This window comes from Atractosteus spatula, chromosome 10 (assembly GCF_055471065.1).
Source record: "Atractosteus spatula isolate fAtrSpa1 chromosome 10, fAtrSpa1.hap1, whole genome shotgun sequence".
NCBI lineage: Eukaryota > Metazoa > Chordata > Actinopteri > Semionotiformes > Lepisosteidae > Atractosteus > Atractosteus spatula.
In genome coordinates this window covers 5,223,540-5,295,628 of record NC_142715.1, presented here as the reverse complement: position 1 = coordinate 5,295,628, position 72,089 = coordinate 5,223,540, and the positions used below count along the sequence as shown (strand labels likewise).

The window sequence follows — 72,089 nt, the reverse complement described above, 5'->3', positions numbered from 1 at the left end:
GAGCTCCTCGGAGTCCGGGAGCGACGACGAGGGCGGCTTCACCGACTCCTCCCTCGCCTCGGGCTCCTCGGCCCGGCGGAGCTGCAGAGGAGGCTACAGTTTCCAGAGCATCAGGGAATTCTTAGAAAAGACTAAAGGTAAGAGGGGAACTGTGGTCGAGGACTTTTTTCCCGACACCGAGCTCTTTGTCCTCTCCGCGACGCGCCATCTGAAGAGGGGCTCGGGTGCGAATGACTTCAGCGATCAGGAGAGATGGCGCCTGAAGAGCCTTTTAGGTAAGATCAAGGCAGGACCGCGGAACGCACCTCAGCACGAATGAGTCCTGTCCCTCACGTCACATCACTATCCGTCTGCGTGCTACATGTCTGTTCATGTTTTATGTTTTTTCTTTTTTTCTTTTCTGCAAACATGGGCGACATTAGGATAGGGAGTTTGAACACCAATGGGTGCAGGAGGGCTTTGAAGCGAGCTGCGGTGTTGGAGATTATCAAAGAAAAGAACCTGCAGGTGACTTTCCTGCAGGAGACCCACACCGACAGCTCCAACATTGTTGCCTGGCAGCGGGAGTGGCAGGGGGACATCGTGTACAGTCACGGGTCCCCTGTGAGCGCGGGGGTCGCGGTGCTGTTCTCTGTGGTGTTCAAGCCCCTCTCTATCGCCGTCCAGGAGGTGGTGAAGGGTCGCCTGCTACTCGTGCGAGTAGTTGTCGGGAAGAAAACCTTTGTTTTTATTAACGTTTACGCACCCACCGACGGCGGGGAGAGGGTCACCCTCTTCAGGGAGCTTGAGACTGCACTGGCGACCTGCCAGCCTGAAGAGTTGGTCTTCCTGGGGGGGGATTTCAACTGCACAGAGAGCAGCACACTGGACAGGAATCACGCAGAGCCCCATGGCCCGTCGGCCAGGGAGCTGCGCAGGATCCTCGTCAAGTCTGACCTCACTGACATCTGGAGGAGATGTCATGGGGACACGAGGCAGTACACCTGGGCCCAGCTCAGGGGGAATACCCTCTCTCTGGCCAGGCTAGACCGACTTTACTGCCGTAAACATCATTACAGCATCGTCAAGCAGTGCTCCATCTGTCCAGTGGGCCTGTTGGACCACTGTCTCACTGTCTGCACAGTCGCTGTGCCTTCAGTGAGGTCCCGCAGTGCCTACGGGCACTTTAATACCCAGCTGCTTGACGATGCTCACTTCTGTGACTGCCTCGTGTTCTTCTGGCAGTAGTGGAGGAGTCAGAAAGCCCACTTTGTCTCCCTGAGGCAGTGGTGGGATATTGGTAAGGTGCAGATTCGCCAGTTCTGCCAGCAGTACACTGGAAGTGTCACGAGAGGTATCCGTGAGTCCATGAAAGCTCTGGAGAGAGACATTCTGGAGCTCCACCAGGCTCTGGAGTGTCGTGCAGACAGGAGGCTAATTGATGACCTCCACACCCAAAAAGAATCACTCATTGGCCTTCTGGACACAAAAGTACAAGGAGCTCTAATAAATTCTAGGGTTCAGAGTGCATCACAGGTAGACGCCCCGACTCGCTATTTCTTCGGCGTAGAGAAGAAACCGGGCCAGAGCCGGCAGATCCACTGCCTGCGCTCGGAGACAGGGCAGGAGCTGCACGAGGCCGGGCAGATCCAGGAGAGGACCGTGCAGTTCTATAAAGCGCTCTTCTCCAGGGAGGCTAGTGAGGACTCGGTCCGCACACGCAGGTTCCTTGAAGACCTTCCACAGGTCCCCGAAGAGGAGAGGGCAGGGCTGGAGAGGCCTCTCTCCCTGGAGGAGCTCTCCACCGCACTCAGTGGCTTGAGCAATGGCAAGACCCCTGGCCTCGATGGCCTGCCAGCCGAATTCTATCGTGCCTTCTGGGCTGTGCTGGGTCCTGACCTGCTCCATGTATATTTGGAAAGTCTGGAGCAGGGGGACCTGCCACTGAGTTGCAGGAGAGCTGTTGTCACCCTGCTGCCCAAGAAAGGGGACCTGTGTGACATTAAGAGCTGGAGACCTGTTGCCCTGCTGTGTGTGGATTATAAAATCCTGTCCAAGGCTCTGGCCAACAGGCTGAAGGTGGTGCTGGGGTCTGTGGTGCACTCCGACCAATCGTACTGCGTGCCCGGAAGGTCAATCTTTGATAACATTTTTCTGATTCGAGATGTTTTGGCCACCTCCAGACTATTGGGTTTAGACACTGGTCTCATTTCGTTAGACCAGGAAAAGGCCTTCGATAGGGTTGAACATCAGTATTTGTGGAGGACCATGAGGTCCTTTGGGTTCAGCCCCGTCTTTGTTGCCATGATTCAGGTGCTGTACAGTGACATCTTCAGTGTGCTAAAGGTCAACGGAGGGCTGAGTGCTCCGTTTCCAGTGCGGAGGGGAGTCAGGCAGGGCTGTGCACTCTCAGGAATGCTCTACTCCCTTGCCATCGAGCCTCTGCTACATCAGCTGCGCCGGGTCATCAAGGGGCTGTCCATCCCGGGCTGCCCCGATTCCACTGTCAAGATCTCGGCGTACGCTGATGACATCATGGTTGTGGTCAGTGGAGAACAGGATGTCAGGGCGCTACAGACAACTTTGAGTGATTTCCAACGGCTATCATCAGCCAAAGTAAACTGGGCCAAGAGTAGCGCCCTACTCCTGGGGGAGTGGAGCGAGATGGGTCCCCCAGTCTTGCCAGAGAGGCTAAGCTGGACCAGAGGGGGACTCAAATACCTGGGGGTGCACCTGGGGGATGAGGCCAGCGTGAAAAAGAACTGGGAGGGGCTCCTTGAAAAAGTGAAAGGTCGTCTGGACCGCTGGCGCTGGCTGCTCCCCCAGATCTCCTACAGAGGCCGGGTTCTGATTGTCAACACCCTGGTGGCTTCGATGTTGTGGCATCGCTTGGTGTGTCTGGAGCCACCAGCCGGACTGGTCGAGGAGCTGCAGGCCACGCTCCTCGACTTCTTCTGGGACGGACTGCACTGGCTGCGGAGGGGCATCCTCTATCTGCCCAGAGAGGACGGAGGGCAAGGACTCATCGACATCCGGAGCCGGGTGGACGCCTTTCGCCTGCAGGCAGTGCAGAAGCTGCTGTTCGGCCCGGCCTCGCTGTCCTGGAGGGAGCTGACCTTCACCCTGCTGCGTCGAGCAGGACACCTCGGGCTCGACAGTGTGCTCTTCCTGATGGACACCAGCAGGGTTGACCTGTCTCCACTGCCGCCTTTCCAGCGCAGTCTCCTGGAGGCCTGGCGGCATCTGCGCGTGCAGAGGGAAGAGGAGCGGCCCAGTCTATACTGGACACTCAGAGAACCATTAATACACAATCTACGAATGGACATAGGACCGGGCCGCTCCTTGGACTTTACCAGCAGACTGGTCCACGCCAACATCACACAGCTCCACCACCTGCTGGACGTGGATCAGGGCTGCTGGCGCAGCGTGGATTGGGCATGTGACGCGCTGGGACTACACTTGCGGCGGTGTGTAGACAGGTTTCTCAGTCAGCTTCGCTCTGCTCTGCCTCTCGAGGAGATGCTGCTGATCCAGGGTCTGTTTGAGGATCATCGCATTCAAAACCACACAGCCTCCTTTCCCTGGTCTGCTAGTGTCTCCTGCGCTCAGTCCCGGACCGACGGGATCTCTCCTTGAGCCCCTTGCCTCAGAGGAGAGGTCTCTAGCTGGTGTTGGGGGGAAATGTCTGTACAGACTAGTCGTAACATCTAGGCACCAGGCCCAGCTGTCCGCGCTCCCTGACACTCCCTGGAGGGCTCGTCTGGGAGTGCCGGATGACGTCCGGCCTGCCTGGGGTAGCCTCTACAGATTTCCCCTCAACAAGAGGGCTGGTGATCTGCAATGGAGGGTTCTGCACACCATCCTGGGGGTCAACTCGTTTGTGTCGGTTCTGGACCCGGTGGTGTCTGACGCCTGTCCCTTCTGCGCTCAGAGGGAGACGGTGTTCCACTGCTACAGCGCCTGCCCCCGTCTGTCGCCCATGTTTGTCGTACTGATCCGGCTCTTCACCAACCTTGGCCTGGCCTTCAACAATGTTATTTTCGTGTTTGGGGTAGGTCATACAAAAAAACGGAAACCTCAGACCCTCCTCGCTAATTTTCTGCTGGGCCAGGCCAAACTCACCATCTACAGGACTCGGAAAAATAAGATCTCTGGTTCCGGGTCTGTAGACTTGGTGAGGATGTTCGAAGGGTTGGTGAAGAGCAGGATATCGTTAGAATTTTTGTTTTACAAATCGCATAATGACCTCAGAACATTTGAAAACTTTTGGTGTTTTGGAAATATCCTGTGCAGGATCATAAATAATGAAATAGTGTTCCTGCACCTTTGAACTCATCCAGAATGTATTGTTTTTTGAAAGGGATTGCTGTCAGAATGCACAACTGAATCCCAAACAGAATCTCTAGTCAAATATGATCATTTGTGAAACAGGCAAATGAGTCTCTCGGGGGCCCATTGCTCATTTTCAGACACATGTATGCAATACTTGCACCATGCGTTGAGCAACAGGGTTTAAAGATACCAGATGTAAGGTTTAAAAGTGATTCTGAGGTGCAACACATCAGCGATACAGCTAGGCATCCGAAATGTGGGGTTTGAGAGCCCTTCAGGGAACACCGTACCCTAAAGGTACCAGAAGTCCACTAGTGGACTTAGGTACTAATGCTTAGTACAAGCATTAAGTCACTGTCACCCCTGTTACAATGTGATTGCTACATATCTTCCATTCCTTTCATTACCTTTTACTTTTTAAAATGAACTCAAATTGTGTATAATGTAATAATTTAAGTAGAATAAAGTAGAAGTCATTCTGAGGTGCCACATGTGAGGGATACAGCTAGGCATCTGAAATGCAGGGTTTGAGAGCCCTTTCAGGAGCACTGCATCCATTGAGACAGACCCGTGCATGTTAAACAAATGACCATTTCTTTCAGCATTAGAGACTAAATATACTAAACGTATGATGCTAAAACGTTATTTTCACATATATTAATGTAATAAATGATTGCTTATGCTTTATAAACAAATATAATTAAAATAAAAGCTTAAGTTTTGTATGAATCTTAACCATAGAACGTGATTTTCTTTGTATTTCAAGCCCACAAAGTGACCAAATGACGCACTACATGATATAAGGTAGATTATCACATGCATATCGGTATTATCTTTCTTATGAAAATGCATTCCTTTCATTACCTTTTACTTTTTAAAATGAACTCAAATTGTGTAGAATGTAATAATTTAAGTAGAATAGATTCTAATAATATAATGATCCAGTGTGTTGCACTGGCCTGGTCAGCCTGGCCTGGGGGATGGTGCACATAGCACTTTCAGTGCTGGAGGTGTTAATGGGGGAGGTGTTGGAGAGTGGCAGCTGTGGGGGATGGCTGGGTGAGTAGCTGTCAGGGGTTGTAGCTTTTCCTTTGCAGCTTATCCTCTGGGGCCATGATTAAGAGGGACGGCCGGGGGCATTCGTATTGCATTCGTAAATTGCATTTGTTGGTTTTTAAGGAGTAAGAGTGCAGGGGGGTTTAAACCTGCAATCCAGTGTGTTGAAGTATTTCACAACACTACCTCTAGCACATCTGGAAATAAATCCTCATAATGATTATTGCCCTGGGCATGTACCAAAAAATCAGTGAGCATATATATATATCACTGTGTTGAAGCTAGAGACACAGAATATCTGCAAACACATCCTAAATACAGTGTTCCTGCACCTTTGAACTCATCCAGAATGTATCGTTTTCTGAAAGGGATTGCTGTCAGAATGCACAACTGAATCCCAAACAGAATCTCTAGTCAAATATGATCATTTGTGAAACAGGCAAATGAGTCTCTCAGGGGCCCATTGCTCATTTTCAGACACATGTATGCGATTCTTTCACCATGCGTTGAGCAATACGGATTAAAGATACCAGAGGTAAGGTTTAAAAGTGATTCTGAGGTGCAACACATCAGCGATACAGCTAGGCATCTGAAATGCGGGGTTTGAGAGCCCTTCAGGGAACACCGTACCCTAAAGGTACCAGAAGTTCACTAGTGGACTTAGGTACTAATGCTTAGTACAAGCATTAAGTCACTGTCACCCCTGTTACAATGTGATTGCTACATATCTTTCATTCCTTTCATTACCTTTTACTTTTAAAAATGAACTCAAATTGTGTATAATGTAATAATTTAAGCAGAATAAAGTAGAAGTCATTCTGAGGTGCCACATGTGAGGGATACAGCTAGGCATCTGAAATACAGGGTTTGAGAGCCCTTTCAGGAGCACTGCATCCATTGAGACAGACCCGTGCATGTTAAACAAATAGATTCTAATAATATAATGATCCAGTGTGTTGCACTACTTCACTACTTCACTGCTCTATGCCGTCTGGAAATATATCCTCAGACTGCTTACTGCCCTGGCATGTACCAAGACATTACAGGAGCACATCTATATATGCCACTGCGTTGAAGCAGGAGACACACAATCGCATCCGAAATGCAGTGTTCCAGCACCTTTGACCTCATCCAGAACGTATCATTTCTTGAAAGGGATTGCTGTCCGAATGCACATCTGAATCCCAAACAGAATCTCTAGTAAAATACGATCAGTTGTGATGTCTAGTTTCAAGCATTAACATCCAAAGTACCTGTCTTAGGTGGGGCAGGAAATTTGCCAAGCCACCTGAAAGAATTACCATTTCTAAAGATGTCTGTTGTAATTTACACACCTTGCTCCAAGGTCCAGTCAGTCAAAAGCATCTTTATTAATTAGCCTCAGTGCCTTGATATTTTTTATTAATCTAATATCAGGAATCTCACCATGTGCATGCTGAGCTGTGGAATATATGTATTTCTTTATGTACTGTAAAATCGAAATACCACCTCTTTCTGGTTACTTATCCTTTATTGTATAATCAGGGCCAAATAAAACTAAATCAGTGTCACCTGCTGGGTTCAAAACGCCTTCAGGGGACACCAAATAGGAGGCACTGGACTATAAATACCCATCCATGTTATAACACACTCACCAAGGGTTTTTTAGTTTAACTCTGAGCTTTGAGAGATTTAATACCTATGGTACCCATATTCACCCTTTATTTAAGGGAAGTACACATCCTAGACACACAGGAAACCCTCTCGCCCCAAGGGACGACCGGTACTTTTGACTCCTGTCTTAGCCTGAGGAACAGACAGTGACCCTGTATCTCAATAATAATAAGCAGTGTGGGATGTCCTGTCCCAGTCTGAGGAACAAACAGTGAGCATGTCTCTCAATAATAAAAGAATAGTGTCTGATCTCCAGTCCCAGCCAGAGGAACAGTGAGCCTGTCTCTCAATACTAATAATACAGTGTGTGATCTCCTGTCCCAGCCTGGGGAACACTGAGGCTGTCTCCCAATACTAACAACACAGTGTGTGATCTCCTGTCCCAAACTGGGAAACAGTGAGTCAGACTCTCAATAATTATAACACAGTGTGATCTACTGTCCCAGACTGAGGAACAGACAGTGAGCCTGTATCTCAATATTAATAATACAGTGTGTGATCTCCTGTACTAGCCTGAGGAACAGACAGTTAGGCTGTCTCTCAATAATAATAATACAGTGTGTGACTTCCTATCCCAGCCTGAGGAACAGACAGTGAGCCTGTCTATCAATAATAATAATACAGTGTGTGACCTCCTGTCCCAGCCTGGGAAACAGTGAGCTTGTCGTTCATTAATAATAATATAGTGTGTGATCCACTGTCCCAGCCTGAGGAACAGACAGTCAGCCTGTCTCTCAATAATAATAATGCAGTGTGTGATCTCCTGTCCCAACCTGAGGAACAGACAGGAGTGAGCCAGTCTCTCAATAATAATAAAGCAGATTATGATCTGCTATCCCAGCGTAAGGAACAATCAGGAAAGAGCAGGTCTCTCGATAATAATAATACAGTGTGTGATCTCCTGTCCCACCCTGAGGAACAGACAGTGAGCCTGTCTCTCAATAATAATAATACAGTGTGTGACCTCCTGTCCCAGCCTGGGGAACAGTGAGCCAGACTCTCAATAATAAAAATACAGTGTGTGATCTCATGTCCCAGCCTGGGGAACAGACAGTAAACCTGTCTCTCAATAATAATATCCAGTGTGTGATCTCCTGTCTTAGCCTGAGGAACAGACAGTGATCCTGTGTGTCAATAATAATAATCCAGTGTGGGATGTCCTGTCCCAGTCTGAGGAACAAACAGTGAGCATGTCTCTCAATAATAAAAGAACAGTGTGTGATCTCCAGTCCACGCCAGAGGAACAGTGAGCCTGTCTCTCAATACTAATAATACAGTGTGTGATATACTGCCCCAGCCTGAGGAACAGACAGTGAGCCTATCTCTCAATAATAATAATACACTGTGTGATCCCCTGTCCCAGCTTGAGGAACAAACAGTGAGCCTGTCTCGAAATAATAATAATACAGTTTGGGATCTCCTGTCCCAGCCTGGTGAACAGTGAGCCAGACTCTCAATAATATTAATAATTAATAATACAGTGTGATCTACTGTCCCAGCCTGAGGAACAGACAGTGAGCCTGTCTCTCAATAATAATACAGTGTGTGACCACCTGTCCCAGACTGAGGAAAAGACAGTGAGTCTGTCTCTCAATAATTATAATACAATGTGGGATCTCTTGTCCCAGCCTGGGGAACAGTGAGCCAGACTCTCAATAATATTAATACACTGTGATCTACTGTCCCAGCCTGAGGAACAGACAAGTGAGCCTGTCTCTCAATGATAATAATACACTGTGATCTCCTGTCCCAGCCTGAGGAACAGAGAGTGACCCTCTCTCTCAGTGCAGTGTTCGTGTACTGGAGTGTCCAGTCAGTGTGTCTGTATGAACCCCTCTCTCTCAGTGCAGTGTTCATGTACTGGAGTGTCCAGTCAGTGTGTCTGTATGAACCCCTCTCTCTCTCAGTGCAGTGTTCATGTACTGGAGTGTCCAGTCAGTGTGTCTGTATAAACCCCTCTCTCTCTCTCTCTCTGTGTTTCTCGCGAGACTGATAATAATAATAAGACAGTGTGTGATCTTCTGTCCCAGTCTGGGGAACAGCTAGTGAGCCTGTCTCTCAATAATAATATAACAGTGTGTGATCTCCTGTCCTAGCCTGGGGAACAGACAGTAAGGCTCTCTCAATAATAATAATACAGTGTGATCTCATGTCTTAGCCTGAGGAACAGACAGTGATCCTGTCTCTCAATAATAAAATCCAGTGTGGGATGTCCTGTCCCAGTCTGTGGAAAAATCAATGAGCATGTCTCATAATAATAATATAGTGTGGGATCTCCTGTCCCAGCCTGGGGAACAGTGAGCCAGACTCTCAATAATAATACAGTGAGGTCTTCTCTCCCAGCCTGGGGAAAAGACCTTGAGCCTGTCTCACAATAATAATAATACAGTGTGTGATCTCTTGTCCCAGCCTGAGTAACAGACAGTGATGCTGTCTCTCAATAATAATAATACAGTGTGTGATCTTCTGTCCCAGCCTGTGGAACAGAAAGTGAGCCTGTCTCTAAATAATAATAATACAGTGTGTGATCCTCTGTCCCAGCCTGAGGAACAGACAGTGAGCCTGTCTCTAAATAATAATAACCTTGTGTGGAATGCCCTGTCCCAGTCTGAGGAACAAACCGTGAGCATGTCTCTCAATAATAATACAGTGTGATCTCCTGTCCCAGCCTGAGGAACAGTGAGCCTGTCTCTCAATAATAATAACATAGTGTGGAATGCCCTGTTCCAGCCTGAGGAAAAGACGGTGAGCCTGTCTCTAAATAATAAAAATACAGTGTGTGATCCTCTGTCCCAGCCTGAGGAACAGACAGTGAGCCCGTCTCTTTATAATAATAATACACTGTGTGATCCCCTGTCCCAGCCAGAGGAACAGACAATGAGCCTGTCTCTCAATAATAATAATTCAGTGTGGGATCTCCTGTCCCAGCCTGAGGAACAAACAGTGAGCCTGTCTCGAAAAAATAATAATACAGTGTGGGATCTCCTGTCCCAGCCTGGGGAACAGTGAGCCAGACTCTCAATAATATTAATAATAATAATAAAGTGTGTGAACACCTGTCCCAGACTGAGGAAAAGACAGTGAGTCTGTCTCTAAATAATAATAATACAGTGTGTCATCTCGTGTCCCTACCTGAGGAACAGTGAGCCAGACTCTCAATAATAATAATTCAGTGTGATCTATTGTCCCAGCCTGAGGAACAGACAGTGAGCCTCTCTCTCAGTAATAATAACACAGTGTGTGATCTCATGTCCCAGCCTGGGGATCAGACGGTGAGCTTGTCTCTCGACAATAATAATAGAGTGTGGGATCTCCTGTCCCAGCCTGAGGAACAGACAGTGAGCCTATCTCTCAATAATAATAATACAGTGTGATCTACTGTCCCAGCCTGAGGAACAGACAGTGAGCCTGTCTCTCAATAATAATACAGTGTGTGACCACCTGTCCAAGCCTGAGGAACTGAGAGTGACCCTCTCTCTCAGTAATAATAATATAGTGTGGGATCTCCTGTCCCAGCCTGAGGAACAGACAGTGAGCCTATCTCTCAATAATAATAATACACTGTGTGATCCCCTGTCCCAGCCAGAGGAACAGACAATGAGCCCGTCTCTCAATAATAATAATACAGTGTGATCTACTGTCCCAGCCTGAGGAACAGACAGTGAGCCTGTCTCTCAATAATAAGAGAGTGTGTGACCACCTGTCCCAGACTGAGGAAAAGACAGTGAGTCAGTTTCTAAATAATAATAATACAGTGTTGGATCTCCTGTCCCAGCCTGGGGAACAGTGAGCCAGACTCTCAATAATAATAATACAGTGTGATCTACTGTCCCAGCCTGAGGAACAGACAGGAAGTTTGTCTCTCAATAATAATACAGTGTGATCTCCTACACTGAGAACAGTATACAGAGAACAGTGAGCCTGTCTCTCAATAATAATAACCTAGTGTGGAATGTCCTGTCCCAGTCTGAGGAACATACCGTGAGTATGTCTCTCAATAATAATAGAACAGTGTGTGATCTCCAGTCCCATCCAGAGGAACAGACAGTGAGCTTGTATCTCAGTAATAATAATACAGTGTGTCATTTCCTGCCCCATCCTGTGGAACAGACAGTGAGCATGTCTCTCAGTAATAATAATACAGTGTGTGATCTACTGTCCCAGCCCAAACAAAGACACAGTGAGCCTGTTTCTCAATAATAATAATACAGTGTGTGATCTACTGTCCCAGCCCAAACAAAGACACAGTGAGCCTGTTTCTCAATAATAATAATGCAATGTGGGATCTCCTGTCCCATCCTGAGGAACAGACAGTGAGCCCGTCTCTCAATAATAATAATACAGTGTGTGATCTCCTGTCCCAGTCTGAGGAACAGTGAGCCTGTCAATCAATAATAATACAGTATGTGATGTCCTGTCTCAGCTTGAGGAACAGAGAGTAAGCCTGTCTCTCAATAATAATAATTCAGTGTGGGATCTCCTGTCCCAACCTGAGGAACAGACAGTGAGCCTGTCTCTCAATAATAATACAGTGTGTGACCACCTGTCCCAGACTGAGGAAAAGACAGTGAGTCTGTCTCTCTATAATTATAATACAGTGTGTGACCTCCTGTCCCAGACTGAGGAAAAGACAGTGAGTCTGTCTCTAAATATTAATAATACAGTGTGGGATCTCCTGTCCTAGCCTGGGGAACAGTACGCCAGACTCTCAGTAATAATAATACAGTGTTATCTACTGTCCCAGCCTGAGGAACAGACAGTGAGTTTGTCTCTCAATAATAATACAGTGTGATCTCCTGTCCCAGCCTGAGGAACAGTGAGCCTGTCTCTCAATTATAATAACCTAGTGCGGAATGTCCTGTCCCAGTCTGAGGAACAATTCGTGAGCATGTCTCTCAATAATAATAGAAAAGTGTGTGATCTCAAGTCCCAGCCAGAGGAACAGACAGTGAGCTTGTATCTCAGTAATAATAATACAGTGTGTCATTTCCTGCCCCAGCCAGAGGAACAGACAGTGAGTTTGTCTCTCAATAATAATAATACAGTGTGTGACCTCTTGTCCCAGCCTGGGGAACAGACAGTGAGCCAGAGGTGCACTTCCTACTGCACTGTGACAGATACTCTGAGATTAGAGAAACATTCTTCCCTAAATTCAGAAATCTAATCCCAGAGTTCCCACACCTGCCAGAATCACAACGGGTCCCAATCCTACTGGGAGAGGGAGGAGGGAACTCAGTTGAACTGGCAGCCCAGTATGTGATCTCCTGTCACAGCCCGAGGAACAGTGAGTCTGTCTCCCAATAATGCTCCAGCCGCCTACAGAATATGTCAATATTTTATAATATGTCTTTGTTGTAAATGTCTGTAATATGTCTGTAGATTTTATTTTACTTCTATTTTTGTTTTGTTTCATGTAAATATCATTACTTTCATTTGCTTTGGCAACACTGATTGTACCCATCGGTCATGCTAATAAAGCACCTGGAATTGGAATTGGAGCCTGTCTCTCAATAATAATAATACAGTGTGTGATCTCCTGTCCCAGCCTGAGGAACAGACAGTGAGTCTGTCTCTCAATAATAATAATACAGTGTGTGATCTCCTGTCCCAGCCTGAGGAACAGACGGTGAGCCTGTCTCTCAATAATTATACAGTATGTGATCTTCTGACCCAGTCTGGGGAACAGATAGTGAGCCTGTCTCTCAGTAATAATAATATAGTGTGTGATCCACTGTCCCAGCCTGAGGAACAGACAGTGAGCCTGTCTATCAATAATAATATTACAGTGTGTGATCTCCTGTCCTAGCCTGGGGAACAGACAGTAAGCCTCTCTAAATAATAATAATACAGTATGTGATTTCATGTCTTAGCCTGAGGAACAGACAGTGATCCTGTCTCTCAATAATAATAATCCAGTGTGGGATGTCCTGTCCCAGTCTGTGGAACATACGATGAGCATGTCTCTCAAAAATACTAATATGGTGTGGGATCTCCTGTCCCAGCCTGGGGAAAAGACCTTGAGCCTGTCTCACAATAATAATAATACAGTGTGTGGTCTCCTGTCCCAGCCTGAGGAACAGTGAGCCTGTCAATCAATAATAATAATACACTGTGTGATCCTCTGTCCCAGCCTGAGGAACAGACAGTGAGCCTGTCTCTCAATAATAATAATACACTGTGAGATCCATTGTCCCAGCCAAAGGAACAGACAATGAGCCAGTCTCTCAATAATAATAATATAGTGTGGGATCTCCTGTCCAAGCCTGAGGAACAGTGAGCCTGTTAATCAATAATAATACAGTATGTGATGTCCTGTCTCAGCCTGGGGAACAGTGAGCCAGACTCTCAATAATATTAATAATAATAATAATAATAATAATAATAATAATAATAATAATAATAATACAGTATGATCTACTGTCCCAGCCTGAGGAAAAGACAGTGAGCTTGTCTCTCAATAATAATAATACAGTGTGTGATCTCCTGTCCCAGCTTGAGGAACAGACGGTGAGCCTGTCTCTCAGTAATAATAATACAGTGTATGATATCCTGTCCCAGCCTGAGGAACAGTGAGCCTGTCTCTCAAAAATAATAATATAGTGTGTGATCTCCTTTCGTAGCCTGAAGAACAGACAGTGAGCCTGTATCTCAATAAAAATAATCAAGTGTGGGATCTCCTGTCGCAGTCTGAGGAACAAAGAGTGAGCCTGTCTCTCAATAATAATAATAAAGTGTGTGATCTCCTGTCCCAGCCTGAGGAACAGTGAGCCTGTCTCTCAATACTAACAATAGTGATTTCCTGCCCCAGCAAGAGGAACAGACAGTGAGCCTGTATATCAATAATAATAATACAGTGTGTGATTTCCTGTCCCAGACTGGGAAACAGTAAGTCAGACTCTCAATAATTACAATACAGTGTGATCTACTGTCCCAGCCAGAGGAACAGACAGTGAGCCTGTATCTCAATAATAATAATACAGTGTGTGATCTCCTGTCCCAGCCTGGGGAACAGTAAGCCAGACCCTCAATAATAATAATACAGTGTGATCTACTGTCCCAGCCTGAGGAACAGACATCGAGCCTGTCTATCAATAAAAATAATACAGTGTGTGATCTCCTGTCGCAGCCTGAGGAACAGACAGTGAGCCTGTCTCTCAATAATAATAATACAGTGCGTGATCTCCTGTCGCAGCCTGGGAAACAGACAGTGAGCCTGTCTCTCAATAATAATAATACAGTGCGTGATTTCCTATCCCAGCCTGAAGAACAAACAGTGAGCCTATCTCTCAATAATAATACAATGTGTGAACTTATGTCCCAGTCTGTGGAACAGAAAGTGAGCCTATCTCTCAATAATAATGATATAGTGCGTGATCCACTGTCCCAGCCTGAGGAACAGACAGTCAACCCATCTCTCAATAATAATAATACAGTGTGTGATCTCCTGTCCCAGCCTGAAGAACAGACAGTGAGCCTGTCTCTCCATAATAATAATACAGTGTGTGATCTCTTTCCCATCATGAGGAACAGACAGTGAGCCTGTCTCTCAATAATAATAATACAGTGTGTGATTTCCTTTCCCAACCTGAGGAACTGACAGTGAGCCTGTTTCTCAATAATAATAATACAGTGTGTGATCTCCTGTCCCAGCCTGAGGAACAGTGAGCCTGTCTCTCAAATATAATAATATAGTGTGTGATCTCCTTTCTTAGCCTGAGGAACAGACAGTGAGCCTGTATCTCTATAATAATAATCAAGTGTGGGATCGCTTGCCGTAGTCTGAAGAACAAACAGTGACCCTGTCTCTCAATATTATTAGAACAGTGAGTGACCTCCTGTGCCAGCCTGAGGAAGAGACAGTTAGCCTGCCTCTCAATAATAATAATTCAGTGTGTGATCTCCAATCCAGGCCAGAGGAACAGTGAGCCTGTCTCTCAGTACTAATAATCCAGTGTGTGATCTCCTGTCCCAGCCTGGGGAACACTCAGTCTGTCTCTCATTACTGATAATACAGTGTCATCTCCTGTCCCAGCTTGAGGAACAGTGAGCTTGTCTCTCAATATTAATAATACATTGTGAGATCTCCTGTACTAGCCTGGTAAACACTGAGCCTGTCTCTCAATAATAACAGTACAGTGTGTGATCTCCTGTCCCAGCCTGAGGAACAGAGGGTGAACCTGTCTCTCAATAATAATAATACAGTGTGATCTACTGTCCCAGCCTGAGGAACAGTGAGCCTTTCTCTCAATTATATTAATACAGTGTGTCATCCCCTGTCCCAGCCTGAGGAACATTGAGCTTGTCTCTCAATAATAATAATAAATTATTGATCTCCTGTCCCTGCTTGAGGAACAGTGAGCTTGTATCTCAATAATAATAATACAGTGTGTGACCTCCTATCCCAGCCTGAAGAACGGACAGTGAGCCTGTCTCTCAGTAATAATAATACAGTGTGTGATCTCTTGTCCCAGCCTAAGGAACAGACAGTGAGCCTGTCTCTCAATAATAATAATAATGCAGTGTATGACCTCCTGTTACAGCCTGAGGAAGAGACAGTTATCCTGCCTCTCAATATTAATAATACAGTGTGTGACCTCCTGTCCTAGCCTGGGGAAAAGTGAGCCAGACTCTCAATAATAATAGTATAGAGTGATCTACTGTCCCAGCCTGAGGAACAGTGAGCCTGTCTCTCAATAATAATAATACAGTGTGTCATCCCCTGTCCCAGCCTGAGGAACAGCGAGCCTGTTTCTCAATAATAATAATACAATGTGTCATCTCCTTTCCCAGCGTGAGGAACAGTGAGCTTGTCTCTTAATAATAATAATACAGTGTGATCTCCTGTCCCAGCCTGAGGAACAGGTAGCCTTTCTCTCAATAATAATAATACAGTGTGTGATCTCCTGTCTTAGCCTGAGGAACAGACAGTGAACCTGTCTCTCAATAATAATAACCTTGTGTGGAATGTCCTGTCCCAGTCTGAGGAACAAACAGTGAGCATGTCTCTCAATAACAATAGAACAGTGTGCGATCTCCAGTCCCAGCAAGAGGAACAGTGAGCCTGTCTCTCAATAATAAAAATACAGTGTGTGATCTACTGTCCCAACCTGAGGAACAGACAGTGAGCCTGTCTTTCAATAATAATAATACAGTGTTTGATCTCATGTCCCAGCCAGGGGAACAGACAGTAAACCTGTTTCTCAATAATAGTAATCCAGTGTGTGATCTCCTCTCTTAGCCTGAGGAACAGACAGTGATCCTGTCTCTCAATAATGATAATCCAGTGTGGGATGTCCTGTCCCAGTCTGAGGAACAAAGAGTGAGCATGTCTCTCAATAATAATAGACCCGTGTGTGATCTCCAGTCCAAGCCAGAGAAACAGTGAGCCTGTCTCTCAATACTAATAATACAGTCTGTGATCTCCTGTCCCAGCCTGGGGAACACTGAGTCTGTCTCTCAATACTAATAATACAGTGTGTGATATCCTGCCCCAGCCTGAGGAACAGACAGTAAGCCTGTCTCTCAATAATAATAATACAGTGTGTGATTTCTTGTCCAGGCCTGAGGAACAGACTGTGAGCCTGTTTCTCAATAATAATAATACAGTGTGTGATCTCCTGTCCCAGCCTGAGGAAAAGTGAGGCTGTCTTTCAAAAATAATAAAATAGTGTGTGATCTCCTTTCTTAGACTGAGGACCAGACAGTGAGCCTGTATCTCAATAATAATAAAACAGTGTGTGATCTCCTGTCGTAGTGTGAGGAAAAAAACACTGAGCCTGTCTCTCAATAGTAATAGAACAGTGTGTAATCTCCAGTCCCAGCCTGAGGAACACTGAGCCTGTCTCTCAATAATAATAATACAGTGTGTGATTTTCTGCCCCAGCCAGAGGAACAGACAGTGAGCCTGTCTCTAAATAATAATAATAATAATAATAATAATAATAATAATAATAATAATAATAATAATACAGTGTGTAACCTCCTGTCCCACCCTGAGGAACAGTGAGCCTGTCTCTCAATAATAATAATAATACAGTGTTTCATCTCCTGTCCCAGCCTGAGGATCAATGAGCTTGTCTTTCATTAATAATAACATACTGTGATCTCCTGTCCCAGCCTGAGGAATAGTGAGTCTGTCTCTCAATAATAAAAATACAGTGTGTGATCTCCTGTCCCAGCCTGAGGAATAGACAGTGAGTCTGTCTCTCAATAATAATAATAATACAGTGTGAGACCTCCTGTCCCAGCCTGAGGAAGAGACAGTGACCCTGCCACTCAATAATAATAATATAGTGTGTTGTCTCCTGTCCCAGCCAGGGGAACAGACAGTAAAACTGTCTCTCAATAGTAATAATCCAGTGTGTGATCTCCTGTCTTAGCATGAGGAACAGACAGTGATCCTTTCTCTCAATAATAATAATCCAGTGTGGGATGTCCTGTCCCAGTCTGAGGAACAAACAGTGAGCATATCTCTCAATAATAATAGACCCGTGTGTGATCTCCAATCCAAGACAGAGGAACAGTGAGCCTGTCTCTCAGTACTAATAAGAGAGTTTGTGATCTCCTGTCCCATTCTGAGGAACAGACAGTGAGTCTGACTCTCAATAATAATAATATATTGTGTGAGGGATATATAAGTGTGGGATCTCCTGTTGTAGTGTGAGGAACAAACACTGAGCCAATCTCTCAATATTAATAGAACAGTGTGTAATCTCCAGTCCCAGCCTGAGGAACAAACAGTGAGCCTGTATCTCAGAAATAATACAGTGTGTGATCTCCTGTCCCAGCCTGGGGAACACTGAGCCTGTCTATCAGTACCAATAATACAGTGTGTGATTTCCTGCCCCAGCCAGAGGAACAGACAGTGAGCCGGTCTCTCAATAATAATAATAATAATAATAATAATAATAATAATACAGTGTTTGATCTGTTGTCTCAGCCTGAGGAACAGACAGTGACCCTGTCTCTCAATAATAATAATACAGTGTGTGACCTTCTGTCCCAGCCTGGGGAACAGTGAGCCAGACTCTCAATAATAATACAGTGTGTGATCTCCTGTCCCACCCTGAGGAACAGTGAGCCTGTATCCCAATAATAATAATACAGTGTTTCATCTCCTGTTCCAGCCTGAGGAACAGACAGTGAACCTGTCTCTCAATACTAATAATACAGTTTGTGATCTCCTGTCCCATTCTGAGGAACAGACAGTAAGTCTGACTCTAAATAATAATAATATATTGTGTGATTTCCTGTCCCAACCTGAGGAACTGACAGTGAGTCTGTCTCTCAATAATAATGTAACGCTTACGGCCGACAGGTACTGTGTAAGAGCCGGCGTACCAGAGCAGGTGACGTCACCGCCCTTCCCTGTGATAGCAGGACTACAGCTACTAGGCTGTAGAGAGATCTCTCTTTAGCTCACGGGGCTAGGTCGCTGCAGAGAGACGGGAAGTCCCGGGTTCGAGCCCCGGACGGTGTGGGGCCGACCTGATGCGGCAAGGGTGCCCGCCTGAGCCCCCGTTGCGTTACAATAATAATACAGACCAGACACTAAGCCTGTCTCTCAATAATAATAATACATTGTGTGATTTCCTGGCACAACCTGAGGAACAGACAGGAATGAGACAGTCTCTCAATAATTATAAAGCAAATTATGATCTCCTGTAACAGCCTAAGGAACAGTCAGGAAAGAGAAGGTCTCTCAATAATAATAATAATAAAGAGTGTGATCTCCTGTCCCAGCATGAGGAACAGACAGTGAGCCTGTCTCTCAATAATAATTCAGTGTGTGATCTTCTGTCCCAGTCTGGGGAACAGAAAGTGAGCCTGTCTCTCAGTAATAATAATATAGTGTGTGATCCCCTGTCACAGCATGGGGAACATACAGTCAGCCCGTCTCTCATTAATAATAATACAGTGTGTGATCTCCTGTCCCAACCAGAGGAACAGATAGGAGTGAGCCAGTTTCTCAATAATAATAAAGCAGATTATGATCTGCTGTCCCAGCCTAAGGAACAATCAGGAAAGAACAGGTCTCTCAATAATAATAATACAGTGTAACCTCCTGTCCCAGCCTGGGGAACAGTGAACCAGACTCTCAATAATAATAATAAAGAGTGTGATCTCCTGTCCCAGCATGAGGAACAGACAGTGAGCCTGTCTCTCAATAATAATTCAGTGTGTGATCTGTCCCAGTCTGGGGAATTCAAAGTGAGCCTGTCTCACAGTAATAATAATATAGTGTGTTATCCACTGTCCCAGCCTGAGGAACAGACAGTCAGCCCGTCTCTCAATAATAATAAGACAGTGTGTGATCTCCTGTCCCAACCTGAGGAACAGACAGGAGTGAGGCAGTCTCTCAATAATAATAAAGCAGATTATGATCTGCTGTCCCAGCCTAAGGAACAATCAGGAAAGAACAGGTCTCTCGATAATAATAATACAGTGTGTGATCTCCTATCCCAGCCTGAGGAACAGACAGTGAGCCTGTCTCTCAATTATAACAATACAGTGTGTGACCTCCTGTCCCAGCCTGGGAAACAGTGAGCCAGACTCTCAATTATAATACTACAGTGTGATCTACTGTCCCACCCTGAAGAAGAGACAGTGAGTTTGTCTGTCAATAATAATACAGTGTGATCTCCTGTCCCATCATTGACAGGAACAATGAGCCTGTCTCTCAATAATAATAACCTAGTGTGGAATGCCCTGTCCCAGTCTGAGGATCAAACCGTGAGCCTGTCTCTCAATAACAATAACCTAGTGTGGAATGCCCTGTCCCAGTCTGAGGATCAAACCTTGAGCATGTCTCTCAACAATAATAATACAGTGTGTGATCTCCTGTCCTAGCCTGAGGAACAGACAGTGAGCCTCTCTCTCAATAATAATAATACACTGTGTGATCCCCTGTCCCATCCTGAGGAACAGACAGTGAGCCTATCTCTCAATAATAATACAGTGTGTGATCTTCTGTCCAAGCCTGAGGAACAGTGAGCCTGTCAATCAATAATAATACAGTATGTGATGTCCTGTCTCAGCTTGAGGAACAGAGAGTAAGCCTGTCTCTCAATAATAATAATTCAGTGTGGGATCTCCTGTCTTAGCCTGAGGAACAAGCAGTGAGCCTGTCTCGAAATAATAATAATACAGTGTGGGATCTCCTGTCCCAGCCTGGGGAACAGTGAGCCATACTCTCAATAATATTAATAATAATAATACAGTGTGATCTACTGTCCCAGCCTGAGGAACAGACAGTGAGCTTGTCTCTCAAGAATAATACAGTGTGTGACCTCCTGTCCCAGACTGAGGAAAAGACAGTGAGTCTGTCTCTAAATAATAATAATACGGTGTGTCATCTCGTGTCCCTACCTGAGGAACAGTGAGTTTGTCTCTCAATAATAACAATACAGTGTGATCTCCTGTCCCAGCCTGGGGAACAGTGAGCCAGACTCTCAATAATAATAATTCAGTGTGATCTACTGTCCCAGCCTGAGGAACAGTGAGCCTCTCTCTCAGTAATAATAACACAGTGTGTGATCTCTTGCCCCAGCCTGGGGATCAGACAGTGAGCCTGTCTCTCAACAATAATAATACAGTGTGTGATCTCCTGTCCCAGCCTGAGGAACAGAGAGTGACCCTATCTCTCAGTAATAATAATACAGTGTGGGATCTCCTCTCCCAGCCTGAGGAACAGACAATGACCCCGTCTCTCAATAATAATAATACAGTGTGTGATCTCCTGTCCCAGTCTGAGGAACAGACAGTGAGCCTGTCTCTCAATAATAATAATAGAGTGTGTGATCTACTGTCCCAACCCAAACGAAGACAGAGTGAGCCTGTTTCTCAATAATAATAATACAGTGTGGGATCTCCTGTCCCAGCCTGAGGAACAGACAGTGAGTCTGTCTCTCAATAATAATAATACAGTGTGTGATCTCCTGTCCCAGCCTGAGGAACAGACTGTGAGACTGTCTCTCAATGATAAGACAGTTTGTGATCTTCTGTCCCAGTCTGGGGAACAGCTAGTGAGCCTGTCTCTCAATAATAATATAACAGTGTGTGATCTCCTGTACTAGCCTGGGGAACAGACAGTAAGCCTCTCTCAATAATAATAATCCAGTGTGGGATGTCCTGTCCTAGTCTGTGTAACAAACAATGAGCATGTCTCATAATAATAATACAGTGTGGGATCTCCTGTCCCAGCCTGGGGAACAGTGAGCCAGACTCTCAATAATAATACAGTGTGATCTTCTCTTCCAGCCTGGGGAAAAGACCATGAGCCTGTCTCACAATAATAATAATACAGTGTGTGATCTCTTGTCCCAGCCTGAGGAACAGACAGAGAGCTTGTCTCTCAATACTAATAATACAGTGTGTGATCTCCAGTCCCAGCCAGAGAAACAGACAGTGAGCTTGTATCTCAGTAATAATAATACAGTGTGTCATTTCCTGCCCCGGCCAGAGGAACAGACAGTGAGTCTGTCTCTTAATAATAATAATACAGTGTGTAATCTCCTTTCCCATCCTGGGAAACAGTGAGTCAGACTCTCAATAATAATAATACAGTGTGTGATCTTCTGTCCCAGCCTGAGGAACAGACAGTGAGCCTGTCTCTAAATAATAATAATATAGTGTGTGATCCTCTGTACCAGCCTGAGGAACAGACAGTGAGCCTGTCTCTCTATAATAATTATACACTGTGTGATCCACTGTCCCAGCCAGAGGAACAGACAATGACCCCGTCTCTCCATAATAATAATACAGTGTGGGATCTCCTGTCCCAGCCTGAGGAACAGTGAGCCTGTCAATCAATAATAGTACAGTATGTGGTGTCCTGTCTCAGCTTGAGGAACAGAGGGTAAGCCTGTCTCTCAATAATAATAATTCAGGGTGGGATCTCCTGTCCCAGCCTAAGGAACAAACAGTGAGCCTGTCTCGAAATAATAATAATACAGAGTGTGATCTCCTGTCCCAGCCTGGGGAACAGTGAGTCAGACTCTCAATAATTATAATACAGTGTGTGACCTCCTGTCCCAGACTGAGGAAAAGACAGTGAGTCAGTTTCTCAATAATAATAATACAGTGTGGGATCTCCTGTCCCAGCCTGGGGAACAGTGAGCCAGACTCTCAATAATAATAATACAGTGTGATCTACTGTCCCAGCCTGAGGAACAGACAGTGAGTCAGTTCTAAATAATAATAATACAGTGTGGGATCTCCTGTCCCAGCCTGGGGAACAGTGAGCCAGACTCTCAATAATAATAATACAGTGTGATCTACTGTCCCAGCCTGAGGAACAGACAGTGAGTTTGTCTCTCAATAATAATACAGTGAGATCTCCTGTCCCAGCCTGAGGAACAGTGAGCCTGTCTCTCAATAATAATAACCTAGTGCGGAATGTTCTGTCCCAGTCTGAGGAACAAACCGTGAGCATGTCTCTCAATAATAATAGAACAGTGTGTGATCTCCAGTCCCAGCCACAGGAACAGACAGTGACCTTGTATCTCAGTAATAATAATACAGTGTGTCATTTCCTGCCCCAGCCAGAGGAACAGATAGTGAGCCTGTCTCTCAACAATAATAATACAATGTGTGATTTCCTGTCCCAGCCTGAGGAACAGACAGTAAGCCTCTCTCTCAGTAATAGTAATACAGTGTGTGATCTACTGTCCCAGTCCAAACGAAGACACAGTGAGCCTGTTTCTCAATAATAATAATACAGTGTGATCTACTATCCCAGCCTGAGGAACAGACAGTGAGTTTGACTCTCAATAATAATACAGTGTGTGATCTCTTGTCCCAGCCTGGGGAACAGACAGTGATCCAGAGGTGCACTTCCTGTTCCTCACAGGAACTCAGAGGCTCACTGTCTGTTCCTCAGGCTGGGACAGAAGATCACACACTGTATTATTATTATTGAGAGTCTGACTCACTGTTTCCCAGGCTGGGACAGGAGATCACACATTGTATTATTATTATTGAGAGACGGGCTCATTGTCTGTTCCTCTGTCTCGGACAGAGGATCACACAGTGATAGATAGATACTTTATTGATCCCGTGAGGGAAATTGCAGTGCAACAGCAGCTTAACACACACAACACAGCCACAATGTAACGAATTATATAATAATAGTACAATACATACAATACAATACAAGAGTTACTCACAGTCCAGACGCACAAGAACAAACTAGAACAGAACAGTACACAGAAAATCATATCACACTCATATCACACATATGGATATAAATATAGATGTAACTGTAGATATAAATATAAATGTATTGCACAGGTCCCTGGCATATATTGCACAGAAAGTGGTTGTAAACGGGAAAAAGAAAAAGAAAAAGAAGAAGAAGAGAACAGATGTAGCAGTAGATGTGTAGATGCGTTTAATCCAGATACAGGTCACTGTCGATGTTGCCTCTGCCAAGACGCAAGGTGGATGCGTTGTACAGTCTTATGGCAGACGGCAAGAATGACCTCCTGTAGCGCTCCCTGTTGCACCGTGGATGAATCAGTCTATTGCTGAACGTGCTCTTCATTCCTGCAAGCCTGTCATAGAGGGGATGGGAGAAGTTGTCCATGATGGCCTCTAGTTTGGACATCATTCTCCTCTCAGCCACTACCTCCAAGGAGTCCAGGTCAGACCCAATGACAGAGCTTGCTCTCCTGATGAGCTTGTTCAGCCTTTTGGAATCTACTGCTCTAATCCCCGAGCCCCAGCACACCACTGCGTAGAAAATGGCACTCGCTACCACCGACTGATAGAACATGTGTAGCATCTTACTACACACATTGAAGGACCTGAGCCTCCTCAAGAAGTAGAGTCGGCTCTGTCCCTTCTTATAGATGGCCTCGGTGTTCTTAGACCATTCCAGTCTATCGTCGATGTGCACTCCCAGGTACTTGTACGAGTCCACCATCTCCACGCCACTCCCATGGATGTAGACAGGAGTAGGTTTGACCTTTTTCCTCCTGAAATCTACCACCAGTTCCTTTGTCTTTGTAACATTCAGTTCCAAGTGGTTTACCCCACACCACTCCACAAAGCTGCTGACCAGTCCTCTGTACTCCTCCTCCTGCTCACCCTTGATACATCCCACAATTGCAGAGTCATCTGAGAACTTCTGCAGGTGGCATGACTCTGAGTTGTACTTAAAGTCCGAAGTATAGAGGGTGAAGAGGAATGGAGAAAGAACTGTCCCTTGAGGTGCCCCTGTGTTACTCACTACCTGTTCAGACACACAGTTCTGAAGTCTCACAGACTGTGGTCTGCCTGTCAGGTAGTCAGTGATCCACGAGGTCGTGGAGGCATCGACTTGCATCTCTTCCAGCTTCCTCCTTAGAAGTAAGGGCTGGATGGTATTGAAGGCACTGGAGAAGTCGAAAAACATGATCCTTACAGTGTTGCCAGCCCTGTCCAGGTGTGAGTAGGCCCTTTGCAGCATGTAGATGATCGCATCCTCCACACCAACACTGGGCTGGTAGGCAAACTGTAGGGTGTCCAGTGATGAGCTGACCAGGGGTCTCAGGTGGGATAAGACCAGCCTTTCCAGTGTCTTCATGATGTGAGAAGTCAGTGCAACTGGTCTGTAGTCGTTGAGGACAGAGGGGCGCCCTTTCTTTGGTACCGGGACCAGGCATGATGTCTTCCAGAGCACCGGGACTCTTTCCAAGCGCAGGCTCAGGTTGAACAGTTGCTGGAGCACTCCGCTCAGCTGATCAGCACAGGCCCTCAGAACTCTGGGACAGATGTTATCTGGTCCTGCGGCCTTACCCTCGTGCAGCCTCTTCAGCTCCTTCTTCACCTGGTCAGTTGTGATGGTCAGCCTGGCCTGGGGGTTGGTGCTCATAGTGCTTTTAGTGCTGCAGGTGTTAATGGCGGAGGTGTTGGAGAGTGGCAGCTGTGGGGGATGGGTGGGTGAGTAGCCGTCGGGGGTTGTGGCTGTAGGCGGCCATGTTTGTGGGGGGATGGAGGAGGTATTGGGCAGTCGCAGCTGTGAAGGGTTAGGGAGCGTGTGGCTGTGGGGGGATGGGTGTTGCGCCACAGAGGACCCAGAATCAAACCTGTTAAAGAACTGGTTCAACTCGTTAAAGTGTATTACTATTATTGAGAGATAGGTCAACAGCACCGGGCGCGAGCTGCTGCAGCTCTGTCAAGGGCTGGGCCTGTACATCGTCAACGGCAGGACTAGAGGGGACTCTCTAGGCAGGTTCACCTACAGCTCAGCTCTGGGTAGCAGTGTGGTGGACTACGCCATCACCGACCTGGACCCCTCCTGTATCAGTGCCTTCACTGTCAGGCCACAAACTCCCCTGTCCGACCACAGCCAGATCACACTCTACATGAAGAGAGCACACCAGTACAGAGACACACTGACACAGCCCAGCCAGCTGTATGACCTCAACCAGGCATACAGATGGGACACAGACAGCCTAGACAGATACCAAACTGCACTGGGCCATGACGAAATTCAGACACTGATGGACACATTCCTAAACACTCCGTATCAAACCAACAAATTAGGCATCAACTTGGCCACACAAAAACTAAATCACCTATTCCACAAACTAGCATCAAAATCTAAGCTAAAAACAACTAAATCAAAAAACTACCAAAAAGCAAAAGAAAAGTGGTTTGATACGGAGTGCAAAAACATCAGAAATGCACTACGAAAAGTCTCAAATGAAAAACACAGACAACCACACAACACAGATCTGCGACTCAGGTACTGTGACATGGTAAAACTTTACAAACACATGCTGAAAAAGAAAAGAAACACATACATAGACAAACAACTTGCAGAAATTGAGGAGTCACTAAATCAGAACTGTTTCTAGGAGAAGTGGAACAACTTAAACAAATCAAAACCAGAAGAATTGGCCATCCAAAATGGAACAATCTGGCAAACATACTTTGAAAATCTCTATGAAAAGCTCCCAAATACAAATCAATCAGACCAAAACACCATTTATGAAAAACTCAAAATTTTGGAATTGGCTATCAAAGACAACCAAAACCCCTTAGACTCCCCAATCACTGAGCAGGAGCTACTGGACAAACTCCAGGCCCTCAGACCACGCAAAGCCTGTGGCCATGATGGTGTCATAAATGAGATGCTGAGACACAGCAGCCCAAAGTTGCAACAAGCCCTGCTCAAACTCTTCAATCTCATCATGACAGCTGGATGTTTCCTCGAGGCCTGGAACCAAGGACTGATCACGCCCATCTATAAGAGTGGAGATAGACTCGATCCCAACAACTACCGGGGCATCTGTGTGAACAGTAACCTGGGGAAGGTATTCTGCAGTATCCTAAATACACGAATACTGGCCTTCCTTACCGAACACAATGTCCTGAGTAAAAGTCAGATTGGCTTCTTGCCAGATCACCGCACATCTGATCACATTTACACCCTGCACACACTGATAGACAAACACGTCCACCAAAAACACAAAGGAAAAATTTTTGCCTGCTTTGTCGATTTCAAAAAAGCATTTGACTCGATTTGGCATGAGAGATTGTTTTATAAACTACTCCAAAGCGGCATAGGGGGCAAAGTGTACGACATAATTAAATCAATGTATTCAGAGAGCAAATGTGCAGTGAAAATTGGAAACAAAAGGACTAAATTCTTCACCCAAGGCCGCGGGGTGAGACAGGGCTGCAGCCTGAGCCCAACACTGTTCAATATCTATATCAACGAATTAGCAGGAATGTTGGAGCAGTCTGCAGCTCCTGGTCTCACACTACACGACACAGAAATCAAGTTCCTGCTCTACGCAGATGACCTGGTCCTGCTGTCGCCCACAGAACAGGGGCTGCAGCAGAACCTGGCACTGCTGGAGCAGTACTGTCAGGCCTGGGCACTGACAGTCAATCTGGACAAGACCAGAGTTATGGTTTTCCAGAAGAAAGCCAGACCCCAGGGAAACAGGTACAAATTCACACTGAACAACAACACATTGGAGCACACATCCAGCTACACATATCTCGGTCTCACCATCAGCTCTTCCAAGAGTTTTGACCTGGCAGTGAAGGCACTGAGGGAGAAGGCACTCAGGGCTTTCTACGCAATAAGAAGGAGGCTCTTCAACATCAACCCACCAACAAAGGCTCCAAATACTTGAAAGTGTAATCCAACCCATTGCCCTATACGGCAGTGAAGTGTGGGGTCCCCTCACAGACCAGGATTACACCCAATGGGACAAACACCCCACAGAAACTCTGCACATGGAGATCTGTAGAAACATCCTCCGTGTGCAGAGAAGAACTCCTAACAACGGGTGCAGGGCCGAATTAGGCCAGTACCCACTATTGATAAACATACAGAAAAGAATATTCAAGTATTGGCTACACCTAAAAAACAGTGACCAAAATTCCTACCACCACAAAGCCCTGCTGAGCCAAGAGCTGAGCCCAAAACAGAGCCCCCTGAGCCAGCTGGTCCTGAGGCTCACCGACCTGAGCCACACCGACACTAACCAGCCTCAGGACAGCACTGCTAGAGCACCACAACCCAGACTCAACCACATCACAGCACAGATCAAACAGCAATATCTCACACACTGGGACACACACACACAGACACAACATAAACTGGAATGTTACAGAACCTTAAACAGACAATACACACTAGCTGAATATTTGACCAAAATAAAAAATAACAAACAGAAACAGACCCTGACGAAGTACAGGCTCAGTGACCACAGCATGGCCATAGAAACTGGGCGACACAGGCAGACCTGGCTGCCCAAAGAGGACAGGCTGTGCTCCCACTGCCAGCGTGGAGAAACAGAGACAGAGGTGCACTTCCTACTGCACTGTGACAGATACTCTGGGATTAGAGAAACATTCTTCCCTAAATTCAGAAATCTAATCCCAGAGTTCCCACACCTGCCAGAATCACAACGGGTCCCAATCCTACTGGGAGAGGGAGGAGGGAACTCAGTTGAACTGGCAGCCCAGTATGTGATCTCCTGTCACACCCTGAGGAACAGTGAGTCTGTCTCCCAATAATGCTCCAGCCGCCTACAGAATATGTCAATATATTATAATATGTCTTTGTTGTAAATGTCTGTAATATGTCTGTAGACTTTATTTTACTTCTATTTTTGTTTTGTTTCATGTAAATATCATTACTTTCATTTGCTTTGGCAACACTGATTGCACCCATCGGTCATGCTAATAAAGCACCTTGAATTGAATTGAATTGAATTGAATTGAGAGGAGAGCGGAAAGTGCTTCCGGGTCTCGAGGAAGAAAGCAAGCACCGCGGGCAGGCCACGTGTACCTGCTCCCAACCAAGAGGCCAAGGAGGCAGAGAGAGAGGGAGAGAGAGAGAGAGAGCGGGAGCGGATAGCGCTTCCGAGTCTCAAGGTGGAAAGCAAGCACCGCGGGCAGGCCACGTGTACCTGCTCCCAGCCAAGAGGCCAAGGAGGCCAAGGAGGCAGAGAGAGAGAGGATAGCGCTTCCGAGTCTCGAGGAAGAAAGCAGGCACCGTGGGCAGGCCACGTATACCTACTCCCAGCCAAGAGGCCAAGGAGGCGGAGCAAAAGAAAGGGGGGGGGGGAGGGGAGAGGAGAGAGCAGAGAGAAAACGTTGCTGCCGGATCCCACCCAGCTCAGCTGCTGCTTGGCCTTAACCCCCTAGGCTCAACCTAGAGCGATACCAGCTCAAGCACTCTTCAGGATCTTCGATTGCCTTCTAGACCTTTGGAAAGACAAGAACTGCGGGCATGCCACTGCGAGGGGAGAACGCATGAACGCAGACCCCCACTACCAGAAATGATGCAGTCGAGATTCCCACATTTGGGGAATTCGCAGGGGTCAGCACAGCCGGAGTGCAATGGCCGAGCCTCGCCCTGGGTGAACCTCTTTCTTGATCAAGGTATCTCCCCTGCCAGGTAAGTATGAGCTGTACAAGTCCCTGCAAGCGGCCCGCACCCACAGCACAAATCGCGCAGCCTAGGCCAGCTCCTCGCCCCGCACGCCACCGCCTCCTGCTGGGCCCACTCTTTCGCACACTCACACGCCACCCTAACACTCAAAAGTGTGGGCAAAACGAGAAGACGAGCGCGCCGTTTCCTACACATCTGCAGTCGCCATTGCGCATTCGCAGCATGTCCCGGGATGCAATTCGGCCTCATTTGCATAACACCAGACCGGCAGATCGCTACGCAAGCTCGCGTCGTGCGCCTGCCACACACCGAACAAACACCAGAGCCTTTTCAGCAATTTCCAAAAAACGGGCCTGCTCGCCTGCCCACAAGGCTCCGTCTCTTACCCGCTCTCCAGAGCCTGCTGCCTTCTGTGCTGTTCTCTCGGCACCGCTGCAGCGCACACAACTCCTGCAGCGCGGGGAGAAAGTTTCCACGCTCCGCCGCAGGGAAGGCTCGCTCCATGCGCACACGTCCTTTCAATGCCAGTTCAACAAGTGCTCCGCATTAGCAGCGTCGGGGCTCCGGCGTGTCGCACCTCACCTCACCTCGCACAGCCCCCTCCTTGAATGTCTGGCGCTGGGCATGCCCCGCTCTCCTCCACCTTATCTTATCGCGTGTGACCACCGACAATGGCCACAACGCCTGGGAATGGCACCTGTAAAGTGTTAATTGGGGCACAGGAACAGCCCGTCTCGTCTCGGGGGCCGGCTTCAAAGACAATACAGCAAACACAGCGGGGCGGGGGAAGAAGACGACACGACACATGCAGGTACATTCAGCTCCGGCGGGAACGAGTCATTTGTCGGTCTTTTCAAGTGCTGGGAGCCGAGTAATCCTTCGCTTGTATCATTTCTCCCCGGTGACTAGATCTCACCCTGCGACTCTCGACTGGGCTCACCCACGGCAGCCCAGCAGGTGTGAGCCTAGCCGGCACCCGGATGGGAGATTCCCCCCGGAAAAGCTCAGGTTGCTGCTGCTCCTGCAAGAGGTGTGACTGGGACCAGTAGGGAGCGCTCACCCTGCGCTCTGTGTGGCTTTCTTATGCCCCAGCATCCTGAGGGCGACACTCTGCTGCACAAACAGGCGCCGTCCTTCGGGGGAGGCGTAAAACCGAGGTCCCGACCCTCCTTGGCCATTAAGAAATCCCAAGGCGTCTCTCAAAAAGAGACGCCGGGGGTGTCACTCTGGTGTTAGTGTTCCCCTTTACCAATCAGTCGGGGTCTCCTCCTAATCCCCGTCTCATATGTAACAATCAATGACGAGGTCCCCCTGTCCCGCGATATTGTACTTGTCTCCTGGCCGCTGGCTGGAGCCGTGAGATTTAGTACTTGCGCAAGAGACCGGGGGCAGAGCGCGAACGCGGTCCCCCGCCCCCCACAAAGTGTGCGCTCCAGGTTCCCTCTCGGGGCTCTGCAACACAGCGGAAAGGCAGCGAGAAGGAGCCTCCTGCTCTGACGCCGCAAGGCCACAAGAGGGCGGAGGCGCCGCGCGCCCGGCCGACGTGTTGGACTGGTGCGCTTTAGGTGCTGAAATAAACACGCGACAGCCCAGAAATGTTTTCAGAGTGCTGTGCACTGGAGGTTTTTGTCTTGTGAAGACTTGCCTTGTGCTCCTCCGTGCAGTTTGTTTGTCCTCCTCCAGTGCGGGACAAGCCAACACAAGGGAGCACATTCGCCAACATAAAGGCACGCAACGCGATTTGGAAAGAGGCTCCTTTCCAAAGAGTTGCACACGAACGATTCTTCAGTCCCGCTGGGGGGGCACGGAGCCCCAGCCACACACAGCTTCAAGTAGCGAGTCAGGCGGTGCTGATTTCGCTTGTGGCCCCACCACCCTGAACGTGCCCGATCTCATCTGATCTCAGAAGCTAAGCAGGGTTGGGCCTGGTTAGTACTTGGATGGGAGACCACCTGGGAATACCAGGTGCTGCAAGCTCTTGCTTTTTCGGCCAGCAGGAGTTGCCGTTGGTGCCGTAGGCTTTGGGGGGAAAACCTGGAGGATGGAAAGGTGATCTATAGCCTCATCTCTACAGATGTTTTGTTGCTATGGCATGTGTGTGACCCATATAAAAAAAAAACCCGCTTGTAAAACGAATATCGAAGCTGCCTCTAAATCTGCAAATGAAGATGAGTCGATAAACCACTTGTTTTTCATATAACTATATATATATTCATTTATTACTGATTTCATTCACTGAGCACGGATACAATAGAGGTACAGCCATTCACTGTTTGACATGTCTGCGCTGGTACAGAACCTAGCAATCAGAAAACGGGTGAAACTGTCTTTAGAATTAGCATACAGTACCGAGGCCCCCATGACCAAATAAAGGCTAACCTTGATAATCAGCCTAAATGATGCAGACTACAGCAAAACGACTGACTTTGAAAAGGGAATGAATGTCCGGAAGGAGTAGTGTAACCAGCTTGAAATGCTTCTCCGGACCTCTAACTAAAAGAAACCGGGAACCGGCAGTGGCATCGACTCCTTTCGAACTGGGATCCTATCGCAGCTCGTGGTGGCGTAACTCTTCCGTATCTGATATTGGACCAAGCACATCAGGGGAGAGCGCGAACGCAGTCCCCCACTACCAGAAATGATGCAGTCGAGATTCCCACATTTGGGGAATTCGCAGGGGTCAGCACAGCCGGAGTGCAATGGCCGAGCCTCGCCCTGGGTGAACCTCTTTCTTGATCAAGGTATCTCCCCTGCCAGGTAAGTACAGATGCAGCCATTCAAAGTGCGCGTTACAGACACGTACCGCAGGTGACGTCGCTCAGTATGACGCAAGATGACGCGGGGCACCGCAGTACGTGATTGGTTGACCGACAGGGGCACTCGTGGTCCGTTGGTCTGTCGTGGAAAGACAGTAAACGTCTTTGCTGTGCCCGTTGTAGGTATTGAATTTTACCACTGAAGGGAAATCTTAGTAGCTGAGCATAAAAAGAATAGGAGCATACTGCAACGCGTGTGAAGGCCATAAACGATATTAATTTTGGAACATAAACATACAGTGTATAGCTGGTCTTGGTACTTTAAAGAAAAAAATACACACCAGTATTCCATTTCTCCCTAAACATTTTAAGCTTCGAAGTCTTTAACTAACGCGATACCGGAGTCAACAAGCATACTTTTAGAATTTGATTAAAAGGGAATATAATATGGAATCGCGTATCTAAAGAATTTAATAACGGTATTCGCGTGCTGCGACAGGGCTGTGTAGGGCTGTTTCGCCTGCCTGTTCATGTGAGCTGTCTTGTAGACGTGACTACCAGCTGACAGGTTGTGTTTTCGAATCCAGCTGGTGCTGCACTTTTCTTTTAACAAACATTTCTTCGAAAAAATAGAATAGCGATATTATGGACAATCAATTGACTTTTATATTTCAAAATATCGCAACATGATCGATATTTGCGATATTTTGAACATATCTTCCCTTCTGACAGCGGTGCCTGCTTCTATTGTGTGTGTGTGTGCAACAGAGTAAATTTTTAATAGCGTTTTAAGCGAATAGGTAATTAGATTGCTCGTAAACCTAATCGCTTTTTCTACATAAACACAGCATGATTACTCTCTGAAAATGCTTTTCCTTTATTTTTAAAGTAGGCTCAGATTTCAACTATAGATCGTATTATTATAAACTTTCTTGGAAAAATGTATTTTATGTAAACCATGTTTGCTATTAATTCATTTAGGGCTAAAATACGTTCATTGTCTTCCAATCGAGTCGAGTTGACATTGGAAGCCTGCCACACCCGGACTGTTAAACCAACGCATTAGCACGTCAAAGCCCATTGAGGGTATTGAGCCAGTATTGGCTTTAGTATTCCCCCCCTCTCCCCTCAATTCAATTCAATTCAAGGTGTTTTATTTGCATGACAGATGGGTACAAGCAGTGTTGGGTATGTATATTGTAACGCTTACGGCAGACAGGCACTGTGTAACAGCCGGCGCACCAGAGCAGCGCACCGAGGGAGCGTCTGCATTTATAACTTGGTTTTTAAAATTAGTCAAGCAATATGAAGCATCTTCTTTTACTTTTGAGTCCCTTAAATACATTGAACACAGCTTTCTCACCACTTAAGATTGCTCTTGATACCATCCTTACACAAAGCAGAAGGGAGATTTTAGTGCCTGAGCATAAAAAGAATAGGAGCATACTGCAACGCGTGTGAAGTCCATAAACGATATTAATTTTGGAACTTAAACATTCAGTATATGGCTGGTCTCGGTACTTTAACGAAAACATACACACCAGTATTCCATTTCTCCCTAAACATTTTAAGCATCGAAGTCTTTAACTAACGCGATACCGGAGTCAACAAGCATACTTTTAGAATTTGATTAAAAGGGAATATAATATGGAATCGCGTATCTCAAGAAATTAATATGCAATAACTGAGTCAAGGGACTCAGAGGATCCAAGGCTAGACTGAGTATAATAGGCTTCGGGTTTCTATTGTGACATCTACTGTAAATTACAGAAATGTTAAAAGTAAACAAAATAAAGTAACTAAAATGTGGTCTGAAGTCACCCCTTTAGACACCCCTTTTACTTCACTGGTGTCAGATATGAAAGGCAATAGTCTCCCGTTCTGTCTGCTGTGTGTTGCAGCAGAGGGACTCCCTGCAGCCGAAAGGGGCAGAGTAACTTGCATGCCCTCTAGTACAGTTTACACATGCACGACTTTAAAAGCTAGCAAGACAGGTTTCGATTCACATTAGCTGGCGAGCCTTGTTAAAAAAACGAATGATAATGTAACATGCCACTGTTCATGAACAAAGTTATACTGAGATTTCCTAAGATACGCGATTAAAAAATAAATAAATAAAAATTTGAATCTCCTGCGGAACACATTCCATAAGAATCATTGGTTTTACAGTATATATCGCCTTTAAAGGTGGCTTCTCAAAACGCTTTACGGGATAAAAACAACCAGAACAGCAGCAACAACAATATTGTATTTCGTTGCACTTTGAAAACCAAGTAATAACTTAACTATACAGTACGTGCAAACGTTTCGTATGTTGCTGTCGTGAATGCCTGCGTACCCATAAGTATCTTATTTGCCTTGAGTCTGTCTACAGTATCTCTGTCCCACTACCCCCATCTCTCCCTCAATTCAATTCAAGGTGTTTTATTTGCATGACAGATGGGTACAATTCTTGTTGGGAATGTATACTTTGATATTTACACCCGGTGCGGCACCGAGGGAGCGTCTGCATTTATAACTTGGTTTTTAAAATTAGTCAAGCAATATGAAGCATCTTCTTTTACTTTTGAGTCCCTTAAATACATTGAACACAGCTTTCTCACCATCCTTACACAAAGCAGAAACTGTCCGATGACTCACAGTACAAGTGGAAAGATTACAGATTATAATCGTCTTTAATTTTGCCTGTGGAGTGTATCTTATTAAGCTCTAAATTGCATTTTGAGCGCGGTTTTTTACTTTTTTTTTAAATGCATTTTGGGCGCGGACAGCACATACAAGGGTTAATGAACTGCGCCAAGAAATTTAAAATAGTATTCTTTAGGTGTGAGGGTAGGAGTGGACCGCAGCAGGCATAATCAGCAAACCAGGAAAACAAAGAACAGGACAGGTGAGATGTGTATCCAGAAAGCGAGTGATCAGAAAAAGGAAATGGAAAACGCAGAAAAAGAAAACGCTTTACAGGATAAAAACAATAACAACAGTAGTGGCTGGGCAAACGATTTTTTTTATCGAAATACAAATTGAGATACTGTACTGTATATTGATGTGCATGAACAAAGGTATACTGCAATTTTCCTTAGATACGCGATTAATGCTTCGTAGGAGGAGGCGGTCTTTTCCTCTTGTCTAACAGTCTGTCCACAAACAAAACATTCCTGTTAGACAAAAGGAATTGAAAAAAAACAATTTTGTCAATGAAAACCGGTGTGTGTGTCTCTCCCTGCTGGATGTTCCTCTCACAAACTGCTGAATGAATAAAATAATTTTATTGAAAATGCGTTTGCGATTGTCTGGTATTTAATTTGGTCCCTTTTAACTGTTTTTCGATCTACTGTATTGCTTTGAGATGCCACTTTTAAAGGCGATATGTAAAATAAAGTTTTTTTTATTATTGTTATAGAGAAACATGATCAGATTTTCCCTGGTTCAGAAAAAAGATCTAAAGTGCTACACATAACTTTCTTAATTCGATGTATTTAAAGCAGTGAACTACTGTAGGTGTCACATAACATTCAGAAATACAATCACGTATTTGACAAATAAAAACGATTATAATCTAATCCTTCCACGTTTGATCCCAAAATCCCAAGAAATATAAATCTTGACGGGTAGAAAGCTATGCTGAAAGTTTATTAAGATGCTTAGAAGACAAAGATACTGTATCAATTTATGTTGCATTAGCCTGATTATGATTACAAAACACATATAATTAAACACGCGTTTGCGATTTAAATCAGAACACGATTTAAATCAATATCGATTCCATATTATATTAGCAGAAAAGCTTAAAACTACCACTTTTTCACACGCTATTTCACATGCTAGTTAAATACTTCGATGCTTAAAATCGTTAGGGAGAAATGGAATACCGGTGTGTATTTTTCCTTTAAAGTGCCGATTCCTGGAATCTGACTGGCTGACACCCCTCTGAAGTGGTTCCATAAAATCTGGTATACGGAAAAGAAAGCGTTGATAAATACAAGTGTCTTTTAATACACTCTTTGCTGTGCTCTTGAGGATCCTTGTGATGTTTTGAGCTCTAGTTGAATGATAAGTGTCGCATTTTAAATCATTTTCGTAGTTAGAAATTATGAAACGCCCTGTTAAAAGCTAGGAAGTTTTTATGCCCGTTGAAGTAAAACAAAATGCCTGACAAAGTATGGCTTGGACAGATTCCAAGTGTTTGTACAAATGTGCTAAAGAAATAATACTTTGACTATACAGCTTGTCTAAAGTCATCCATTATTAATACTATTAGTAATATCTTCAGTAAAGGCTTTGATGCATAAATATTTCTGATAAAGGTAGGTTGTGTACTTTTGTCCAACTGAGCAATCTTGCTTTCATAAAATATACCAACATTTTAATGACTGATGATTAACATGCTGTAATACACAGTTCAAAATTAAAGGCTCAAATGCTGTACATGAGAGGTTAAGCTCCCCCTGGCGGTTTTACAAGGCGACGCCGGATAGTTAACCACGTGACACCACGTTAACTGCGTCATACCGCGTGATACTGTGACACGCCCACCGGGATATGCCGCGAAATACCTCACGCATTTTGAATGGCTGCATCTGTATGAGCTGTACAAGTCCCTGCAAGCGGCCCGCACCCACAGCACAAATCGCGCAGCCTAGGCCAGCTCCTCGCCCCGCACGCCACCGCCTCCTGCTGGGCCCACTCTTTCGCACACTCACACGCCACCCTAACACTCAAAAGTGTGGGCAAAACGAGAAGACGAGCGCGCCGTTTCCTACACATCTGCAGTCGCCATTGCGCATTCGCAGCATGTCCCGGGACGCAATTCGGCCTCATTTGCATAACACCAGACCGGCAGATCGCTACGCAAGCTCGCGTCGTGCGCCTGCCACACACCGAACAAACACCAGAGCCTTTTCAGCAATTTCCAAAAAACGGGCCTGCTCGCCTGCCCACAAGGCTCCGTCTCTTACCCGCTCTCCAGAGCCTGCTGCCTTCTGTGCTGTTCTCTCGGCACCGCTGCAGCGCACACAACTCCTGCAGCGCGGGGAGAAAGTTTCCACGCTCCGCCGCAGGGAAGGCTCGCTCCGTGCGCACACGTCCTTTCAATGCCAGTTCAACAAGTGCTCCGCATTAGCAGCGTCGGGGCTCCGGCGTGTCGCACCTCACCTCACCTCGCACAGCCCCCTCCTTGAATGTCTGGCGCTGGGCATGCCCCGCTCTCCTCCACCTTATCTTATCGCGTGTGACCACCGACAATGGCCACAACGCCTGGGAATGGCACCTGTAAAGTGTTAATTGGGGCACAGGAACAGCCCGTCTCGTCTCGGGGGCCGGCTTCAAAGACAATACAGCAAACACAGCGGGGCGGGGGAAGAAGACGACACGACACATGCAGGTACATTCAGCTCCGGCGGGAACGAGTCATTTGTCGGTCTTTTCAAGTGCTGGGAGCCGAGTAATCCTTCGCTTGTATCATTTCTCCCCGGTGACTAGATCTCACCCTGCGACTCTCGACTGGGCTCACCCACGGCAGCCCAGCAGGTGTGAGCCTAGCCGGCACCCGGATGGGAGATTCCCCCCGGAAAAGCTCAGGTTGCTGCTGCTCCTGCAAGAGGTGTGACTGGGACCAGTAGGGAGCGCTCACCCTGCGCTCTGTGTGGCTTTCTTATGCCCCAGCATCCTGAGGGCGACACTCTGCTGCACAAACAGGCGCCGTCCTTCGGGGGAGGCGTAAAACCGAGGTCCCGACCCTCCTTGGCCATTAAGAAATCCCAAGGCGTCTCTCAAAAAGAGACGCCGGGGGTGTCACTCTGGTGTTAGTGTTCCCCTTTACCAATCAGTCGGGGTCTCCTCCTAATCCCCGTCTCATATGTAACAATCAATGACGAGGTCCCCCTGTCCCGCGATATTGTACTTGTCTCCTGGCCGCTGGCTGGCGCCGTGAGATTTAGTACTTGCGCAAGAGACCGGGGGCAGAGCGCGAACGCGGTCCCCCGCCCCCCACAAAGTGTGCGCTCCAGGTTCCCTCTCGGGGCTCTGCAACACAGCGGAAAGGCAGCGAGAAGGAGCCTCCTGCTCTGACGCCGCAAGGCCACAAGAGGGCGGAGGCGCCGCGCGCCCGGCCGACGTGTTGGACTGGTGCGCTTTAGGTGCTGAAATAAACACGCGACAGCCCAGAAATGTTTTCAGAGTGCTGTGCACTGGAGGTTTTTGTCTTGTGAAGACTTGCCTTGTGCTCCTCCGTGCAGTTTGTTTGTCCTCCTCCAGTGCGGGACAAGCCAACACAAGGGAGCACATTCGCCAACATAAAGGCACGCAACGCGATTTGGAAAGAGGCTCCTTTCCAAAGAGTTGCACACGAACGATTCTTCAGTCCCGCTGGGGGGGCACGGAGCCCCAGCCACACACAGCTTCAAGTAGCGAGTCAGGCGGTGCTGATTTCGCTTGTGGCCCCACCACCCTGAACGTGCCCGATCTCATCTGATCTCAGAAGCTAAGCAGGGTTGGGCCTGGTTAGTACTTGGATGGGAGACCACCTGGGAATACCAGGTGCTGCAAGCTCTTGCTTTTTCGGCCAGCAGGAGTTGCCGTTGGTGCCGTAGGCTTTGGGGGGAAAACCTGGAGGATGGAAAGGTGATCTATAGCCTCATCTCTACAGATGTTTTGTTGCTATGGCATGTGTGTGACCCATATAAAAAAAAAACCCGCTTGTAAAACGCATATCGAAGCTGCCTCTAAATCTGCAAATGAAGATGAGTCGATAAACCACTTGTTTTTCATATAACTATATATATATTCATTTATTACTGATTTCATTCACTGAGCACGGATACAATAGAGGTACAGCCATTCACTGTTTGACATGTCTGCGCTGGTACAGAACCTAGCAATCAGAAAACGGGTGAAACTGTCTTTAGAATTAGCATACAGTACCGAGGCCCCCATGACCAAATAAAGGCTAACCTTGATAATCAGCCTAAATGATGCAGACTACAGCAAAACGACTGACTTTGAAAAGGGAATGAATGTCCGGAAGGAGTAGTGTAACCAGCTTGAAATGCTTCTCCGGACCTCTAACTAAAAGAAACCGGGAACCGGCAGTGGCATCGGCTCCTTTCGAACTGGGATCCTATCGCAGCTCGTGGTGGCGTAACTCTTCCGTATCTGATATTGGACCAAGCACATCAGGGGAGAGTGTGAACGCAGTCCCCCACTACCAGAAATGATGCAGTCGAGATTCCCACATTTTTTTCTCTTATAAAATATACTTTAATCAGAAAAAAAACATCGCAAAAGTACACGTCTCACACATTAATTCTCCAAAAAACAACGGCGGAACGGCGGTGATTGTCCGTTATCAATCGTTGCAAGGGTGGGCGGATTTGCGCTATTATGAGAGTCCCTCCAAACCCTACCACTTGCTGTCAAACATTAATCCCTGTACAGGGTCCATAGTCCTTTCCAGCGCTCCTTTGCCGTGGGGAAACCCCATTTGGCAACGTCGCGCTTCATCCTCCTCCTGAGGTCCGCCAGGATCCTCTCCTCCAGCTCCCTCGCTCCCCACTCGATGTTGTGCCGGATGAGATTGTTCCTCGCGTCCCACAGGCCTTTCTTTGTGAGGGACAGCAGCAGCCACATCAGGAACTGCGTCCCCTTGTCCACTCTGGTAGGTGCCAGCCCCAGCAGAATGTACTGGTAACTGAGCACCGCACCCGTCTCCAGGAGTTGCATGGTGTTGTCCATTCTGCCCCACACCGCCTTGGCGAAGGGGCAGCTCCAGAACACGTGCTCCTGAGTCTCCTCGACGAAACACGTGTCCCAGGGGCAATGCGGATTCCTGGTATGCGAGTGTCTGTAGAGAACCTCTCAGGTGGCCAGTCTCTTGTGTACGGCCATCCAGTTGAGGTCCTTTAGTTGATTGTCCAGTTCTTTAGGCTGCGTCCTTTCCCAGACTTGTCTGGGAACTTGCAGCCTTTCGTCGGCAACCAGATGCCCCCTTACCTCTTTGTACAGAGCTCTGTGGTTGGTGCAGAGCTCCGGCTGTCTCGTGGCCTCGTACCTCCTGCTCCACTTGACAGCGTGGGTGTAGAACTTCGGTCGCCTCTCTGCCTTGGGCCCAGTGTTTGACCACTGGACCAAGTGCCTCATCGGGATGGAGAGCCACAGCCTGACAAAGTACTGGTACTTGTGGCCGATGGGCTCCCGCAGCGCCCGACAGAGGTTGCAGAAAAAGATGCAGTCGAGTTTCAGGGGGAAATGAGGGACATCTCGACCCCCTTCCTCGACCGGTTGACACATCCGGTTTCTCGTGATGTACTCGTACTTGCCGCCCCAGACGAAGCCGAAGATCATCCCATGCAGCGCTCGTCTGAGTCTGGCCGGCAGCGGGTATACCACCGCCAGGTAAACCAAAGCCGACAGGACGTCTGCTTTCAGCACCATCACTTTCCCTGTGTAGGACAGCGACCGCGTTTTCCACAGACCCAGCTTCGCGTTCACCTTGGATATCCTCTCAGTCCAGTTGTTGGTCTCGTTGTCCTGGCTCTGGAAGGAAACCCCCAGTATTCTGAGGGGCTCCGTGCAGAGCTCGAGACCCTCCGGCGCCGTCGTCCTGTGCTTCCAGGGCCCGAAGAACTTCAGTTTGCTCTTTCGGCGGTTGAGCTTCGATCCCGAGGCTCTGGAGTATTGCTCCATGACCTGCAGGGCCCTCCTCAACCCCCTGTCCGACCTCAGGAACAGCGTCGTGTCGTCGGCGTACTGGGAGATCTTCAGGGTTTCCCCCACGCCTCCCGGTATCTCCAGGCCGTCGATGACAGGGTCCCGTCTCACCGCCTCTGCTAAGGGCTCTGTGAAGAGAACATAGGTTTCCCCCAGGTTTCCGTTCACGTTCACTCTGCTGCCCACGTCAGAGTACAGAATCTGAATCCAGCGGCTGAAACTCTCTCCGAAACCGAAGCGTTCCAGCACCCTGAACAGATAGCTGTGGTTCACTCTGTCGAAGGCTTTCTCCTGGTCCAGGCTGACCACCATCATGGGCACGTTCCGGTCCTCGGCCCAGGCGATGGCGTCTCTGGTCAGCTGGAGGTTCCAGCTGACGGATCGCCCCTCCACCCCGCACGTCTGGTCGCTGTGGATGATGTGGGGGAGGGCGGTTCTCAGTCTGCCGGTCAGGAGCTTGGACAGGATCTTTACGTCCACGCAGAGCATCGTGATCGGCTTCCAGTTTTTGAGGTCGGCGGCGTCTCCTCCCTTGAAGAGCAGGGAGATGACGCCCTCCCTCATGGTGTCTCCGAGTTTCCCCTGGCGGAAGATCTCCTGCGCCACTTCCACCAGATCTGCCGCCAGGGTGTCCCAGAAGCAGGTGTAGAATTCGTTGGGGAGTCCGTCCGGCCCCGGCACCTTGCCATTCTCCATGGACAAGAGCGCCGCCTTCAGCTCCTCGGCTGTGATCGGACCCTCCAAGTCCTCCCTCACCTCCTCCGGTACTCGTGCCTTGAGCCCCTCCAGAAAAGCATCGCCTGCCTCCACCTCCGTCTGCTTTTCTGAAAAGAGCTCCTTGTAGAAAGCGGTGGCCGCTTCTACTTTGTCGCTCTCGTCCAGCATTTCCTCTCCATCTCCCCGTCTCAGGCTGTGGATCACCCTCTTTTTCTGGGCTCCTCGGACCTGATTGAAGAAATAGGAGGAACAGGTTTCATTATTCTCATAATGCTCCCTTTGTGCCTTGACCAGGAAAGCCTTGGCTTTCTCGGTGTGCAGTTTGCGGAGCCTCTCCTTCAGGTCCTGTGCCCGGGCTGAATTGAAGGCTCCTCCCCCTTTAGCCGAGCTGTACTCCTCCTCGAGTTGCCTCTGGAGTCGTGCAGCTTCCTTCCTCTCCCTGGCCGCCTTCCGTCTGCAGTACGTCTGCACCAGGGTTTCGGTCCTGTCCTTCACCGACTCCCACCATTCCACCACAGAGCTGTAGCCGTCCCTCAGGTCGACCCAGCTCGCGTAGTCTTTCCGGAACAGTGCCCTGAAGTCGTCTTCCTCCAGTATCTTCCTCCGAATGCCGGCAGGCTGGTGTTAGCCACCACCGTCAAGCGCTCGTGGTCGGAATACCACGCCGGGGACACCGTCTCCGACTCCAGGGAGCAGGTCGTGTGCAGGAAGATGTAGTCCAGGCGGCTGCACACTCCCCGGGAGTTCTTCCAGGTCGTTCCGGCGTCGTTAGGGCGGCACCGTCTGAAGCCGTCTACCAGGGAGAACTGCTTGAGTAGCGACTCCAGCTCTGCCGAGCTAGCGTCGCTCCCCTTCTCCCGGTCGACGTTGAAGTCCCCGCCGAGCACCACCTGTCTGTTGGTGGTGCAGCAGCTGGCCAGGTCAGCAAACACTTCCTTCCGGATGGAGGGTTCCGTCGGAGCGTAGACGTTAATCGCTCTCAACTTCTGCCCCCTCCAGTCGATGTCTGCAACCAGGATCCGGCTCTGCACCACCGAGAAGGAGGAAACCAGCTCCATCTCTGGGTTTCCGAGGAGGATTCCCACTCCGGAAGAGTGGACCCCTCCTACGCTCCAGCATGATTCTCCCTTCGTCCATTCCCTGGTGAATGTCAGCCTGTCGCTTTCATCCTTCAGGTGGACCTCCTGTAAGAAACAAACTGAGAAAGACTTTGAGGCCAGATCATGAAAGACTCCCCGTCTTTTCACTGGGTCTCTCAGCCCTCTCACGTTGGTTGTTAGGAAGGTGAGTTTCACAGTCATGATTAAACTAGTGAAAGTTAAACCTCCTCTCTGTACTTACAGTTGAAACTTGGGAGTCTACATCTGGGCACTGTTTAGCCTAGATGTAACTCCTCTCGTTCGGGTCCTGGGGGGAATATGCTGGGCTCCCTCCAGGTCTCGCTGGGGACTGAAATGTAAACATGCTGGACAGGTCCAGCCCTACCATCAGTCCGGGCTCCAGGGCAGCCTCGAAGTAATCCTCGTCTTCCTCAAGGATACTCTCCGCCACCGCTTCGGGAAGACTCCTTTCTTCACTTTTTCCGGGAGTTTCGGGAACCTCCAGTTTCTTCTGGGCCTCGGGGGAGGGGGGCTCCAATTCCTGGGCTTCCTCTTCCTGTTGTTGTTCCTGGGCCTTGGGGGAGGGGGTTCCGACTTCCTGTGCTGCCTCTTCCTGTTGCCCCTGGGCCTCGGGGGAGGGGTTTACCTCTTCCTGGGCTGCCTCCTCCTGTTGTCCGTGGGACTCGGGGGAGGGGGGTTCCGTTGTTACTTCCTGTCGTCCTTGGGCCTCGGGGGGGAGGGTTTCCATTTCCTGGGCTGCCTCCTCCGGTTGTTCCTGGGCCTCGAGGGAAGAAAGTTCCGTTTCCTCTAGGGCGAGGAAACGGTTTTCCCTTACCACTCTTTTTTTTGTCCTTCCGAAGGTGGGTCCACCCTGGGTCTCTTCTCCCGCTTTCGCTTTCCCTTTTTGCTGGGAGTTATCCAGGGCTCTTCCTCCGGTCGGCCATTTTGTCCTTCTTCCTGGCGGCCATCTTGTGGCACCGATGCGGCTGGGGGTGTGGCCTCGGCAGTTTCGGTCCTCAGCGGGGGAGGTGCGGGTTCTTTGTTCTCACCCCTCTCCCTTTGTCTGGAGACCGGTTTCTGCCTGCTGGCTTCCACCACCTGCGCAAACGAAGGTTTGCTTACCTTGCATTGGCGAAGGAGGTGTCCCTCGGCGCCGCATCCGTCGCACTTTTTGGCTGCCCGGCAGGTTTTTGCCAGGTGCCCGTCCTCATTGCAGTTGTGACATCTGACGATGTCACATGTGTTGGCTTTGTGGCCGGACTGTCTGCACTTGCTGCAAAAATCCGGCATCCTGGGGTAGTAAAGGTACCCCCTGTCGGCTCCGATGTTGAAGCGAGCCGGGGGGTGCTGGAAACCGTCGACGCCCTCTGGGTCCTCTTTCAGGAGGACTCGGTACTGGCGTTTGCCGTACCAGACGCCTTCGTCCCTGACCTCTGTTGGTTTTCCCACCACGGTTACATACCTCCCTAGGTACGCTGTTATCCGTTCTGTAGGTACATAGGGGTTGTATGTGCAAACCGTGATGGTCCTCTGGTTCGTCTTCCTCATAGGCTCCGGCCTGAAATCAGAGAAACCGTGGTGCTTACCTTTTTCCCTGATCAGTCTCGTTGCCTTTTCGTATGAGGCGTCCGTGGCCATGTAGGCTTCCATGTATCTCTCTGCCTTGTTGTCCTGGAGGCAGTAGAGATCTCCAGCCACCAACTGCAAGATCCCTCTCAGGAAAGTCATAAAGAAGGTCTTCGCAAGTCGGCATCGTCTCGGTCTTCTTGGTCCAGTGGAACCGGATCAGTGTCCTCTTGTCTGCCATCTCTGAGGGAGAAAAAAAAAGGGAAAAAAGGAGGGAAAGCGGGAGAGCAAAGGGAGCTAAAGAAGCGGCGAGGGAGCCCTGGCCTTTGTCCTTGGGGGCAGAGCCCAGAGAGGTGCAGGCGCAGGAGGAGAGAGAGAGAGGAGAGCGGAAAGTGCTTCCGGGTCTCGAGGAAGAAAGCAAGCACCGCGGGCAGGCCACGTGTACCTGCTCCCAGCCAAGAGGCCAAGGAGGCAGAGAGGAGAGAGCGAGAGAGAGAGGGAGCGGATAGCGCTTCCAAGTCTCGAGGAAGAAAGGAGGCACCGCGGGCAGGCCACGTATATCTACTCCCAGCCAAGAGGCCAAGGTGGCAAAGAGAGAGAGAGAGAGAGCGCGGATAGTGCTTCCGAGTCTCGAGGAAGAAAGCAAGCACCGCGGGCAGGCCACGTGTACCTACTCCCAGCCAAGAGGCCAAGGAGGCAGAGAGAGAGAGAGAGAGAGAGCGAGAGAGAGAGGGAGCGGATAGCGCTTCCGAGTCTCGAGGAAGAAAACAGGCACCGCGGGCAGGCCACGTATACCTACTCCCAGCCAAGAGACCAAGGAGGCGGAGCAAGAGAAAGGGGGAGGGGAGAAGAGAGGAGAGAGCAGAGAGAAAGAACGTTGCTGGCGGATCCCACCCTGCTCAGCTGCTGCTTGGCCTTAACCCCTTACGCTCAACCTAGAGCGATACCAGCTCAAGCACTCTTCAGGATCTTCGATCGCCTTCTAGACCTTTAGAAAGACAAGAACTGCGGGCATGCCACTTGAACTTGATCTTAGCCAAAAGGCCGGGAAGCGAGAGGAGAACGCACGAACGCAGTCCCCCACTACCAGAAATGATGCAGTCGAGAGTCCCACTTTTGGGAAATTCGCAGGGGTCAGCACAGCCAAAGTGCAATGGCCGAGCCTCGCCCTGGGTGAACCACCTTCTTGATCAAGGTATCACCCCTGCCAGGTAAGTATGAGCTGTACAAGCCCCTGCAAGCGGCCCGCACCCACAGCACAAATCGCGCAGCCTAGGCCAGCTCCTCGCCCCGCACACCACCGCCTCCTGCTGGGCCCACTCTTTCGCACACTCACACGCCACCCTAACACTCAAAAGTGTGGGCAAAACGAGAAAACGAGCGCGCCGTTTCCTACACATCTGCAGTCGCCATTGCGCATTCGCAGCATGTCCCGGGACGCAATTTGGCCTCATTTGCATAACACCAGACCGGCAGATCGCTACGCAAGCTCGCGTCGTGCGCCTGCCACACACCGAACAAACACCAGAGCCTTTTCAGCAATTTCCAAAAAACGGGCCTGCTCGCCTGCCCACAAGGCTCCGTCTCTTACCCGCTCTCCAGAGCCTGCTGCCTTCTGTGCTGTTCTCTCGGCACCGCTGCAGCGCACACAACTCCTGCAGCGCGGGGAGAAAGTTTCCACGCTCCGCCGCAGGGAAGGCTCGCTCCGTGCGCACACGTCCTTTCAATGCCAGTTCAACAAGTGCTCCGCATTAGCAGCGTCGGGGCTCCGGCGTGTCGCACCTCACCTCACCTCGCACAGCCCCCTCCTTGAATGTCTGGCGCTGGGCATGCCCCGCTCTCCTGCACCTTATCTTATCGCGTGTGACCACCGACAATGGCCACAACGCCTGGGAATGGCACCCGTAAAGTGTTCATTGGGGCACAGGAACAGCCCGTCTCGTCTCGGGGGCCGGCTTCAAAGACAATACAGCAAACACAGCGGGGCGGGGGAAGAAGACGACACGACACATGCAGGTACATTCAGCTCCAGCGGGAACGAGTCATTTGTCGGTCTTTTCAAGTGCTGGGAGCCGAGTAATCCTTCGCTTGTATCGTTTCTCCCCGGTGACTAGATCTCACCCTGCGACTCTCGACTGGGCTCACCCACGGCAGCCCAGCAGGTGTGAGCCTAGCCGGCACCCGGATGGGAGATTCCCCCCGGAAAAGCTCAGGTTGCTGCTGCTCCTGCAAGAGGTGTGACTGGGACCGGTAGGGAGCGCTCACCCTGCGCTCTGTGTGGCTTTCTTATGCCCCAGCATCCTGATGGCGACACTCTGCTGCACAAACAGGCGCCGTCCTTCAGGGGAGGCGTAAAACCGAGGTCCCGACCCTCCTTGGCCATTAAGAAATCCCAAGGCGTCTCTCAAAAAGAGACGCCGGGGGTGTCACTCTGGTGTTAGTGTTCCCCTTTACCAATCAGTCGGGGTCTCCTCCTAATCCCCGTCTCATATGTAACAATCAATGACGAGGCCCCCCTGTCCCGCGATATTGTACTTATCTCCTGGCCGCTGGCTGGCACCGTGAGATTTAGTACTTGCGCAAGAGACCGGGGGCAGAGCGCGAACGCGGTCCCCCGCCCCCACAAAGTGTGCGCTCCAGGTTCCCTCTCGGGGCTCTGCAACACAACGGAAAGGCAGCGAGAAGGAGCCTCTTGCTCTGACGCCGCAAGGCCACAAGAGGGCGGAGGCGCCGCGCGCCCGGCCGACGTGTTGGACTAGTGCGCTTCATGTGCTGAAATAAACACGCGGCAGCCCAGAAATGTTTTCAGAGTGCTGTGCACTGGAGGTTTTTGTCTTGTGAAGACTTGCCTTGTGCTCCTCCGTGCATTTTTTTTGTCCTCCTCCAGTGCGGGACAAGCCAACACAAGGGAGCACATTCGCCAACATAAAGGCACGCAACGCGATTTGGAAAGAGGCTCCTTTCCAAAGAGTTGCACACGAACGATTCTTCAGTCCCGCTCGGGGGGCACGGAGCCCCAGCCACACACAGCTTCAAGTAGCGAGTCAGGCGGTACCGCTTTCGCTTGCGGCCCCACCACCCTGAACGCGCCCGATCTCGTCTGATCTCGGAAGGTAAGCAGGGTCGGGCCTGGTTAGTACTTGGATGGGAGACTGCCTGGGAATACCAGGTGCTGCAAGCTCTTGCTCTCTCGGCCAGCAGGAGTTGCCGTTGGTGCCGTAGGCTTTGGGGGGAAAACCTGGAGGATGGAAAGGTGATCTATAGCCTCATCTCTACAGATGTTTTGTTGCTATGGCATGTGTGTGACCCATATACAAAAAAACCCGCTTGTAAAACGAATATCGAAGCTGCCTCTAAATCTGCAAATGAAGATGAGTCGATAAACCACTTGTTTTTCATATAACTATACATATATTCATTTATTACTGATTTCATTCACTGACCACGGATACAATAGAGGTACAGCCATTCACTGTTTGACATGTCTGCACTGGTACAGAACCTAGCAATCAGAAAACAGGTGAAACTGTCTTTAGAATTAGCATACAGTACCGAGGCCCCCATGACCAAATAAAGGCTAACCTTGATAATCAGCCTAAATGATGCAGACTACAGCAAAACGGCTGACTTTGAAAAGGGAATGAATGTCCGGAAGGAGTGTAACCTGCTTGAAATGCTTCTCCGGACCTCTAACTAAAAGAAACCGGGAACCGACAGTGGCATCGACTCCTTTCGAACTGGGATCCTATCGCAGCTCGTGGTGGCGTAACTCTTCCGTATGAGGAAGTCTGAGGAACAGTGAGCCTGTCTCTCAATAATAAAAATACAGTTTGTGATCTCCTATCCCAGCTTGAGGAACAGACCGTGAGACTGTCTCTCAATAATAATAATAATACAGTGTGAGATCTCCTGTCCCAGCCTGAGGAACAGACAGTAAACCTGTCTCTCAATAATAATAAACCAGTGTGTGATCTCCTGTCTTAGCCTGGGGAACACTGAGCCTGTCTCTCAATACTAATAATATAGTGTGTGATTTCCTGCCCCAGCTAGAGGAACAGACAGTGAGCCTGTCTCTCAAAGATATTAATAATACAGTGTGTGACCTCCTGTCCCAGCTTGGGGAACAATAAGCCAGACTCTCAGCAATTATGATACAGTGTGATCTACTGTCCCAGCCTGAGGAACAGTGAGTTTATCTGTCAATAATAATAATACAGTGTGATCCCCTGTCCCAGCATGAGGAAGAGTGAGCTTGTCTCTCAATAATAATAATACAGTATGATCTCCTGTCCCAGTCAGAGGAACAGTGAGCCTGTCTCTCAATAATAATAATACAGTGTGTGGATCTCCTGTCCCAGCCTGAGGAACAGACAGTGAGCCTGTCTCTCAATATTAATGATACAGTGTAATCTCCTGTCCCAGCCTGAGGAACAGTGAGCCTGTCTCTCAATAATAATAACCTAGTGTGGAATGTCCTGTCCCAGTGTGAGGAACAAACCGTGAGCATGTGTCTCAATAATAATAGAACAGTGCTTGATCTCCAGTCCCAGCCAGAGGAACAGTGAGCCAAACTCTCAATAATAATAATACAGTGTGATCTACTTTCCCAGCCTGAGGAACAGACAGCGAGCCTGTCTCTCAATAATAATAATAAAGTGTGTGACCTCCTGTCCCAGCTTGGGGAACAGTAAGCCAGACTCTCAACAATAATAATACAGTGTGATCTACTGTCCCAGCCTAAGGAACAGTGAGCTTGTCTCTCAATAATATTAATACAGTATGATCTCCTGTCCCAGCCTGAGGAACAGGCAGTGAACCTGTCTTTCAATAATAATAATAACACAGTGTGTGACTTCCTCTCCCAGCATGAGGAACAGACAGTGAGCCTGTCTCTCAATAAGAATAATAATAAAGTGTGTGACCTCCTGTCCCAGCCTGAGGAACAGCGAGCCTGTCTCTCAATAATAATAATACAGTGTGTCATCTCCTTTCCCAGAGTGAGGAACAGTGAGCTTGTCTCTTAATAATAATAATACAGTGTGATCTCCTGTCCCAGCCTGAGGAACAGGTAGCCTGTCTCTCAATAATAATAATAATACAGTGTGTGATCTCCTGTCTTAGCCTGAGGAACAGACAGTGAACCTGTCTCTAAATAATAATAACCTTGTGTGGAATGTCCTGTCCCAGTCTGAGGAACAAACAGTCAGCATGTCTCTCAATAACAATAGAACAGGGTGTGATCTCCAGTCCCAGCAAGAGGAACAAACAGTGAGCCTGTCTCTCAATAATAAAAATACAGTGTGTGATCTCCTATCCCAGCCTGAGGAACAGACAGTGAGCCTGTCTCTCAATAATAATAATAATACAGTGTGTGATCTGTTGTTCCAGCCTGAGGAAAAGACAGTGAGCCCGTCTCTCAATAATAATAATACAGTGTGTGACCTCCTGTCCCACCCTGGAGAACAGTGAGTTTATCAGTCAATAATAATAATACAGTGTGATCTCCTGTCCCACCCTGAGGAACAGTGAGCCTGTCTAATAATAAAAATAATACAGTGTGTGATCTCCTATCCCAGCCTGAGGAACAGACAGTAAGCCTATCTATCAAAGATAATAATAATACAGTGTGTGACCTCCTGTCCCAGCTTGGGGAACAATAAGCTAGACTCTCAGCAATTATAATACAGTGTGATCTACTGTCCCAGCCTGAGGAACAGTGAGCTTGTCTCTCAATAATAATAATACAGTATGATCTCTTGTCCCAGTCTGAGGAACAGTAAGCCTGTCTCTCAATAATAATAATACAGTGTGTGGATCTCCTGTCCCAGCCTGAGGAACAGACAGTGAGCCTGTCTCTCAATAATAATAATACAGTGTGTGACCTCCTGTCCCAGCCTGAGGAACAGTGAGCCTGTCCCTCAATAATAATAATACAGTGTGTCATCTCCTGTCCCAGCTTGAAGAACAGTGAGCTTCTCTCTCAATTATAATACAGTGTGATCTACTGTCCCAGCATGAGGAAGAGTGAGCTTGTCTCTCAATAATAATAATACAGTGTGTGGATCTCCTGTCCCAGCCTGAGGAACAGACAGTGAGCCTGTCTCTCAATAATAATAATACAGTGTGTGACCTCCTGTCCCAGCCTGAGGAACAGTGAGCCTGTCCCTCAATAATAATAATACAGTGTGTCATCTCCTGTCCCAGCTTGAAGAACAGTGAGCTTCTCTCTCAATAATAATACAGTGTGATCTCCTGTCCCAGCCTGAGGAACAGTGAACCTGTCTCTCAATAATAATAACCTTGTGTTGAATGTCCTGTCCCAGTCTGAGGAACAAACAGTGAGCATATCTCTCAATAACAGTAGAACAGTGTGTGATCTCCAGTCCCAGCAAGAGGAACAAACAGTGAGCCTGTCTCTCAATAATAAAAATACAGTGTGTGATCTCCTGTCCCAACCTGAGGAACAGACAGTGAGCCTGACTCTCAATAATAATAATACAGTGTGATGTCTCTTGTCCCAGCCTGAGGAACAGACAGTGAGGCTTTCTCTCAATAGTAATAATACAGTGTGATCTACTGTCCCAGCCTGCGGAACAGTGAGTTTATCTGTCAATAATAATAATACAGTCTGTGATCCCCTGTCCCAGCCTGAGGAACACACAGCGAGCCTGTATTTCAATAGTAATAACTCAGTGTGTGATCTCCTGTCCCAGCCTGAGGAACAGACAGCGAGCCTGTCTTTCAATAATAATAATACATTGTGTGATCTCCTGTCCCAACCTGAGGAACTGACAGTGAGCCTGTCTCTCAATAATAATAATACAGTGTGTGATCTCCTGTCCCAGCTTGAGGAACAGACAGTGAGCCTGTCTCTCAGAAATAATAATACAGTGTTTGATCTCCTGTTCCAGCCTGAGGAAGAGACAGTGAGCCTGCCTCTCAATAATAATAATACAGTGTGAGATCTCCTGTCCCAGCCTGGGGAACACACAGCGATCCTGTCTTTCAATAATAATAATTCAGTGTGTGATCTCCTGTCCCAGCCTGAGGAACAGAAAGTGATCCTGTCTCTCAATAATAGTAATCCAGTGTGGGATGTCCTGTCCCAGTGTGAGGAACAAGGAGTGAGCATGTCTCTCAATAATAATAAAACAGTGTGTGATCTCCGGTCCTAGCCAGAGGAAGAGACAGTGAGCCTGCCACTCAATAATAATAATACAGTGTGTGATCTCCTGTCCCAGGCAGGGGAACAGACAGTAAACCTGTCTCTCAATAATAATAATCCAGTTTGTGATCTCCTGTCCCAGCCTGAGGAACAGTGAGCTTGTCTCTCAATAATAATAATACATTGTGAGATCTCCTGTACTAGCCTGAGGAACAGACGGTGAACTTGTCTCTCAATAATAATAATACAGTGTGATCTACTGTAGCAGCCTGAGGAACAGTGAGCCTGTCACTCAATAATTATAATACAGTGTGTGACCTCCTGTCCCAGCCTGAGGAACAGTGAGCCTGTCTCTCAATATTAATAGAACAGTGTTTGATCTCCAGTCCCAGCCTGAGGAACAAACAGTGAGCCTCTCTCTCAATAATAATAATACAGTGTGTCATCCCCTGTCCCAGCCTGAGGAACAGTAACCTTGTCTCTCAATAATATTAATACAGTGTGTGATCTCCTATCCCAGCCTGAAGAACAGAGAGTGAGCCTGTCTCTCAGTAATAATAATACAGTGTGTCATCCCCTGTCCCAGCCTGAGGAACAGTAACCTTGTCTCTCAGTAATAATAATACAGTGTGTGATCTCCTGTCCCAGTCCAAAGGAAGAGACAGTGAGCCTGTCTCTCAATAATATTAATAAACTGTGTGATCTCCTGTCCAAGCCTGAGAAACAGACAATGAGCCTGTCTCTCAATAATAATACCGTGTGTGATCTTCTGTTTGAGTATGGGGAACAGAAAGTGAGCCTGTCTCTCAGTAATAATAATATAGTGTGTGATCCACTGTCACAGCCTGGGGAACAGTGAACCAGACTCTCAATAATAATAATACAGTGAGATCTCCTGTCCCAGCCAGAGGAACAGTGAGCCTGTCTCTCAATAATAAAAATACAGTTTGTGATCTCCTATCCCAGCCTGAGGAACAGACAGTGAGCCTGTCTCTCAATAATAATAATACAGTGTGAGACGTCCTGTCCCAGCCTGAGGAACAGACAGTAAACCTTTCTCTCAATAATAATAATCCAGTGTGTGATCTCCTGTCTTAGCCTGGGGAACACTGAGCCTGTCTCTCAATACTAATAATATATTGTGTGATTTCCTGCCCCAGCCAGTGGAACAGACAGAGAGCCTTTCTCTCAATAATAATAAAAATACAGTGTGTGATCTGTTGTCCCAGCCTGAGGAACAGACAGTGAGCCTGTCTCTCACAATAATACAGTGTGTCACCTCCTGTCCCAGCCTGAGGAACAGTGAGCCAGACTCTCAATAATCATAATACAGTTTGATCTACTGTCCCAGCCTCTGGAAGAGTGAGCCTATCTCTCAATAATAAAAATACAGTGTGTGATCTCCTATCCCAGCCAGGGGAACAGACAGTAAACCTGTCTCTCAATAATAATAATCCAATGTGGGATGTCCTGTCCCAGTCTGAGGAACAAACAGTGAGCATATGTCTCAATAGTAATAATACAGTGTGTGATCTCCTGTCCCATTCTGAGGAACAGACAGTGAGTCTGTCTCTAAATATTAATAATACAGAGTGTGATCTCTTGTCCCAGCCTAAGGAACAGACAGTGAGCCTGTCTCTCAATAATAATAATAATGCAGTGTGTGACCTCCTGTTACAGCATGAGGAAGAGACAGTTAGCCTGCCTCTCAATAATAATAATAATACAGTGTGTGACCTCCTGTCCCAGCCTGGGGAAAAGTGAGCCTGTGTCTCAATAATAATAATACAGTGTGTCATCCCCTGTCCCAGCCTGAGGAACAGTGACCTTGTCTCTCAATAATAATAATACAGTGTGTGACCTCCTATCCCAGCCTGAAGAACAGAGAGTGAGCCAGTCTCTCAGTAATAATAATACAGTGTGTGATCTCCTGTCCCAGTTCAAAGGAAGAGACAGTGAGCCTATCTCTCAATAATATTAATAAACTGCTTGATCTCCTGAACAAGCCTGAGAAACAGACAGTGAGACTCTCTCTCAATAATAATATTACAGAGTGTGATCTCCTGTCCCAGCATGAGGAACAGACAGTGAGCCTGTCTCTCAATAATAATACCGTGTGTGATCTTCTGTCTGAGTATGGGGAAAAGAAAGTGAGCCTGTCTCTCAGTAATAATAATATAGTGTGTGATCCACTGTCACAGCCTGGGGAACAGACAGTCAGCCCGTATCACAATAATAATAATCCAGTGTGTGATCTCCTGTCTTAGCCTGGGGAACACTGAGCCTGTCTCTCAATACTAATAATATATTGTGTGATTTCCTGCCCCAGCAAGAGGAACAAACAGTGAGCCTTTCTCTCAATAATAATAAAAAAACAGTGTGTGATCTGTTGTCCCAGCCTAAGGAACAGACAATGAGCCTTTCTCTCAATAATAATACAGTGTGTGATCTCCTGTCCCAGCCTGACGAACAGACAGTGAGCCTGCCATTCAATAATAATAATACAGTGTGTGATCTCCTATCCCAGCCTGAGGAACAGACAGTGAGCCTGTCTCTCAATAATAATAATACAGTGTGAGACCTCCTGTCCCAGCCTGAGGAACAAACAGTAAACCTGTCTCTCAATAATAATAATCCAGTGTGTGATCTCCTGTCTTAGCCTGAGGAACAGACAGTGATCCAGACTGTCAATAATAATAATCCAGTGTGGGATGACCTGTCCCAGTCTGAGGAGAAAACAGTGAGCATGTCTCTCAATAATAATAGACCAGTGTGTGATCTCCAATCCAAGCAAGAGGAACAGTGAGCCTGTCTCTCAATACTAATAATCCAATGTGTGATCTTCTGTTCTAACCTGGGGAACACTGAGTCTGTCTCTCAATACTAATAATACAGTGTGTGATCTCCTGTCCCAGCCTGGGAAACAGTGAGTCAGACTCTCAATAATTATAATACAGTGGGATCTACTGTCCCAGCCTGAGGAACTGTGAGCTTTTGAACTGGGAACTGTGAACTGGGAGGGGCTCCTTGAAAAAGTGAAAGGTCGTCTGGACCGCTGGCGCTGGCTGCTCCCCCAGATCTCCTACAGAGGCCGGGTTCAGATTGTCAACACCCTGGTGGCTTCGATGTTGTGGCATCGCTTGGTGTGTCTGGAGCCACCAGCCGGACTGGTCGAGGAGCTGCAGGCCACGCTCCTCCACTTCTTCTGGGACGGACTGCACTGGCTGCGTAGGGGCGTCCTCTATCTGCCCAGAGAGGAAGGAGGGCAAGGACTCATCGACATCCGGAGCCGGGTGGACGCCTTTCGCCTGCAGGCAGTGCAGAAACTGTTGTTCAGCCCGACCTCGCTGTCCTGGAGGGAGCTGACCTTCACCCTGCTGCGTCGAGCAGGACACCTCGGGCTCGACTGTGTGCTCTTCCTGATGGACACCAGCAGGGTTGACCTGTCTCCACTGCCGCCTTTCCAGCGCAGTCTCCTGGAGGCCTGGCGGCATCTGCGCGTGCAGAGGGAAGAGGAGCGGCCCAGTCTATACTGGACACTCAGAGAACCATTAATACACAATCTACGAATGGACATAGGACCGGGCCGCTCCTTGGACTTTACCAGCAGACTGGTCCACGCCAACATCACACAGCTCCACCACCTGCTGGACGTGGATCAGGGCTGCTGGCGCAGCGTGGATTGGGCATGTAACGCGCTGGGACTACACTCGCGGCGGTGTGTAGACAGGTTTCTCAGTCAGCTTCGCTCTGCTCTGCCTCTCCAGGAGATGCTGCTGATCCAGGGTCTGTTTGAGGATCATCGCATTCCAACCACACAGCCTCCTTTCCCTGGTCTGCTAGTGTCTCCTGTACTCAGTCCCGGACCGACGGGATCTCTCCTTGAGCCCCTTGCCTCAGAGGAGAGGTCTCTAGCTGGTGTTGGGGGGAAATGTCTGTACAGACTAGTTGTAACATCTAGGCACCAGGCCCAGCTGTCCGCGCTCCCTGACACTCCCTGGAGGGCTCGTCTGGGAGTGCCGGATGACGTCCGGCCTGCCTGGGGTAGCCTCTACAGATTTCCCCTCAACAAGAGGGCTGGTGATCTGCAATGGAGGGTCCTGCACACCATCCTGGGGGTCAACTCGTTTGTGTCGGTTCTGGACCCGGCGGTGTCTGACGCCTGTCCCTTCTGCGCTCAGAGGGAGACGGTGTTCCACTGCTACAGCGCCTGCCCCCGTCTGTCGCCCATGTTTGTCGTACTGATCCGGCTCTTCACCAACCTTGGCCTGGCCTTCAACAATGTTATTTTCGTGTTTGGGGTAGGTCATACAAAAAAACGGAAAACTCAGACCCTCCTCGCTAATTTTCTGCTGGGCCAGGCCAAACTCACCATCTACAGGACTCGGAAAAATAAGATCTCTGGTTCCGGGTCTGTAGACTTGGTAAGGATGTTCGAAGGGTTGGTGAAGAGCAGGATATCGTTAGAATTTTTGTTTTACAAATCGCATAATGACCTCAGAACATTTGAAAAGTTTTGGTGTTTTGGAAATATCCTGTGCAAGATCATAAATAATGAAAGAGTTTTATTCCAATTATGATTTTTTTTTCCCTCTTAATTCTTAAAATGGAGTTTTAAGACCCTTGATTAATACTATTGTTTTATTTTCTGTCAATAAAGTTTGATTGAACTCTCTCAATAATAATAATAATACAATGTGTGACCTCCTGCCCCAGCCTGAGGAACAGACTTTGAGAATGTACCTCAACAATAATATGAATAAACTGTGTGATCTCCTGTCCAGCCTGAGGAACAGACAGTGAGCCTGTCTCTCAATAATAATAATACAGTGTGAGACCTCCTGTCCCAGCCTGAGGAACAGACAGTGAGCCTGTCTCTCAATAATAATAATACAGTGTGTGATCTCCTATACTAGCTTGAGGAACAGACAGCTAGCCTTTCTCTCAATAATAATAATACAGTGTGTGACCTCCTGTCCCAGCTTGGGGAACAGTGAGCCAGACTCTCAATAATCATAATAGAGTGTGATCTACTGTCCCAACCTGAGGAACAGTGAGTTTACCTGTCAATAATAATAATACAGTGTGATCTCTTGTCCCAGCCTGAGGAACAGACAGTGAACCTGTTTCTCAATAATAATAATACAGTGTGTGACCTCCTGTTCCAGCCTGAGGAAGAGACAGTGAACCTGCATCTCAATAATAATACAGTGCGTGACCTCCTGTCCCAGCCTGAGGAAGAGACAGTGAACCTCTCTTTCAGTAATAATAATACAGTGTGTGATCTCCTGTCCCAGCCAGAGGAACAGACAGTGAGCCTGTCTCTCAATAATAATAATACAGTGTGATGTCTCCTGTCCCAACCTGAGGAACAGACAGGAGTGAGCCAGTCTCTCAATAATTATATAGCAAATTATGATCTCCTGTAACAGCCTAAGGAACAGTCAGGAAAGAGAAGGTCTCTCAATAATAATAATACAGTGTGTGATCTCCTGTCCCAGTCTGAGGAACAGACAGTGAGCCTGTTTCTCTATAATAATAATGCAGTGTGTGACTTCCTGTCTCAGCCTGAGGAACAGACAGTGAGCCTGTCTCTCAATTATAATAATACAGTGTGGGACCTCCTGTCCCAGCCTGAGGAACAGACATTGAGCCCGTCTCTCAATAATAATAATACAGTGTGTGATCTCCTGTCCCAACCTGAGGAACAGACAGGAGTGAGGCAGTCTCTCAATAATAATAAAGCAGATTATGATCTGCTGTCCCAGCCTAAGGAACAATCAGGAAAGATCAGGTCTCTCGATAATAATAATACAGTGTGTGATCTCCTATCCCAGCCTGAGGAAAAGACAGTGAGCCTGTCTCTCAATAATAATAATACAGTGTGTGATCTCCTGTCCCAGCCTGGGGAACAGTGAGCCAGACTCTCAATAATAATAATAATTCAGTGTGATCTACTGTCCCAGCCTGAGGAACAGACAGTGAGCCTATCTCTCAATAATAATACAGTGTGTGAACACCTGTCCCAGCCTGGGGAACAGACAGTGAGCCTGTCTCTCAATACTAATAATATAGTGTGTGATCTCCTGTCCCAGCCTGAGGAACAGACAGTGAACCTGTCTCTCAATAATAATAATAATACAATGTGTGACCTCCTGACCCAGCCTGAGGAACAGAGTTTGAGAATGTCTCTCAACAATAATATGAATAAACTGTGTGATCTCTTGTCCAGCCTGAGGAACAGACAGTGAGCCTGTCTCTCAATAATAATAATATAGTGTGTGACCTCCTGTCCCAGCCTGAGGAACAGTGAGCCTGTCTCTTAATTATAATAATACAGTGTGTGATCTCCTGTCCCAGCCTGAGGAACAGACATTGAGCCCGTCTCTCAATAATAATAATACAGTGTGTGATCTCCTGTCCCAACCTGAGGAACAGACAGGAGTGAGGCAGTCTCTCAATAATAATAAAGCAGATTATGATCTGCTGTCCCAGCCTAAGGAACAATCAGGAAAGAACAGGTCTCTCGATAATAATAATACAGTGTGTGATCTCCAATCCCAGCCTGAGGAACAGACAGTGAGCCTATCTCTCATTAATAATAATACAGTGTGTGACCTCCTGTCCCAGACTGAGGAAAAGACAGTGAGTCTGTCTCTAAATAATAATAATACAACGTGGGATCTCCTGTCCCAGCCTGGGGAACAGACAGTGAGTTTGTCTCTCAATAATAATAATACAGTGTGTGATCTCCTGTCCCAGCCTGGGGAACAGTGAGCCAGACTCTCAGTAATAATAATACTGTGTGATCTACTGTCCCAGCCTGAGAAACAGACAGTGAGCCTGTCTCTCAATAATAATACAGTGTGTGACCACCTGTCCCAGCCTGGGGAACAGACAGTGAGCCTGTCTCTCAATAATAATATTATAGGGTGTGACCTCCTGCCCCAGCCAGAGGAACAGACTTTGAGCATGTCTCTCAACAATAATATGAATAAACTGTGTGATCTCCTTTCCAGCCTGAGGAACAGACAGTGAGCCTGTCTCTCAATAATAATATTATAGTGTGTGACCTCCTGCCCCAGCCAGTGGAACAGACTTTGAGCATGTCTCTCAACAATAATATGAATAAACTGTGTGATCTCCTTTCCAGCCTGAGGAACAGACAGTGAGCCTGTCTCTCAATAATAATAATACAGTGTGATCTCCTGTCCCAGCCTAAGGAACAGACAGTGAGCCTGTCTCTCAATAATAATAATACAGTGTGTGATCTCCTATACTAGCCTGAGGAACAGACAGCTAGCCTTTCTCTCAATAATAATAATACAGTGTTTGACCTCCTGTCCCAGCTTGGGGAACAGTGAGCCAGACTCACAATAATCATAATAGAGTGTGATCTACTGTCCCAAGCTGAGGAACAGTGAGTTTATCTGTCAATAATAATAATACAGTATGATCTCCTGTCCCAGCCTGAGGAAGAGACAGTGAACCTGTCTCTCAATAATAATAATACAGTGTGTGACCTCCTGTCCCAGCCTGAGGAAGAGACAGTGAACCTCTCTTTCAGTAATAATAATACAGTGTTTGATCTCCTGTCCCAGCCCAAAAGAAGAGACAGTGAGCCTATCTCTCAATAATAATAATACAGTGTGTGATCTCCTGTCCCAGCCTGAGAAACAGACAGTGAGCCTGTCTCTCAATAATATTAATACAGTGTGTGACATCCTGTCCCAGCCTGAGGAACAGACAGTGAGCCTGTCTCTCAATAATAATAATACAGTGTGAGATATCCTGTCCCAACCTGAGGAACAGACAGTGAGCCCGTCTCTCAATAATAATAATACAGTGTGTGACCTCCTGTCCCAGCCTGAGGAAGAGACAGTGAACCTCTCTTTCAGTAGTAATAATACAGTGTTTGATCTCCTGTCCCAGCCCAAAAGATGAGACAGTGAGCCTATCTCTCAATAATAATTATACAGTGTGTGATCTCCTGTCCCAGCCTGAGGAACAGACAGTGAGCCTGTCTCTCAATTATAATAATACAGTGTGGGACCTCCTGTCCCAGCCTGAGGAACAGACAGTGAGCGTCTCACTCATTAATAATACGGTGTGTGATCTGTCCCAGTCTGGGGAATTCAAAGTGAGCCTGTCTCTCAGTAAAAATAATATAGTGTGTGATCCACTGTCCCAGCCTGAGGAACAGACAGTCAGCCCGTCTCTCAATAAAAATAATACAGTGTGTGATCTCCTGTCCCAACCTGAGGAACAGACAGGAGTGAGTTAGTCTCTCAATAATAATAAAGCAGATTATGATCTGCTGTCCCAGCCTAAGGAACAATCAGGAAAGAACAGGTCTCTCGATAATAATAATAAATGTGAGATCTCATATCCCAGCCTGAGGAACAGAGAGTGAGCCTGTCTCTTAATAATAATAATACAGTGTGATCTACTGTCCCAGCCTGAGGAACAGACATCGAGCCTGTCTATCAATAAAAATAATACAGTGTGTGATCTCCTGCCCCAGCCAGAGGAACAGACAGTGAGCCTGTCTCTCAATAATAATAATAATACAGTGTGTGATCTGTTGTCCCAGCCTGAGGAACAGACATTGACCCTGTCTCTCAATAATAATAATACAGTGTGTGACCTTCTGTCCCAGCCTGTGGAACAGTGAACCAGACTCTCAATAAAAATACAGTTAGTGATCTCCTATCCCAGCCTGAGGAACAGACAGTGAGCCTGTCTCTCAATAATACTGTAATATTACAGTGTGATACCTCCTGTCCCAGCCTGAGGAACAGACAGTAAACTTGTCTCTCAATAATAAAAATCCAGTGTGTGATCGCCAGTCTTAGTCTGGGGAACACTGAGCCTGTCTCTCAATACTAATAATATATTGTGTGATTTCCTGCCACAGCTAGAGAACACACAGTGAGCCTGTCTCTCAATAATAATAATAATAATAATAATAATAATAATAATAATAATAATAATACAGTGTGTGACCTCCTCTCCCAGCCTGGGAAACAGTGAGTCAGACTCTCAATAATTATAATACAGTGTGATCTACTGTCCCAGCCTGAGGAACAGTGAGCCTGTCTCTCAATAATAATAATACAGTATGTCATCTCCTGTCCCAGCCTGAGGAACAGTGAGCTTGTCTCTCAATAATAATAATACATCTTGTGATCTCCTGTACTAGCCTAGTAAACACTGAGCTTGTCTCTCAATAATAATAGTACAGGGTGTGATCTCCTGTCCCAGCCTGGGGAACAGTGAGCTAGACCATCAATAATAATAATACAATGTGATCTACTGTCTCAGCCTGAGGAACAGTGAGCCTGTCTCTCAATAATAATAATACAGTGTGTCATCCCCTGTCCCAGCCTGAGGAACAGTGAGCCTGTCTCTCAATAATAATAATACAGTGTGTGATCCCCTGTCCCAGCCAGAGGAACAGAGAGTGACCCTCTCTCTCAGTGCAGTGTTCATGTACTGGAGTGTCCAGTCAGTGTGTCTGTATTCACCCCTCTCTCTCTCTCTGTGTGTTTCTCGCGAGACTGAGTGAGTGAGTGGGCGGAGCTTCGGTGGGTTTGATCGTGTGGCGGTGTTTTCTTCACTGGGTTTGTGTTTTTCTGTCTTTTTTGGGGAAAAGCGGGGTTTATTTTCTCTTCATGGCCGGTTCTGGAGGCTCTGATCCTCCAGACCTCTCCTTTGAGAAACTAACTCGACGCCATGGTGTGAAAATCTCCCCTGCGGAGTTCTGTCCGCTTGAGAGGTGCGTTCTTGCGGTCGCGAGAGAGCAGGTAGTGACACCGACAGGGGAAAACGCGTCTCAAGCGCCAGCGAAAACTGTAGACACGGTGTGGGGAGGAAACGAATTATCATCTGAAAAAATAGATGATGGTTTTAAGACGCCGCGGAGAAAGCGCACGAAAAAATCTGTCCTCTCCGCGACGCGCCATCTGAAGAGGGGCTCGGGTGCGAATGACTTCAGCGATCAGGAGAGATGGCGCCTGAAGAGCCTATTAGGAAAGATCAGGGCAGGACCGCGGAACACACCTCAGCACGAATGAGTCCTGTCCCTCACGTCACATCACTATCCGTCTGCGTGCTACATGTCTGTTCGTGTTTTATGTTTTTTCTTTTTTTCTTTTCCGCAAACATGGGCGACATTAGGATAGGGAGTTTGAACACCAATGGGTGCAGGAGGGCTTTGAAGCGAGCTGCGGTGTTGGAGATTATCAAAGAAAAGAACCTGCAGGTGACTTTCCTGCAGGAGACCCACACCGACAGCTCCAACATCGTCGCCTGGCAGCGGGAGTGGCAGGGGGACATCGTGTACAGTCACGGGTCCCCTGTGAGCGCGGGGGTCGCGGTGCTGTTCTCTGTGGGGTTCAAGCCCCTCTCCATCGCCGTCCAGGAGGTGGTGAAGGGTCGCCTGCTACTCGTGCGAGTAGTTGTCGGGAAGAAAACCTTTGTTTTTATTAACGTTTACGCACCCACCGACGGCGGGGAGAGGGTCACCCTCTTCAGGGAGCTTGAGACTGCACTGGCGACCTGCCAGCCTGAAGACCTGGTCTTCCTGGGGGGGGATTTCAACTGCACAGAGAGCAGCACACTGGACAGGAATCACGCAGAGCCACATGGCCCATCGGCCAGGGAGCTGCGCAGGATCCTCGTCAAGTCTGACCTCACTGACATCTGGAGGAGATGTCATGGGGACACGAGGCAGTACACCTGGGCCCAGGTCAGGGGGAATACCCTCTCTCTGGCCAGGCTAGAACGACTTTACTGCCGTAAACATCATTAAAGCATCGTCAAGCAGTGCTCCATCTGCCCAGTGGGCCTGTCGGACCACTGTCTCACAGTCGCTGTGCCATCAGTGAGGTCCCGCAGTGCCTACTGGCACTTTAATACCCAGCTGCTTGACGATGCTCACTTCTGTGACTGCCTCGTGTTCTTCTGGCAGCAGTGGAGGAGTCAGAAAGCCCACTTTGTCTCCCTGAGGCAGTGGTGGGATATTGGTAAGGTGCAGATTCGCCAGTTCTGCCAGCAGTACACTGGAAGTGTCACGAGAGGTATCCGTGAGTCCATGAAAGCTCTGGAGAGAGACATTCTGGAGCTCCACCAGGCTCTGGAGTGTCGTGCAGACAGGAGGCTAATTGATGACCTCCACACCCAAAAAGAATCACTCATTGGCCTTCTGGACACAAAAGTACAAGGAGCTCTAATAAATTCTAGGGTTCAGAGTGCATCACAGGTAGACGCCCCGACTCGCTATTTCTTCAGCCTAGAGAAGAAACCGGGCAAGAGCCGGCAGATCCACTGCCTGCGCTCGGAGACAGGGCAGGAGCTGCACGAGGCCGGGCAGATCCAGGAGAGGACCGTGCAGTTCTACAAAGCGCTCTTCTCCAGCGAGGCTAGTGAGGACTCGGTCCGCACACGCAGGTTCCTTGAAGACCTTCCACAGGTCCCCGAAGAGGAGAGGGCAGGGCTGGAGAGGCCTCTCTCCCTGGAGGAGCTCTCCACCGCACTCAGTGGCTTGAGCAATGGCAAGACCCCTGGCCTCGATGGCCTGCCAGCCGAATTCTATCGTGCTTTCTGGGCTGTCCTGGGTCCTGACCTGCTCGATGTATATTTGGAAAGTCTGGAGCAGGGGGACCTGCCACTGAGTTGCAGGAGAGCTGTTGTCACCCTGCTGCCCAAGAAAGGGGACCTGTGTGACATTAAGAACTGGAGACCTGTTGCCCTGCTGTGTGTGGATTATAAAATCCTGTCCAAGGCTCTGGCCAACAGGCTGAAGGTGGTGCTGGGGTCTGTGGTGCACTCCAACCAATCGTACTGCATGCCCAGAAGGTCAATCTTTGATAACATTTTTCTGATTCGAGATGTTTTGGCCACCTCCAGACTATTGGATTTAGACACTGGTCTCATTTCGTTAGACCAGGAAAAGGCCTTCGATAGGGTTGAACATCAGTATTTGTGGAGGACCATGAGGTCCTTCGGGTTCAGCCCCGTCTTTGTTGCCATGATTCAGGTGCTGTACAGTGACATCTTCAGTGTGCTAAAGGTCAACGGAGGGCTGAGTGTTCCGTTTCCAGTGCGGAGGGGAGTCAGGCAGGGCTGTGCACTCTCAGGAATGCTCTACTCCCTTGCCATCGAGCCTCTGCTACATCAGCTGCGCCGGGTCATCAAGGGGCTGTCCATCCCGGGCTGCCCCGATTCCACTGTCAAGATCTCGGCGTACGCTGATGACATCATGGTTGTGGTCAGTGGAGAACAGGATGTCAGGGCGCTACAGACAACTTTGAGTGATTTCCAACGGCTATCATCAGCCAAAGTAAACTGGGCCAAGAGTAGCACCCTACTCCTGGGGGAGTGGAGCGAGATGGGTCCCCCAGTCTTGCCAGAGAGGCTCAGCTGGACCAGAGGGGGACTCAAATACCTGGGGGTGCACCTGGGCGATGAGGCCAGCGTGAAAAAGAACTGGGAGGGGCTCCTTGAAAAAGTGAAAGGTCGTCTGGACCGCTGGCGCTGGCTGCTCCCCCAGATCTCCTACAGAGGCCGGGTTCTGATTGTCAACACCCTGGTGGCTTCGATGTTGTGGCATCGCTTGGTGTGTCTGGAGCCACCAGCCGGACTGGTCGAGGAGCTGCAGGCCACGCTCCTCGACTTCTTCTGGGACGGACTGCACTGGCTGCGGAGGGGCGTCCTCTATCTGCCCAGAGAGGACGGAGGGCAAGGACTCATCGACATCCGGAGCCGGGTGGACGCCTTTCGCCTGCAGGCAGTGCAGAAGCTGCTGTTCGGCCCGGCCTCGCTGTCCTGGAGGGAGCTGACCTTCACCCTGCTGCGTCGAGCAGGACACCTCGGGCTCGACTGTGTGCTCTTCTTGATGGACACCAGCAGGGTTGACCTGTCTCCATTGCCGCCTTTCCAGCGCAGTCTCCTGGAGGCCTGGCGGCATCTGCACGTGCAGAAGGAAGAGGAGCGGCCCAGTCTATACTGGACACTCAGAGAACCTTTAATACACAATCTACGAATGGACATAGGACCGGGCCGCTCCTTGGACTTTACCAGCAGACTGGTCCACGCCAACATCACACAGCTCCACCACCTGCTGGACGTGGATCAGGGCTGCTGGCGCAGCGTGGATTGGGCATGTGACGCGCTGGGACTACACTCGCGGCGGTGTGTAGACAGGTTTCTCAGTCAGCTTCGCTCTGCTCTGCCTCTCGAGGAGATGCTGCTGATCCAGGGTCTGTTTGAGGATCATCGCATTCAAAACCACACAGCCTCCTTTCCCTGGTCTGCTAGTGTCTCCTGCGCTCAGTCCCGGACCGACGGGATCTCTCCTTGAGCCCCTTGCCTCAGAGGAGAGGTCTCTAGCTGGTGTTGGGGGGAAATGTCTGTACAGACTAGTCGTAACATCTAGGCACCAGGCCCAGCTGTCCGCGCTCCCTGACACTCCCTGGAGGGCTCGGCTGGGAGTGCCGGATGACGTCCGGCCTGCCTGGGGTAGCCTCTACAGATTTCCCCTCAACAAGAGGGCTGGTGATCTGCAATGGAGGGTCCTGCACACCATCCTGGGGGTCAACCCGTTTGTGTCGGTTCTGGACCCGGCGGTGTCTGACGTCTGTCCCTTCTGCGCTCAGAGGGAGACGGTGTTCCACTGCTACAGCGCCTGCCCCCGCCTGTCGCCCATGTTTGCCGTACTGATCCGGCTCTTCACCAACCTTGGCCTGGCCTTCAACAATGTTATTTTCGTGTTTGGGGTAGGTCATACAAAAAAACGGAAAACTCAGACCCTCCTCGCTAATTTTCTGCTGGGCCAGGCCAAACTCACAATCTACAGGACTCGGAAAAATAAGATCTCTGGTTCCGAGTCTGTAGACTTGGTGAGGATGTTCGAAGGGTTGGTGAAGAGCAGGATATCGTTAGAATTTTTGTTTTACAAATCGCATAATAACCTCAGAACATTTGAAAAGTTTTGGTGTTTTAGAAATATCCTGTGCAGGATCATAAATAATGAAAGAGTTTTATTCCAATTATGATTTTTTTTTTCCCTCTTAATTCTTAAAATGGAGTTTTAAGACCCTTGATTAATACTTTTGTTTTTTTTCTGTCAATAAAGTTTGATAGAAAAAAAAAAATAAACATACAGTGTGTGATCTCCTGTACCAGCCTGAGGAACAGACAGTGAGACTCTCTCTCAATAATAATAATAATAATAATAGAGTGTGTGACCTCCTCCCCCAGCCATAGGAAGAGACAGTGACCCTGCCACTCAATAATAATAATACAGTGTGTGATCTCCTGTCCCAGCCAGGGGAACAGACAGTAAACCTGTCTCTAAATAATAATAATCGAGTGTGTGATCTCCTGTCATAGCCTGAGGAACAGTGAGCTTGTCTCTCAATAATAATAATACAGTGTGACCTCCTGTCCCAGCCTGAGGAAGAGACAGTGAGCCTGTAACTCAATAATAATAATACAGTGTGTGATCTCCTATCCCAGCCAGGGGAACAGACAGTAAACCTGTCTCTCAATAATAATATCTAGTGTGGGATGTCCTGTCCCAGTTTGAGGAACAAACAGTGAGCATGTCTCATAATTATAATAGACCCGTGTGTGATCTCCAGTCCAAGCCAGTAGAACAGTGAGCCTGTCTCTCAATACTAATAATACAGTGTCTGATTTCTTGTCCAGGCCTGAGGAACAAACTGTGAGCCTGATTCTCAATAGTAATAATACAGTGTGTGATATCCTGCCCCAGCCTGAGGAACAGACAGTGAGCCTGTCTCTCAATAATAATAATACAGTGTGTGATTTCCTTTCCCAACCTGAGGAACTGACAGTGAGCCTGTTTCTCAATAATAATAATACAGTGTGTGATCTCCTGTCCCAGCCTGAGGAACAGTGAGCCTGTCTCTCAAATATAATAATATAGTGTGTGATCTCCTTTCTTAGCCTGAGGAACAGACAGTGAGCCTGTATCTCTATAATAATAACCAAGTGTGGGATCGCCTGCCGTAGTCTGAAGAACAAACAGTGAGCCTGTCTCTCAAAATTATTAGAACAGTGAGTGACCTCCTGTGCCAGCCTGAGGAAGAGACAGTTAGCCTGCCTCTCAATAATAATAATTCAGTGTGTGATCTCCAATCCAGGCCAGAGGAACAGTGAGCCTGTCTCTCAGTACTAATAATCCAGTGTGTGATCTCCTGTCCCAGCCTGGGGAACACTCATTCTGTCTCTCAATACTGATAATACAGTGTCATCTCCTGTCCCAGCTTGAGGAACAGTGAGCTTGTCTCTCAATATTAATAATACATTGTGAGATCTCCTGTACTAGCCTGGTAAACACTGAGCCTGTCTCTCAATAATAATAGTACAGTGTGTGATCTCCTGTCCAAGCCTGAGGAACAGACAGTGAACCTGTCTCTCAATAATAATAATAGAGAGTGTGATCTCCTGTCCCAGCCTGAGGAACAGACAGTGAGCCAGTCTCTCAATAATAATACCGCGTGTGATCTTCTGTCTGAGTATGGGGAACAGAAAGTGAGCCTGTCTCTCAGTAATAATAATATAGTTTGTGATCCACTGTCACAGCCTGGGGAACAGACAGTCAGTCCGTCTCTCAATAATAATAATACAGTGTGAAACCTCCTGTCCCAGCCTGAGGAACAGACAGTAAACCTGTCTCACAATAATAATAATCCAGTGTGTGATCTCCTGTCTTAGCCTGGGGAACACTGAGCCTGTCTCTCAATACTAATAATATAGTGTGTGATTTCCTGCCCAAGCTAGAGGAACAGACAGTGAGTCTGTCTCTCAATAACAATAATAATACAGTGTGTGATCTGTTGTCCCAGCCTGAGGAAAAGACCTCCTGTCCCAGCTTGGGGAACAGTAAGCCAGACTCTCAACAATTATAATACAGTGTGATCTACTGTCCCAGCCTAAGGAACAGTGAGCTTGTCTCTCAATAATATTAATATAGTATGATCTCCTGTCCCAGCCTGAGGAACAGTGAGCCTGTCTCTCAATAATAATAATACAATGTGTCATCTCCTTTCCCAGCCTGAGGAACAGTGAGCTTGTCTCTTAATAATAATAATACAGTGTGATCTCCTGTACCAGCCTGAGGAACAGGTAGCCTGTTTCTCAATAATAATAATACAGTGTGTGATCTCCTGTCTTAGCCTGAGGAACAGACAGTGAACCTGTCTCTCAATAATAATAACCTTGTGTGGAATGTCCTGTCCCAGTCTGAGGAACAAACAGTGAGCATGTCTCTCAATAATAAAAAATACAGTGTGTGATCTCCTGTCCCAACCTGAGAAACAGACAGTGAGCCTGTCTCTCAATAATAATAATACAGTGTGTGATCTCATGTCCCAGCCAGGGGAACAGACAGTAAACTTGTTTCTCAATAGTAGTAATCCAGTGTGTGATCTCCTATCTTTGCCTGAGGAACAGACAGTGATCCTGTCTCTCAATAATGATAATCCAGTATGGGATGTCCTGTCCCAGTCTGAGGAACAAAGAGTGAGCATGTCTCTCAATAATAACAGACCCGTGTGTGATCTCAGGTCCAAGCCAGAGAAACAGTGAGCCTGTCTCTCAATACTAATAATACAGTCTGTGATCTCCTGTCCCAGCCTGGGGAACACTGAGTCTGTCTCTCAATACTAATAATACAGCGTGTGATATCCTACCCCAGCCTGAGTAACAGTCAGTAAGCCTGTCGCTCAATAATAATAATACAGTGTGTGATTTCTTGTCCAGGCCTGACGAACAGACTGTGAGCCTGTTTCTCAATAATAATAATACAGTGTGTGATCTCCTTTCTTAGCCTGGAGAACAGTGAGTTCATCTGTCAATAATAATAATACAGTGTGATCTCATGTCCAAGCCTGAAAACAGTGAGCTTGTCTCTCAATTAAAATAATACAGTGTGATCTCCTGTCCCATTCTGAGGAACAGACAGTGAGTCTGACTCTCAATACTAATAATACAGTTTGTGATCTCCTGTCCCAGCATGAGGAACAGACAGTGAGCCTGTCTCTCAATAATAATAATACAGTGTGTGACCTCCTGTCCCAGCCTGGAGAACAGTGAGTTCATCTGTCAATAATAATAATACAGTGTGATCTCATGTCCAAGCCTGAAAACAGTGAGCTTGTCTCTCAATTAAAATAATACAGTGTGATCTCCTGTCCCACCCTGAGGAACAGTGAGCCTGTCTCTCAATAATAATAATACAGTGTGTGATCTCCTGTCCCAGCCTGAGGAACAGACAGTGAGCCTATCTCTCAAAGATAATAATAATACAGTGTGTGACCTCCTGTCCCAGCTTGGGGAACAATAAGCCAGACTCTCAGCAATTATAATACAGTGTGATCTACTGTCCCAGCCTGAGGAACAGTGAGCTTGTCTCTCAATAATAATAATACAGTATGATCTCTTGTCCCAGTCTGAGGAACAGTGAGCCTGTCTCTCAATAATAATAATACAGTGTGTGGATCTCCTGTCCCAGCCTGAGGAACAGACAGTAAGCCTGTCACTCAATAATAATAGTACAGTGTGTGACCTCTTGTCCCAGCCTGAGGAACAGTGAACCTGTCCCTCAATAATAATAATACAGTGTATCATCTCCTGTCCCAGCTTGAGGAACAGTGAGCTTCTCTATCAATAATAATACAGTGTGATCTCCTGTCCCAGCCTGAGGAACAGTGAGCCTGTCTCTCAATAATAATAACCTAGTGTGGAATGTCCTGTCCCAGTCTGAGGAACAAACCGTGAACATGTCTCTCAATAATAATAGAACAGTGTGTGATCTCCAGTCCCAGCCAGAGGAACAGACAGTGAGCTTCTATCTCAGTAATAATAATACAATGTGTCATTTCTTGCCCCAGCCTGAGGAACAGACAGTGAGCCTCTCTGTCAATAATAATAATACAGTGTGTGATCCCCTGTCCCAGCCAGAGGAACAGACAATGAGCCCGTCTCTCAATAATAATAATACAGTGTGTGATCTCCTGTCCCAGCCTGAGGAACAGTGAGCCTGTCAATCAATAATAATACAGTATGTGATGTCCTGTCTCAGCTTGAGGAACAGAGAGTAAGCCTGTCTCTCAATTATAATAATTCAGTGTTGGATCTCCTGTCCCAGCCTGGGGAACAGTGAGCCAGACTCTCAATAATATAAATAATAATAATACAGTGTGATCTACTGTCCCAGCCTGAGGAACAGACAGTGAGCTTGTCTCTCAATAATAATACAGTGTGTGACCACCTGTCCCAGACTGAGGAAAAGACAGTGAGTCTGTCTCTCAATAATTATAATACAGCGTGGGATCTCATGTTCCAGCCTGGGGAACAGTGAGCCAGACTCTCAATAATAATAATTCAGTGTGATCTACTGTCCCAGCCTGAGGAACAGACAGTGAGCCTCTCTCTCAGTAATAATAATACAGTGTGGGATCTCCTGTCCCAGCCAGAGGAACAGTGAGCCTGTCAATCAATAATAATATAGTATGTGATATCCTGTCTCAACTTGAGGAACAGAGAGTAAGCTTGTCTCTCAATAATAATAATTCAGTGTGGGATCTCCTGTCCCAGCCTGGGGAACAGTGAGCCAGACTCTCAATAATATTAATAATTAATAATACAGTGTGATCTACTGTCCCAGCCTGAGGAACAGACAGTGAGCCTGTCTCTCAATAATAATACAGTGTGTGACCACCTGTCCCAGACTGAGGAAAAGACAGTGAGTCTGTCTCTAAATAATTATAATACAGTGTGTGACCTCCTGTCCCAGACTGAGGAAAAGACAGTGAGTTTGTCTCTAAATAATAATAATACAGTGTGGGATCTCCTGTCCCAGCCTGGGGAACAGTGAGCCAGACTCTCAATACTAATAATACAGTGTGATCTACTGTCCCAGCCTAAGGAACAGACAGTGAGCCTGTCTCTCAATAATAATACAGTGTGTGACCACCTGTCCCAGCCTGGGGAACAGACAGTGAGCCTGTCTCTCAATAATAATACAGTGTGTGATCTCCTGTCCCAGCCTGAGGAACAGACTTTGAGCATGTCTCTCAACAATAATATGAATAAACTTTGTGATCTCCTGTCCAGCCTGAGGAACAGACAGTGAGCCTGTCTCTCAGTAATAATAATAATACAATGTGTGACCTCCTGCCCCAGCCTGAGGAACAGACTTTGAGCATGTCTCTCAACAATAATATGAATAAACTTTGTGATCTCCTGTCCAGCCTGAGGAACAGACAGTGAGCCTGTCTCTCAATAATAATAATAATATAGTGTGTGATCTCCTGTCCCAGCCTGGGGAACAGACAGTGAACCTGTCTCTCAATAATAATAATAATACAATGTGTGACCTCCTGCCCCAGCCTGAGGGCCATGCTTAGCCATGTTTTTAAAATTAAATTATAACGATTTCTGTGTTTGATAATGGTAGCAAAGCCTTCCTTAGCCTCAGTGCGTTGATATTTTTTATTAATCTAATATCAGGAATCTCACCATGTGCATGCTGGGCTGTGGAATATATGTATTTCTTTATGTACTGTAAAATCTAAATACCACCTCTTTCTGGTTACTTATCCTTTATTGTATAATCAGGGCCAAATAAAACTAAATCAGTGTCACCTGCTGGGTTCAAAACGCCTTCAGGGGACACCAAATAGGAGGCACTGGACTATAAATACCCATCCATGTTATAACACACTCACCAAGGGTTTTTTAGTTTAACTCTGAGCTTTGAGAGATTTAATACCTATGGTACCCATATTCACCCTTTATTTAAGGGAAGTACACATCCTAGACACACAGGAAACCCTCTCGCCCCAAGGGACGACCGGTACTTTGGATGGTCATGATTGAACTTGGCTTACAACAGACTTCTTTGGAAATGGTAATTCTTTCACATGGCTTGGCAAACTACCTGGCCCAGCTAAGACAGGTACTTTGGATGTTAATGCTTGAAACTAGACTTTTTTGGATATGGTAATTCTTTCAGGTGGCTTAGCAAGCTCCCTGCTCCAGCTAAGACAAGTACTTTGGATGTTAATGCTTGAAACTAGACATCTTTAGAAATGGTAATTCTTTCTGAGGGCTTGGGAAACTCTATTTCTTTGAATGCACCTGCACCGTTGAATATACTTTAAACCCATGCTTAGCCATGTTTTTAAAATTAAATTATAACGATTTCTGTGTTTGATAATGGTAGCAAAGGCTTCCTCCACCCACTGCTTTGCCAAAGGGGAGTGCTGTTTTCTGGGATGGGTAGAGTCTTTGCTCGGGGTAACTTTCTGCTGAGTGCAATATACCTTTCACTTTTCACCTGCAATCGAGACAGGAGGTACAGTAACTCTGAGACTTGACTAAGGTCCTGGATATTGAATCACCACTACGATCAAGAGGTAAGACTTTACATTTTTACTTTTAAATGCATTTGCTGATAACCTTTTAAAACTAATATGCAGTCAGGCAGATGCATCTTTATTCTTAAGCGTCTCTCAGTGCATTGATTTTGTTTTTACTAATCTAATATCAAGAATCTCATCATGTGCATGCTGAGGTGTGGACTATATCTTTGTGTTAAATGGTATTGTTTTGTATATTGTATAATTGAAATACAGCCTCTTTCTGGTTACAAGTATTGGCTTAGAAGACTTCTCCTTGCATTGTATAATCAGGGCCAGTTCAATGGGGCATTTCATTAATTGAGAGCTCTTTCTAGTAGAAAATGCAATAAGTTTTAGTAGTAAATTGCATTTGTTGGTTTTTAAGGAGTAAGAGTGCAGGGGGTTTAAACCTGCAATCCAGTGTGTTGAAGTATTTCACAACACTACCTCTAGCACATCTGGAAATAAATCCTCATAATGATTATTGCCCTGGGCATGTACCAAAAAATAAGTGAGCATATATATATATATCACTGTGTTGAAGTTAGAGATACAGAATAACTGCAAACACATCCTAAATACAGTGTTCCTGCACCTTTGAACTCATCCAGAATGTATCGTTTTTTGAAAGGGATTGCTGTCAGAATGCACAACTGAATCCCAAACAGAATCTCTAGTCAAATATGATCATTTGTGAAACAGGCAAATGAGTCTCTCAGGGGC

General features: G+C 47.6%; 6 non-coding genes across 6 annotated transcripts; 3 read left to right on the top strand and 3 right to left on the bottom strand.

Moving 5' to 3' along the window:
• Window positions 1-28,771: 28,771 nt before the first annotated feature.
• Window positions 28,772-28,935, bottom strand: LOC148824538 (U1 spliceosomal RNA). Its single transcript, XR_016093462.1, has one exon. It is a non-coding gene; the product is annotated as a U1 spliceosomal RNA (small nuclear RNA).
• A 1,844-nt stretch (window positions 28,936-30,779) lies between these two features.
• Window positions 30,780-30,898, top strand: LOC148824537 (5S ribosomal RNA). Its single transcript, XR_016093074.1, has one exon. It is a non-coding gene; the product is annotated as a 5S ribosomal RNA (ribosomal RNA).
• A 624-nt stretch (window positions 30,899-31,522) lies between these two features.
• On the bottom strand, window positions 31,523-31,686 carry LOC148824536 (U1 spliceosomal RNA). Its single transcript, XR_016093071.1, has one exon. It is a non-coding gene; the product is annotated as a U1 spliceosomal RNA (small nuclear RNA).
• A 6,421-nt stretch (window positions 31,687-38,107) lies between these two features.
• Window positions 38,108-38,226, top strand: LOC148824535 (5S ribosomal RNA). The gene has a single exon (XR_016093072.1). It is a non-coding gene; the product is annotated as a 5S ribosomal RNA (ribosomal RNA).
• A 6,595-nt stretch (window positions 38,227-44,821) lies between these two features.
• On the bottom strand, window positions 44,822-44,985 carry LOC148824534 (U1 spliceosomal RNA). Its single transcript, XR_016093315.1, has one exon. It is a non-coding gene; the product is annotated as a U1 spliceosomal RNA (small nuclear RNA).
• Window positions 44,986-46,828: 1,843 nt separating this feature from the next.
• Window positions 46,829-46,947, top strand: LOC148824533 (5S ribosomal RNA). The gene has a single exon (XR_016093065.1). It is a non-coding gene; the product is annotated as a 5S ribosomal RNA (ribosomal RNA).
• Window positions 46,948-72,089: the final 25,142 nt, after the last annotated feature.